General features: G+C 37.2%; 1 protein-coding gene, 1 long non-coding RNA gene, 2 other non-coding genes and 1 pseudogene across 4 annotated transcripts; 4 read left to right on the forward strand and 1 right to left on the reverse strand.

Annotated features, from left to right (window-relative positions):
* Window positions 1-7,821: 7,821 nt before the first annotated feature.
* On the reverse strand, window positions 7,822-26,824 carry LOC109191979. Its single transcript, XR_002056016.1, has 3 exons — window positions 26,736-26,824; window positions 21,632-21,634; window positions 7,822-7,834 (listed from the first exon to the last, which is right to left on the reverse strand). It is a non-coding gene; the product is annotated as an uncharacterized LOC109191979 (long non-coding RNA).
* Window positions 25,363-25,436, forward strand: TRNAN-GUU. The gene has a single exon. It is a non-coding gene; the product is annotated as a tRNA-Asn (tRNA).
* Window positions 26,825-28,059: 1,235 nt separating the features above from the next.
* TRNAQ-CUG lies at window positions 28,060-28,131 on the forward strand. Its single transcript has one exon. It is a non-coding gene; the product is annotated as a tRNA-Gln (tRNA).
* A 14,985-nt stretch (window positions 28,132-43,116) lies between these two features.
* On the forward strand, window positions 43,117-48,023 carry LOC109192025 (mannosyl-oligosaccharide 1,2-alpha-mannosidase MNS3). Its single transcript, XM_019342649.1, has 6 exons — window positions 43,117-43,593; window positions 44,281-45,245; window positions 45,474-45,726; window positions 46,448-46,645; window positions 47,137-47,282; window positions 47,416-48,023. Exons 1-6 carry the CDS (start codon window positions 43,516-43,518, stop codon window positions 47,672-47,674), a joined length of 1,899 nt encoding a protein of 632 aa, XP_019198194.1. The 5' UTR covers window positions 43,117-43,515; the 3' UTR covers window positions 47,675-48,023.
* Window positions 48,024-55,745: 7,722 nt separating this feature from the next.
* On the forward strand, window positions 55,746-59,703 carry LOC109191992 (annotated as a pseudogene).
* Window positions 59,704-70,412: the final 10,709 nt, after the last annotated feature.

A 70,412-nucleotide genomic window follows, 5' to 3' on the forward strand; every position in this document is an offset into this window, starting at 1 on the left:
AAAATTTGCAGGCACGGTCGCCGGCGAAGCTTCCTAGATGGGTGGTGACGGTAGCGGAGCGAAAAAAATCCATTTTTCGTAAAGGCTGAGATACTATGTTAAGAAAGTGAAGAGAGGATTTTCTAATGTGCTGTTGTATATTGTCTCAAACGGTCATATAGAAAAGATAATACAAAGCCCTATAAATAGGTGCTAGCAGACAACGAAAAGGAAACAAGTTTCCATATGTCCTACCTACCTAAATGCCTAAGACTGCCTAATATATAGAGATTCTATATATCAAATATATTTTCCATAACACCTATGAAATTAATTAGCTTTGTCAGCACATGCATGATCCTACTACGTCACATTTGGAGCAGCTCAAATGAGTCGTGAGATATATTAAGGGAACAGTTGTGTAACACCCTACTTTTCTTAATCTAAATCCCGAAATCTTAACTTAACAAGATAAGATAAACAAGATTAAAAGCAAGATTTAATTAACTTAAACCAACCAAAAAAATCCAACGGGTGTTACCGTGACAGTCACCACCCACGGTGACTGCATAGGCTACAAAAGGAATAGACTAACTCAAGTCAAGTTCATTAAAACACCCTTAAAACGTGGGGAACAGACCTCGGTGTCCAGCACCAACAAAAATGATAAGTCTAAGTCACTATTCATCAAACATCAAAAGTCAACAAAAGTATCTAACATCACAAGTTCAACGGTAGAATCTAAACTAGAAACTACTAACTCATAATCTACGCACTAAAACTAAACTCGTGCACTCTCAGTTACGGGACCCACCTGAAAGGGGTTATAAAAACAAGTAGAAAATAAACACGTTAGCAAATTAATGCTAAGTATAAAACCACTCAACCCTGTAAAGTACTATAGATATAGATTTTGAAAATCACTTGGCAAGCACACATAATCTCAAACACTTTCAACACTTAAACAACAATCTCAACATACTCATAAACAACTCTATATGCTTGCAACCAAAACATCATAATATCATGCTTTTTCAAGTACTCAATCTAAACACAAGTATCATGCTTCAACAAATATCTCTAAACATAGCTCAATATACAATCTCATGCTCAACTGATAGATAAAGAGATACTAAATAATTCAACAAACAATCTCATGCTTTCAAGCTAAACAATAAGAAATCTCATGTTATCATGCCAACTCAACAAACAATAACAAAGTTATACATCTCAACATAATCTAAATGCAAAACATGCAAGTCATATGATAAATGCAAAACATGCAAGTCATATGATAAGAAAAGTCATGATTCTATAAGTATATAAATATACTCTCACTCTCATAAAAAGGGATACTTTTTCTTTGGAGGTTTCTGTTGAGTCACAATGACCCGCTTTTCTCTTCATTCTTTTTGAGTCACACAGACTCACTTTCTCTTCTTTACTCGCGGGCGAGGCAGAAACTTCACCATGTGTGAATGGACCTGTCCGGGCTCGGCATCTAGCTGGCATAATACTCATTTTGCCCACGGAACCACTCTCTTGGTTCTCTACTCAATCTCTGTGGAATCAGGTATCATAATTGTCAGTGTGCATGATAAGTGCATATTTGTTCATATTTATACCCCATGTCTACCCCATATTTAGCCTTGTTTTGCTTATGAAGTGTCACAATGTTGTTCAAAATGATCTTTATTTTGCTTATTTGATCCATTATGCACAATTCATGATCTTTGAGTAGAAATGAAGGATTTTAGATCATGTTGGATGCATTTGGAGTCAAGAGGAGCCAAGGTGAAGCAAAGGAGATGGATGTAATACTTCCAAGGGAGTCTAAGAGTGGTGTTTTCAATGGTGTTGGTCATTTGGGCAAACCAAAACAAAAGAGGAGCAAAAGATCAATGCATTGCAATTTTCGCTCATTTCGATCACTGTTCGGTATTTTGACTATATCTCAGCATAGGAGTGTTGAAATGAAGTGATTCTTGTATCATTGGAAAGAATACTTGAAGGGCTACAACTTTCATGAAGACCATAGTTCCAAATTCTGACGTTTTGAAGGACAAAAGACACGGCCAAGTGTACGGCCGTGTCTGTGGCCGTGTATTTTCTGTGCATTCCAGTAGCTACTGTCGTTTTGGACACGGCCAGGGACTGATAAGTGCATATTTGTTCATATTTATACCCCATGTCTATCCCATATTTAGCCCTGTTTTGCTTATGAAGTGTCACAATGTTGTTCAAAATGATCTTTATTTTGCTTATTTGATCCATTATGCACAATTCATGATCTTTGAGTAGAAATGAAGGATTTTAGATCATGTTGGATGCATTTGGAGTCAAGAGGAGCCAAGGTGAAGCAAAGGAGATGGATGCAACACTTCCAAGGGAGTATAAGAGTGGTGTTTTCAATGGTGTTGGTCATTTGGGCAAACCAAAACAAAAGAGGAGCAAAAGATCAATGCATTGCAATTTTCGCCCATTTCGACTACTGTTTGGTATTTTGACTATATCTCAGCATAGGAGTGTTTAAATGAAGTGATTCTTGTATCATTGGAAAGAAGACACAAAGAGCTACAACTCATATTCAGACATTAAAGCCTAAAAAGGAAATCACAGGGTTCAAAAATGTCCTTGAAGTTGAAGTTCCAAACTTACAATCCAAAACTGACCACTGTTTGGTTTTTAGACCATATCTCGGCTTAGAAATGTCCAAATGAAGTGATTCTTGCTCCATTGAAAAAACGACTTGAAGGGCTACAACGCTAATGAAGACCATAGTTCCAAATTTTGACGTTTTGAAGGACAAAAGACACGGACAAGTGCACGGCCTTGTCTGTGGCCGTGTATTTTCTGTGCATTCCAGTAGCTACTGTCGTTTTGGACACGGCCAGGAACATGGCCATGTCCCTGCCCTTGTCACCTCTGCTGCAACTTTTTATAAACTCCATTTTTTGTCATTTTTACTTGGTTTTGACTCTTGTTAGAACCCTAGACACTCTCTTTCATTCTCCTTCATATTTTTAGGTTAGATTAGGCTTAGATTTATGTTTCTTAACACTTTTGAAGCTTGGATTCCAACATTTGAAGATTGTTCTTCCATTATCAATACATAAGTTCTTCTTCCTTTTATCTCTTTATTTTGCAAGATTTATGTTTGTTACTTATGCTTTTGTGTTCTTTATGCTATTTAATCATGAGTAGTTAGTTTATGGACTTGAGTTAGGGTTGTATTATCTATCTTGATGCTTGATTTGTGATTATTGTAAAAAAGGGGAAGAACACTACCTAGGGTTCATGTGTTTGTGAAGGTTTTGTGTTTATATCTTGTTAATGTTTGATGTACACATTCATTAACTTGTTTTTGGAGGATTCATTGCCTCAACGAGAGTTGGGTGATTAATCCAAGCCACCCCTTGCATAGACCCAATTTCTTCCTACGAAAATAGGGGAAATTGGGGGCTTTAGATGTTTTGTGTGCTTGATGGACTTGGAATTGATTCACCACGAAAGTGGGGAGATTCCTTGTTCTAATCCTTGTTTATAAATCACGAGAATGGTTCATAGACTAGGATACCTACGTGCATTCCCGCTTGATTCCTTGGTTACTTGTTTTCCCTAATCCCTTAGGTTGTTAAAGCATCTAGATGATAATGCTCCCTAGCTTGAGTCCTATTTCATTATTTCGTAATTATCTCTTGTTCATATGTGTTTTTGGTATTTTATTTAGTTTCCGTTGTCTCATCCTTGTTATGGTTTGCTTAGCTTCTTGTTGATTGCCTAGTGCTAGTGCCTAGTTTCTTGTGATTGCGTATTGTGTGCCATATCCCCCAATCCCCTGAGGACGACATAACACACCCGAGCTCACATCTTATTTTTGCTACAATCAGTGCACACCCCCTAACCAGGATTCCAAGCCCGGCGGGTAGTATCCAACCTAGTAACTCGGGAATATCGACCTCGTTAGTTCATAAAATCTGTTGGCTCGCAATGTCCGTTACTTTTCTCAATCTTTCTTTCTTTCTCTTTTCTTCTGAAAGGACAAAGTCCTAACGGGCCTCCAAAAAAACTATTTTCCTCACAATAGATATTATATAGATGTATCTCATGCAAAAAACTCTATCTCATGCAAGCTTTGCTATGCACATTATTCTCAATCAACTTCACTTTCTCATAATTTGGAAATCAAATATCATGTGTAACACCCTGTGTTACGCCCTTTAGACTCGGAATAATTGTTTAATTAATTCCGTGAAAAGAATAATTAAAAAGGAATTTAAGTAAGCAGAGGCCCTTAATTAATTAGTGTGGTCCACGGTGGACCGTGGACCCTTGTCCATATTAAAGCCTTAAAACCTGTTAGGATAAAGAAGTTGGGCCTAGTGTTAATCAGATTCTGATTGGGAGTCCTCGATCTATATAAAAGAAATTGGAAAGCTTTAGAAACCCCTTCCCACTCATACACTCGAAAATTCCCTCCCAGAAATCAGACCAGGAGTGCCCCCGTCACCCAGCTTAGGAGAGATTAATAGAGAGAAGGCCTTGAGGAAAGATTCTAGGGATCGTGAGAAGTTTAATTAAAGCTACCAGGTAACCTATGTCCTACAAAACCTATTTTCCTTGCTATTGTTTATTGATTGGCTCCGGTGGATGATTGAATGTGTGATTTTGTATGTTTACCCTGTTAGAGCTGTCTTTAGGATCAATGATGTGGATTCTTGTTATTCTTGATGTTCTTGATGAACTTGTGGGATTGATTGCATGATCTTGTATTCAATTGCGTTTAGAGCTTTTCCTTAGGATTTATGTGGTGAATCTGGTTATTGGTAACGTTCTTGGGTGGGTTTATGCATGCTCGGGTGTTATTCTAGGTTTAGGGCTTGTCGTTAAAGCTTGGTATGATCAAGTTCTTGAGGTTCTTGAACCGTTGTGTGTTAATTCTTGGGTCTTGGCATGATTAGTACTCTTGGTTGGGATTTAATTGTGTTGTTTCTTGGCTTAGTCTTGATGATCAAGTCCCTATTGTTGTTAGTATGTGTTTGGACGTGTTTGGGACTTGATTTTGGGTGAATCGGATGAATTCTTGGGTTGGGAAAATTGGCCAAGAAGCTTGTTCCAACAGGTAGTCCATGGGGGGACGAACCCCCACCTGACCACCCGCCGGGAAGGGAGGAGGTTCCAACGGGTGGACGGTCACCCGCTGGAACATGGACCGCCGCCGGCGGGTGGACGGCCACCCGCTGGAACGGCGAGGTTCCGCCGGCGGGAGGTTGTCATCCCGCCGTACCCCCCGCGGGTACGGGCCAGTGCGGGATCGTTCGGTCTCCGCGGGTCGAACCCCGTGTCCCATTGTGTCTCGTTTAACGTGTGTGATGTTTAGCATGATATTTTAGGTACCGTAACGTGATTTGTGAGTCGCGTATAAGCATGTGGTCTATACTCGTATCGTGTGGTTTATGTTAATTCCCGTAGGTTGCATGTTGTAGTGGATATCCCGTGTTGTTATCGTATGTCGTGTCATTTCCCTAGCAACCCCGTGATGTAATTATTGTTGAGTCTTGATTGTCGTGCTATTGCCCATGGTGTTGAAAACATTTGAAATTGGTGGAAAAAATTTGTTGGTGGTTTGACGCACTGCGAGTGCATTGATCATTGTGCTATAGGCACAGGTCGCCTGATTACTGTGCTATAGGCACAGATCAGGTTATGTTTTGGCATTGCGAATGCTCAGTTATTGTGTTATAGGCACAGACCACTTGATCATTGTGTTATAGGCACAGGTCATGTTATGTAATGCCACTGGGAGTGCTGATTTGTTGGTGGATTGTTGGAGGTCTGGTTGGAGGGGAGCATGCGCTGCTTCGGAGGGATAAGGGAGGTGTTATAATGGTGGCCTGGAGGTACAGGTTGGAACTGTTATAAGGATGGAGAGGCGTAAAGGTTGGAACTTGGTATAAGGTTGGGATATGGGCGAGTCTTGTTGTGTCTTGTTACTCGTTATAGTTGTTATCTTGGCTTATGGTCTTGATTGTATGCGATGTCTTTATGCGTCTTACCGTGTCGAGTCTATTAATATGCCTTGAGTCTGATTCTTGGTTTTAACGCTAGAGTTGTTTAGGACTATATTATGTATTCCCAAGTCTCAAAATGATTTCTTATATCTATATGTATTCTACTCAATGCGTGGGAGTGGGTTGCTTAGCATTATTCGCTAACGGTTGTAATACCGCATGTTTTTCAAGTACAGATTAGTTGGCTCGTGAGCGCGCTAGTCGGAGCTGCGGTTCCTAGTTTAGTTAGTGGCTAGCTTCAGTTGATGGCCTGTGTGCCGCTTTTGTATTCGGATAATGTTCATGGATTGGATTACTTAGTTAGTAGCCTGTGCATCTAGGTTCTCCAGCCTGGATGTGGCATAGCACCCCGACATTTGTGTTTAGTTCTGCTCTGTTTGGATTTTAATGATAGATTCGCCTTTAATTTGTAAGCTTTAATGGTTTTAATTTATGCTGAAAACTAGGGTGTTACATCATGCAACTTCTCAATGCAAATAGATAATGGTTTTCCAAAATAGATATATATTTTTGAAATAGAACTTAGGCTTACTTAGAGCCAATGATGCACTTTACTCACATGAAAAGCTAAGCATGCTCTTTACTGGAAATTACTCAAATTCTCATTCTCTGTAAACTATGAAAATATACACTACTCATACCAATCTCTCAAATGCTTAGCAAAACTTCTCAACAAAATATCAACAAGTATTTAGGCATGCTCCTCAATAAAAAAAAACTATCAAGTATTGATCATGCTTTTCATCTCAAATTAACAAAACGCATGTCTCAATTTTTCTTTCATTGTAAAACATTTACAGAACACAACAAATACTGAGCATTCATTTCTCACAACAAAATCAACTATAAATCATGCTTTAAAACTCCAAATTCAACGAAACTAACTTCATCTAGTGCATCGTAACGAACCCAAGTGTCTGAGCCTCAAGGGCCCACGAGTCCCGGTCCGAACAACGCGTAGCTGAGCCACAAAGGGCCCGGCCAAGAAGTCTTTTGGCCTAGCGGAGCTTGGTGATGGGGCTAGGGAAGCCTCGCCACTTAGCTCCGCCAAGCCGCGGTGCAAGGCAACAGACTGTGCCAAGGTCCATTGCCTGGTTCGCTGCTCAACGGAGCTTGCCAACGGACCAAGCCAGGGTCCGTTGGGTGATCTGGTGCACCTTCTGTGTGCACCAGACACCTCCTTCTTCACCTGCACACCAAAATCGGTGCAAACCAACACTTCTAAACCACAATAAAACAATCATAGACCATCAACCACACACAAATAGCTCAACCACAACATTTATCTAGCATTTTTACACATCTAAACCACAATCTAGCAGATAATAGAGTATAAAAATGTAGTTTGGGAGTCCATGGTTTATACCTCAGCTTCTTCTTCTTCTCTGTGTGGATCTCTTCTTCCTCTCTACTTAGCTAGCACCTCCTTCACCACCTAAACTCCCCAAACAAACCACACAAACAACACACAAAGAAGGAACCTCAGAGATTGAAAGCAAAGAAGATGAAAACCTCAAAGAATAAGATGGAATGAATGGATGAGAAGGAGGCTTAGAAACTTACTGTGAATGTTTCTTCTTCTAACAGAGAACTCAAGGGTGGAGAAGCAAAGAAAGAGATCAGGAAAAACAATGGAATAGCGGAGAATATAAAGGGTGCAAAACCCTAGGTGAGAAGCCAATGATTGGTGGAGGTTAAAATGGTAACTTGGCTTGGCTTCTAACATAGATCAGACAAAGGTTTTGTAGAAAGTTGGTGGTTCACCTTGCATCATGGACCATAGTCTAAAAAGATGATTTTGAATATCTTGGGGTCAAAAAATAGATTTTCTAAAAAAAATAGTTTCTAGTTAAAACACTTAATTCAGGTTTCACAGGTTCCTTTCCGGTTTCACTCAGATTGACTTTTTGGATCAAAACTTGGTACATAAATGTATTCGAAACTTATGATTTTCGAAATAGAATATTCTCGGTGTTGAATTTATTTAAAACTCAATTTAAAATATTTAATTCAAACACCGTTTTCGAAATAAAATTTTTGAAAGAGTGAAAATGGCTATTTTGGAATTTATAAAATATAATTTAGGAAAATTATTTTTTGGGTTGTAACAAGTTGATTTTGGGTTGCGTATACGAAAATCAATGTCAAGAGAAATTCATGCTTTTTCTTATTCTGATTGGGCTGGTTGTCCTGAAGGTCGTAAGTCTACTAGTGGTTTTGTTGTTTTTCTGGGGACTGATCTTAAATCTTGGCCTCTTGGGTCTGTAAGAAGCAAAGAACTGTTGCTAGATCTTCCACTGAGGCGGAGTACAAAGCTCTAGCATATGTTTGTGCTGATGAATTATGGATTATTTCTTTGCTGCACAAAATAAAGATGCCAGGTATTTTTGTTCCAAAGTTATGGTGTGACAATCTAGGTGCTACCTATATGTGTGTCAATCCAATCTTTCATGCACACACCAAGCACGTAAAAATTGATTATCACTTTGTGCGAGATAGAGTGACTTCTGGAGACATTCAAGTCAACTTCATCTCAACCAAGGATCAACTTGCAGACATATTTACAAAAGCTCTACCTGGTCCTAGATTTTCTTTCCTTAGAGACAAGTTACAAGTTACTAGTATACCCTGCCCTTAAGGGGGAGTATTAGGAATCTATGTATTTGAGTCAGTTTATAACTCCTTATACAGTCATCCTGTGATTCCTCTTTGTATATATTCACATTTATCTGTACTCATTGTAATCAACTCATTCAATACAATTGATACATTTCCCATCAGTATATTACTTTGTTCGCTTTGAAGGACTTAGTTAAGGCAATGATACTGATACATCATAATTTAAGAATATATTGGTGAATAATATTGTTTGAGTAGCTAGGTATGTATTTTTAAATTCGTTTTTCGAATGAATAAAAAATGTAACTCTTTAAAAGATTAAGAAAAAAATGTCAAATAAGCATGGTTGCAAAACACGCTAGGCGTCAAGGGGTGCTTAAACGCCGATTTGTTTTTAATTTTTTAATTTTTTTATTTAAAAAAATTAAAAATTAAAAATTATTTAAATTCACTAATAAAACATAAGGTTTCCATAGTTATTTCTTAGAAACTATTTACGAAAGTGGTTGTAAAATTGTTCAAAAGATTATTTAAACCATCTATATATATATATATATATATATATATATATATATATATATATATATATATATATATATATATATATATATAAAACTAAAATTAAGAGCTAAAGAAGCATTTTTTTGAGAAATTAGTGGACCAAATCGCGATTTGCGGTGTATAGATCTTGAAAAAATACGCGATTTGAAAAAATATTTTGTCCAAATCGAACAACCGAGTCAAAAGTTATGCCTTCAGGAACTTTTCCCACATTTTCAACAAAAAAAAAAAAAAAAAAAAAAAAAAAAAAAAACTCCGAACCGGCCGGCCGCGGAAGAGGCCGCCGAGGCCATTCCTCGCCGCGGCCTCCCACCGCATAGCGCCTAGGCGCGATTTTTGCAACACTGCAAATAATTGATTAAACTTTTCAACGTTATCCTATTTGTACAATTAGGTCAATCATCTTGAAACGTGTGCAATTGAATTATCAAACAAGTAAAATATGTGTAATACTTTTAAAAATTTTCAACTCAAATTTGACTTAAAGAAATCATAAAAATGTCCCAATTGTACTTTAGTTCTTTAATGGTTCAATTACACACATTTTAAATTTAGTAATCTAATTGCAAAAAAATAATAAGTTCAATAGAATATTTGACACTTTGGCCCTGTTTGGTAACATAGTTAGCTTATCAGCTAATTTTAACTTATTTGACCATTATTAGTTGTTTGACTTGTTAAATAGCCAATATAAGTATTTGATTAGTTAGCTTTTTGTAACAGTTTGTTGCTCCAAAATGCTAAAATTCAAAAAACTGCTCAAAGTAGCTTTTTTAATAAGCTTTTTGAGAAAATCATTTTACATGTAATTATCAGCTATCAGCTAACAACTAATTTACCAAACACTTTTCTACAATCAACTAATGCTATCAACTAGTCAAACCCACTAACCGAATCAACTAACAACTATTTACCAAACACCCCTAAAATTTATTCTATTACATATCCAATACTTCATGAGTTGTAGTGTGTGTATATGTAGATAATTCTATTCAAACTATAAGAGTAGGACTTGGAACTATAACCTCAATAAGCAATACTACTAAACATCTAAAAAAATTAATTAAATAAAATATTCTAATCTCATTATACATATGTGATCATTACATAATTATATGTATGTAATTTGTAATTCAATGGTAAAAATCTCAGTTAATGTGTTACGTTGTATTTGGTTTGTATGTAAATAATGTAATGTGTAATTCAATGATAAAAATCTTAGTTAATGTGTTACGTTGTTTTTGGTTGACTTTTCAATTAAATTTTTCTATATAATGACAATTAACTAATTATAATGATGGAGAACCTTCCCGTGGAGAGTAACTTGTGATATTCTCCCTACAACTAATAATTTGATTATAAAGAGAGCGGAGGTGGAACCAACATGCCAAATGTGTGGTTTGGCTAATGAAAATGTTATGCATGCTTTATTTACCTGTGAATATTCTAGACTTGGTTGGAATGTTTCAGGGCTACCTATAACAAATATCATTACCGGTTTATTCTCAGCATGGCTAACTAGTGCACTTGCAATGTTAACAGAGGAACAGAGTGCTTTTATGGTGGCAGTCATGTATCAATTATGGCGATGCCGCAATTCCGCAGTGTGGGATAGCGCACTCCCTCCACCCGCCGCCGCATGGAAGAGGGCAGTCATGGCATTAAGTGCATTCAGGAGAGCCAACCAGTGCCCTCCTCATCAGCCCGAGACGGCTCCGGCAGCACCGAATGGTGGTCACGCCAGGCCCAAATGCTTTGTGGATGCAAGGTTCCGACACGCAACCGGGGAGGCTACCTTCGGTATTGTCCTTCTCTCATCGGACGGAGAGTTTACGGCAGTACAAAACGGAAGGTTACCGCCTTGTTATTCGCCGCTTATGGCGGAGGCCCTAGCATGTAAAGAAGCTCTATCTTGGTTGTTGGAGAAAGATGTAACATCGGTGGACCTACTCACGGATTGTATGGAGCTACGGAACGTTCTACGCCAGGAATCAGCGAATATTCTATCCTATGTTGGGGTTGTGGTCGACCAATGTAGGGAGGCCATGGCTTCGTTTAATTATTGCACTTTAAGTTACGTTTCTAGACTTTTAAATTCACATGCTCATACTTTAGCTTCTTTAGCTTTTACTCAGGACCAGTTTATACATTGGGTTTCAATCCCTCCCGACTCTATTGCAGCTTTGATTCATTAATACAATTATTGATTGGTTGGTTTTAAAAAAAGAAAAAAAAAAAAAAACTAACAAAAATTGTTACTATTTATTACAAAGGAAAGGGGTACCCATACAAACTACGCCTACAAGGCTCGAAACCTAAACCTCCCACATAAGGGAGTAATCCAATACCAGTGGACAAAAATTGTTACTATTAAAAATATATTGCTCCATCTCATTTGATGTGTCTCGTCCAATTAACGATTATTTTCTGAAGTTATTTATAATTTAATTTTTCTATTAAGTTTAATATTAATATTTAAAATTTATATATTTAAAAATTACATTAAAAAATACTATTAAACATAAAATAAAATTTAAAATTTACAAGAAAATATTAAAGAAAAAAGAGAGCTGATTTTGTTAATGAATAATGAACAACATAGGCGGTATTTAGCATTGTACGTGTTTATATTTAAATGTTTTTTTTTTGAAAAGTTTATATTTAAATGTAGTTCGTTGTTTTCAAAGAAAAAAAAAAAAAAAAATGTAGTTCGTTGAATATAAAATGCTTTAGAAATAAAAGGAGTACACCTCTCCTTGTACCCAAAACTTGAAGATAAATTTAAAAAATAAAGAACACCCCTTGTTATATTTGGGAGAATGTAAATTATGGTAATCAAAGATAGAGCATTTGGAAGATTCTAAATCACGATAACTCAATGGTTCAGCTGGCAGGGTCAAATATCGATGCTCTGTTCATTTTGGACATAATCTTCACACTGTCGCTGCTAAAGTTCGAACTTTAATTTTTTCTCCCAAATACAACATATTAAAGAAGTTTGAATCTTAATTTTTTCTCCCAAATACAATCTATTAAACTAATGAGATAAGTCTATGCGAATTATTTTCTTGGGAAAATGGCATTTTTTCCCCCTAAGTTATATACTTATAGCACTTTTTCCCCCTCAATTATTTATGTAAGCACATTAGCCCCCTCAATTATTTTAAAAGTGGCAGTTTTTCCCCCTAATATATTAAATTGACATTTCTGCCCTTAAAGTAAACATTTTATTTATTTTACTTCTCTAACAAATTATTGTGTATATGTAGCGATTACCACGGTTCGGTTCGAACTGAACCAGACACTATAGCAATCGAATTAAAAGTTTTCAGTTATGATTTAGATCAAGAACCCAATATTTGAATTTCAATTTATTAAATTTAAGAATAAAAAAAAAAACTGGATCATGAACCGTGAACCGGCGATCCCGGATCCAGTTCGCGATTTTGAACCGTCTTTATTTTAAAATTTTATTTTTTTATTTTAAAATAGTCTAAATTCAACAATAAATGTATTTTATTTTTTCAGTTCGGAACATGAATCGTCCATTCCGGTCTGCGATTTTAATAAACTCTAAATATCGCGTTTTGATTATAAATTGTAATTGAAATATTTTGGTTTGGTTGCTATAGTATCTGTTTTGTTTGAACCAAATGATAGTAATAATTTGTTGGAGAATAAAAATAAATGAAATATTTACTTTAAATATTTATTTTAAGGGTAAATATGTCCATTTAATATTTCAGGGGGGAAAAGAGCCACTTAAATAATTCAGGGGGGAAAAGTGCTATAAGTATATAACTTAGGGGGAAAAAGTGCCATTTTCCCTATTTTCTTTTTAACTAATACCTTATATATCTGAAAAAGGGTTTTTCATTCACTTCACAAAAGTCCCACTGGCCACTATAAATATATTATTACACTTTAGGATCAAATTTGGACAAAATTAATAATTAAACTATCATTTATGATCAAATTAAGAGTCGATAATAAAAATTGATAAAGATCAATAATTCACCATTTATGATCAAATAAAAAATTTGAAAGGAAAATTAATAAATATTAATATTTAAGGCAACATTCTTAGAATTAACTCATTTAAAAATAGAGTTAATTTCATTTTTGGTCCTAGATTTTTAGGTGTCAGTTCACTTTTAATCCTTTTTTATCAACACATTCTCTTTTGGTCCTAGTATTATTGTGACATGACCAGTTTTGGTCCTCTATCAACGAAATCATTGAAATTTCGTTAAATTGATGGGCATTTTGATCTTTTAATACAAAGTGCGTTGACCTTTTATATTTTTTATGTTTTTCTTTTTTTTTGAAAAAATTCATAATTGAATAGCGAAATGTCCTTGTATTTAATGAAATTCAACAATTTTTTTATAATAATAATTCTAAGACAAAAAAGGGATATTTTGATAAAAATGATTAAAAGTGGACAGACACCTATAAATCTAGGACAAAAAATGGAATTAACTCTTTAAAAATAAATAACACTCGGTGGTTATTAATTTAATAATTTATTTATTCTACTATTTTTTATTTTTTATTTTTTGAGAATCTAATATCTTATCTTATTGTAAGATATCTGAAAAAAGGGCTTTTCAGTAACTTGACAAAGCCCCACTAGCCACTATAAATACCAGTAAACTCCCAAATTCATTCCCTATAATCTCTCAGACGAGAATCCCTTTTACGTTTTAACCTTTTTCCTCTCCAGTCCACAATCAAATTGAAGATGTCGTCGCAGCAAACCGCCGTGAACCACCGCGAAAACGCGGAGGTGTTCACCGATCCGGCGGTGTGCAAGCAGAAATCGCTGGAGCTGCTGGAGGAGATCCACATGCCGAGAGGGCTGCTGCCGCTGGACGAGTACGTAGAGGTGGGGCGGAACCGCGAGACCGGGTTCGTGTGGATGAAGCAGAAGAAGGCGAAGGAGCACAAGTTCAAGAAGATCGGAAAGCTTGTGTGGTATGATACCGAGGTCACCGCCTTCGTGGAGGACCGCCGCCTGAAGCACCTCACCGGCGTCAAGAGTAAGGAGCTGTTACTCTGGGTTACGCTTACTCATATTTCGATCCCCGATCCTGACGCAGGGAAAATCAACTTCTCAACTCCGGCTGGCCTCTCCCGCTCCTACCCCGTTTCCGCCTTTGAAGAGGACGCCGCCGCTGCCGACGGCGACCAGAAGAAATGAACGCTTTCGCCGGGATGTTTACAGAAACCAATAAGTTAAAAGAATAATACGTTTTCTTTTTATTGTAATATCGTAATATTTTCTGTATTTTTCGAAGTATTATTAAATTTTATATCAATTTGTCGTGTGGCATCTATATATGCTTTTTTCTTCTTTTTCTTTATATATTTTTTCTCCCCTTTTTTTCTCTGCCTCGTCTACCCCATGTCCCCATCAATACAGAATCCTTGAAGAAAATGCATATATTTACGAGAATATAATTAATGTCTCTCGAAATAAAAAAGTTTATTTTTTTTTATTTATTTTAACTCCACAACTATTAAATTATTTTTATTTTTGTTTTTTATTATTCATTTTTGTTACATTTGGTCCTGCAATTATTAGATTATTTTCATATTTAGTCTTGAATTATTAATTTTTTTCTATTTAATCTCATGACTTTTAAAACTTTGCCACATTTAGTCTTTCGATATAATTTTCAATCACTGGTAACTAAATTTGCTTTTCTATATTATTGAACATGAGTGCATAATAGTCAAGTAAATTATTCTGAATATAAAGTTGTCATTTTGTTTGACAATTATTAACTAATTTGGTCACTCGAAATAGAAAATTAGATAAAATGGTCAAATATAACAAGATTTTAAAACTTCTTAATAAAATCATGTCATATGTATATTTAGGGATGTCAATCGGGCCAGCCCACTTCGTTTTGGGCTAGTCCTGTCGGGTTGTCTGGCTAATCGGTTCGGACTAATCGATTATTTTTTTCATTTTATTTTCGGGTTTGGTTTGGCCCTAATTCTAAACTTCGAATTGTCTGGTTAATCGAGCGGGTTGAACCGTCTGAAATAAAATTAAAAACTAAAAGTAAGTACCCATATTTAGAGTAGAGATGACAACGGGGCGGGACAGGAAGTATACTCCCCGTCCCCATTCCTGGCGGGAAATTGAAAATTAGTGTAGTTTTTAATTTTAAAAAACTAAAAAATTAAGCTAAGATTTAATTTAAATTATATATATATATATATATATATATATATATATATATATATATATATATATATATATTTATTTATTTATTTATTTATTTATTTATTTTAATTATAATAATTATTCGGGGACGGGGCGGGGCAGGGAGTGGTATCATAATATTTACAGTTAGTTTTTAACTTTTCATTATTTATTATTATAAAAATAGTTTATATTGTAATATATTTATTAAAATTTTATTAAAATGTAATAAAAAAAAAATACTAAGCATAAACTCCCATATAAATTCTATGTATGTTAGATTTCACATCACTTCTATAATAAAGAATAGTTTTAATAGTTCGAGTTATCTAGCTAGCCCTATCGGGCTTATCGGTTTCAGGTTCATCGAACTAATGTTTTTTATCGAGTTAGTCCGTTCGGGTTATTGCCCTGTCGGTTTTAGTGTTATCGGGTCGGTCCACCGAGTTCGGGCTAAATTGACATCCCTATGTACACTTAGAATATAGTGTATGCAGCCTACATGAGCTTTGTTCATTGGCTCGATAGGCAATATTTAGGAGAAGAGACTAATGTTCAAACCTCGACAATATTAGTGCAGGATTATGTCTAAAGTGAGTTGACATCGGCAATGTGGACCTTATTTTGTGCTCATTTATATTTGACCCTAACTGCTAAGCTATGGAGCTTATTTTGTGCTCATTTATATTTGATCCTACCTACTGAGCTGTTGAGTTATCGTGATTTACAACCTTTTGGCTGAAGAATATAGCGTATGCATTTAAAGTCATAACATGCATGTGTGCTTTATAGTTATGACAACATAACGTGTAAGAATGATCATTTATGTTGGTACCGGTGCTGGATTTCATTTAATTCGTATAGTCGAATTTATATGTGAAAATCTCACATATTATTAAGAGCAAATTTAAAGTATGATGGATGAATGTTCAATAAAGTGTTTATTTCAATGTATTTTAGAGAGATACCATATGAACGTTCAATAAAGTGTTTATTTCAATGTATTTCAGAGAGTGAGTTTACAGACTTTATATATATATACATAGAGAGGAGCTAAAAGATAGGAAACTAACGCTGAATTATTCTAATGACCCTATCAATGTTAACTGCTCTATATGATGGGTAAGAATCATCATGTACGTTTGTCCCGGTTGGTGCTTTCTTTCATTGAATTTGTATATTCGAATTTAAATTTGAAAATTTTACCTATTAATCTATTATTATTAAAGACAAAGTTTAATTAATATAGACAACACTTTGTTCTTTAATTGGACTGATCCGGTGCAAATGATAATTACTTTAAGTAGTATTGTTCGGGCCCTGACTTCTAAGGATTATTTTATTGAGAATATCTTGACCTAAGGGGGTTTAGAATGGAGGTGTTGATGAGCTGAGGAGACCAATCAGGGTGGCCCAAGTAGAGTGGTGTTGGTTACGCCGGTAGAACAAGCTAGGGGGCACTATACTCGTGAGGCGGGGCCGCCTGACGCTTAGCCCGCCAGTCTCCCTTGGCTGTCGCATGGTCGGCACAAGTGATGCACGTGGCAGCGCAATTTTGCACCCCACTGTTTGTTTGTTTGTTTTTGCTTTGTTTTGTTTTTTATTAAGAAAAAACATCACTTAAGCGAAAACTAAGAAATTAACTTAACAATTTTACTAACTTAGAAATTGATTATACACTACAAGTAAAACTTAAATATTGAAAACATCATTTTTTTTTTCAAATAATAATAAATATTGTCATTTTACGGGGAGTAATAATTTTATTTTTTTTAGTGATGAGGAAACTTACCTTCACTATTGAGGGTGTACACTAAATAAACTCACATTGTGATTTTAATTGGTAAAGGATCACAAGGAGCTAAACCTGTAAATCAGTTTAGGTTACTCATAATTGACCAGCTCAAATAAAAAATAATAATAATTAAACCTCTCTCAATGAGAATTGAACTTATAATATTGTTGTTACCAAGTCAATGTAAGGAGGAAGATTTTTAAATTTTGTAGACAAAGTAAAAACTTGAAACATATAAAGTGGGGTAGAACCATAGAATCAAGGCGACGTGTGAGTAGAGTACAAGCTATGTTTCCAAAGGACACGTGGGGGGTGATTGAAAACTAGAATCTAACAGCTAGCAATTCAAGATATATACAACAAGAGTTTGGTCAGCTATAAATAGAAACAAGTAGTTGCATTGAATGATAGATTGTCGCATTTTTCTACGATCTATACGCCCAAATAAAGTGGCCTCAACGCCTAGCTAAGCTACCGCCCACGCAATAACGCATGCTTGTACTATGCCATGTGGTTCAACCTCTCAAATTTAATGCCTTCCCCAACTCCCCCGCCATTATGTTGCCATTTGCCAACTACTTCCTCACATCTGAATTCAATGAACTACTCCATTCCGAGTTTGATTTTGATGATTCTCAATTTTAAAATGTTTCGATGATTTTATATTGATTGACTAAGGTTTTGAGGTATGAATTTATTGGACCCCATCAATATTGCTTTTGAATTTGATGGCAACGACGGTATTACACTCTATGACTCAATGCTTCCGGGTTAGATCTGGTATATTTATCCAATATAATTATCTCGTCACCAAAAAATTTTATAGTAAAAAATTATATTGGTTCCGATGATGGTGTTGGATTTCTATGGGCTTAGGGCAAGTGCATTATTGGGTTGAAATAACGGATTGATGGGTTGATATAGAGAAATTAGGCCAATAAAACTATGTGGGTTGGCTTAGAATGCACATGAGTAGGTCGAGAACGAGAGGAGCTCGATAAGGCGTAGTAATCTTAGCCTGGATAGTGTTGAGTTCTAAATTGTAGGATCTCATTTGAAGTAAGAGCACAACTATTACATGCATATATTTACAAAGAATGAGCTCCTATATATACAAACTAAAAGGAAAAGAAAAGGAAAAAACAATAAATGAGAATTATACTAATGCCAAAAATACATAGCTAAGATAAATGTAAAATATATGCAAATATATGCGAGAATATATGTTAACACCCCCCCCCCCCCCCCCCCCCCCCCTTCTCAAACTGAAGGTGATGAGAGCGGAAGCGATAATTTAATTCACTAACAGTATTCAGGTACAATAATACAATCAGAAGAGAGCCTAACTAATAGACTTAAGACTAGATCAAACATACTAAGCTACATAAAGTACATATCATAAATCATAATAATAACTATACTAATACTCCCCCTCATGCGCAAGGTTGGTGTGACACGACATTGAGCTTGTCACGAAGATTCCTGAAGCGCACTGCTGGCAGCGGTTTGGTGAAGATATCCGCAAGCTAGTCTTTGGTAGACACAAAGTGGACCTGAAACTCACCGGCTGACACCTTATCCCGGACGAAATGATAATCAACCTCGACGTGTTTGGTGCGTGCATGAAAGGCTGGATTCGCACAAAGCTAAGTGGCGCCCAGATTGTCAGACCACAGCGTGGGCGCAGTAGAAGGACTCAGGTCAAGATCCTGAAACAAAGACACGACCCAGGTGACCTCAGCACACACATCGGCAAGCCCATTATATTCCGCTTTCGTCGAAGATCGAGCCACAGTTCGTTGTTTGCGGGAGACCCAAGAGACTAGATTCGAGCCCAAAAACACAACATATCCGCTGGTGGATTTTTGATCAACGGGACAGCCAGCCCAATCGGAATCTGAATAGGCATGAATGTCAGAGGATGACGAAGAGGAGAAGCGCAGACCATAGTCGAGCGTGCCCTTGATATACTGGAGGACACGCTTAACTAGCCCCCAGTGTTCTTCAGTGGGAGTGTGCATGAACTGACAGAGTCTGTTGACGGCATAAGACAGATCCGGGCGAGTAATAGTGAGGTACTGTAGGGCACCGGCTAGGCGGCGATACTGTGTCAGATTGTCAAAAGGATCAGTGGACTGACTAACAGCTTGCGTGACGGAGGCCGGGGTAGCAAGTGGCTTACAGTCCGTCATACCTGCCCGTTGCAGAATATCACGCATATAGCGCCGTTTTGTGAGAATCATGCTGTCTGGAGTGGACAGAGTCTCAATACCGAGAAAGAATGTGGTTTGCCAAGATCCCAGATTTTGAATGCAGATGCCAGTCATTGAAGAAGAGAGTCGACCAAGGTAGTGTCATTCCCCAACATGATGATGTCATCCACGTAGACTAGTAAAAACACCTGGGAATCACCAGCGGAATAATGAAAGAGGGAGACATCCGTCTTGGAAGCAATAAAACCTGTAAGAAGTAAGAAATCATGCAGGCGCTTGAACCAAGCTCGAGGTGCCTGTTTCAGCCCATATAGGGAACGCTGCAGGTGACAAACGTGATCAGGGTGGTCAGGATACTCATATCCTGGAGGTTGTCGCATGTACACCGTCTCTGCCAAGTGTCCGTTTAGAAAAGCGTTGTGGACATCCAACTGACGAAGTGTCCAGCCACGTGATATGGAAAATGAGAGTAATATCTGGACCGTGGTCGGCTTGACCACCGGGCTAAATGTCTCGAAGAAGTCCTCACCTACTACCTGATTGAACCCCTTTCCTACCAACCGGGCCTTGTAGCACTAAATTGTGCCATCGGCTTGCGCTTGGTGCGAAAGACCCATTTGCACCCCACAACGTTCATGTTGGGAGTAGCGGGAACTAGACACCAGGTGTTGTTATGTAACAACGCATTGAAATACTGGTCCATAGCGTCACGCCACTGTGGGTGCCCGACTGCTTGGGAATAGCAAGTGGGGTCTACGGTAGATGGGGACACAGTCAGTGCATGAAACTGCTCACCAGTGCCCTGTGTCATGTGTCAGAGCCGCATAACATGAGCCCGCTGTTGAGGCTCGGCCCTCGTCTCTTAGGTGGACGAGTTGGGGCACCCGGGTTTGCAGGTGATAGTAGTGCCGGTATGTCACGGCCACCACTTTGAAATATGGGTGCGGAGCCCTAAGGTGAACTAGGGCTGCTTAGCTGGGCCGTTTTCTGCAAAGAAATAGCTGTTGCAAAAGGGAAGTTAGTTTCATCAAAGCGGACATGGCGACAGATATAAGTTTTCCCGGTGTTTAGGTTCATGCAACGATAACCCCGAAAAGATGGTGGGTAACCTAAGAAGACACACGGGGCTGACCGGTACTCTATTTTATGACGGTTATAGGGCCGTAGATAGGGAAAGCAAAGGCAACCGAACACACGTAGGTACGTGTAAGTGGGTGGAGACTGATATAGACGGGAATAGGGTGTATCAAACTGTAATGAGGAAGAAGGTAGGCGATTTATTAGATAAGTTGCGGTTTCAAACGTGTAGTCCCAATATCGTTGCGGGACAGACGCTTGGGCCATTAGAGCTAGGCCGGTCTCGACGATATGCCGCTGCTGGCACTCTACGCGCCCGTTTTGTTCGTGGGTATAGGCACCGGATTGTCTATGAACATCCCTAACGAGGTGAAGAGTTTATGTAAACGAAAGTATTCCCCCCCCCCCCCCCCCCCCCACCTAATCAGACTGGATGGACTTGATAGAACGTGAAAACATACGTTCTACCATAGCCCGGAAATTATCAAACACTTTATAAATGTCGGTTTTGAGTCGTAGAGGATAATACCAACAAAAGCGGGTGTTATCGTCTACGAAGAGTACAAAATAACGGCAACCCTCCGTAGAAAGAACTGGTGCGGGGCCCCAAATATCCGTGTAAACAAGGTCTAATACATTATTGCTCGATTTTGCTACTCTATCTAAAGGAAATCGGGACGATTTCCCAAGTTGACATGAGGAACACAAACTGGAAACTACATTTTTATTGGACTCAACCGGGCATTCCCGTAAGACACGTTGGAGAGCTTGACCATGTGGATGACCCAGACGCTGATGCCAGACCACGGAAGAAGCATGAGCTGTGACAAAGCATAATGAGACCTTGGAACCAACAACGTGTACAAGCCCCCCGAGCTAGGTTCTTTAAGAAGTACCGCCTGAGTTTTGCAGTCCTTCACAACAAGGAACGTAGAGTGAAATTCAAAGAAACAGTTATTATCATTAGTGAAGCGGTTAACAGATAACAACGATACAGATAGTTCGGGGACATGTAAAATATTGGATAACTTTAGTGACTTCGAAACAAACAGAATTAATGCATGACCAACACTTGAGATCGCCAAACCTGCGCCATTACCCACTCGGAGAACATCGCCACCGTGGTAGTCCTCGGAATTCACGATCACGTTGGAATCTGGAGTGGCGTGCGTTGAAGCACCGGTATCCGGTAACCACGCCGTGACCTCCGAAGCTGCACCGCCTTCACCTGCAACGGCGACGTGCGTCTGGGACAGTGGGGGCTCGGAATACCGCTGGTAATAGTAGGCGGCCGTATGCCCTTGCGATCTGCAGATTTGGCATCGTGGTGCACCTCCTCGGCCATGACCACCGCGTCCACCACGCTGATTTCCACAACGTGAGTGCCTGCCACCATCACCTTGTTGTCGTCTGCCTCGTCCGGCATATAAAGCCGAGGGTGAGCCACCCGTCATCGCCGGCGACCCAGCCGGAAAATCATCCGAATTGATGAACTACTGAGCCTGCAAATAGTTCGCCAGCTGTGGAATCGACACCGGCGTGCCGGTGACCGCCAGGGAAGTTGCCATCGCCCGGAACTCCGGCCGCAGCCCCCCGGAAAACAAACAGATTCTGCTCCGTTAGTGTCATGTTACGCCCGGCAAGTGCGAGGTCTTCAACTAATAGCTGCGCTCGGCCCAAGTACTCCGATGGTGTGCTATCTCCCTGCCTTAAGGACTAGAATTGCCCCAGAAGGTTGAGACACCCTACCTGCGTTGATGATCCGAGTGCAGTCTCCGCCGCCTTCCACACGCTGCGAGAGGTGGTCTGACCAACGGCCAAGTACATGACCTCCTCAGATATGGAGGAGATGAGCAGCGAGAGGATGGAGGCGTCTTGTTGCACTCATGCGCCATACGCTGGATTCATCGCGGTGGAGAAGGCGTCGTCGGAGTTTTCGCCGGCGGGGATCTCCAAGACCGGCAACGGGCGAGGGTGTTCGCCATCCACGTACCCGAGAAGGCCCTGGCCGCGAAGGAACGGGATGATCTGTGTTCGCCAAAAAAGGTAGTTTCGGTTGGTAAGCTTGAGTGACAAAAAGTTGTGTGCACTGTTGAGGGATTTTGGGTTGGTGTTTGGAGAAGAGATGGTGGTGGCGGTGAGGGTACGCTCAGAGGAGCTTTGCGACATTGTTGAAAGAGAGGAGAATGTCGGTTGGGGAGGAGAGAGGATTCCTACGGCTAACTGATACCAAATGAGAGTGGAAGCGATAATTCAATTCACTAACAGTATTCAAGTACAATAATACAATCAGAAGAGAGTCCTAATTAATAGGCTTAAGACTAGATCAAACATACTAAACTACATAATGTACATAACATAAATCATAATAATAACTATACTAATAAAGGTGGGATAGTAGAAGCCAACATCCCACCTTGAGTTTGTGAAGTAAAAAACTGAAATCTTCCGGGGAGATGAGCTTTAGTAAAAATATCTGTTGATTGATCTTCAGAAGAAACATGAGTAAGCTGAACAGTGTCATGTTTAATATGTTTGCAAACAAAATGACAATCCGTCTCGATATGTTTGGTTCGTTCATGAAACACATCATTATGAGCAATTTGAATTGCACTCTGATTATCACAATGAAGAATAGTAGGAGAGGATTGTTTAATACCCATATCTTTAAGTAGCCATCTAAGCCAAATTAATTCAGAAGTAGTATTGGCAAGAGCCCGATACTCGGATTCAGTGCTAGACCGAGAAGTGAATGTTTATTTTTTTTTACTTCGCCATGAAATGAGTGAGTCGCCCAATTAAAAAGAAACAATAACCAGTTGTTGAACGACGATCAGTAGGGTCTCCAGCCCAATCAGCATCAGAGTAGGCAGACAAGGTTAATGAGGAGTGCGCAAAGAAATGAAGACCATGCATAAGAGTACCTTTGACATATTGTAAGATGCGGAGCACATCAGTAAAGTGAATCGTACGAGGAGCTTCCATAAATTGACTTACTACGTGAACATCATAAGAAATATCCGGGCGAGTTACTGTAAGATAAACAAGACTACTAATCAGTTGCCTGTATAATGTGGGATCAGCAAGGAGTGTACCATCAAAAGGTGTTAATTTAACATTTGTGTCCAATAGAGTAGATGCAGTACTAGAATCTGTTATACTAGCCCTTGAGAGTAAATCAACATCATATTTAGCTTGAGATAAATAGTAGCCATCAGAAGTGGAAGAAACTTCAAAACCTAGAAAATAGCTAAGAGGTCCCAAATCCTTCATTTCAAAGTGTTGACTAAGATAACTTTCAACATCAAAAATAGCCATGGAATAATCACCTGTAATAATCACATCATCTACATAGAGTAAGAAGAAAACAACACCCTTGTTAGTATGGCGAACAAACAAAGCAGAATCATGAGGACTAGAAGTGAAACCAAATCGTGCAATCGTAGAGCTGAATTTTGCAAACCATGCATGAGGCGCTTGTTTAAGTCCATATAACGCACGTCGAAGTAGACAAACTTGTTGAGAATTATGAGAGTATCCAAGTGGGAATGCATATAAATTTTTTTCATCAAGTTCGCCATTGAGAAAGGCGTTCTTAACATTCATCTGGAGAAGAGGCTAATGTTTAACTGCAGCAACCCCCAAAAGACTCCGAATAGAGGTCAAACGAGCAACCAGAGCAAATGTTTCCTCATAATTAATGCCATACTCTTGAGTATAGCCTTTAGCGACCAACCGAGCTTTATACCACTCAACAGAGCCAATCGAGTTTTGATCTTGTAGATCCATTTACATCTAATAGGAGTTTTACCTGAAGGGAGCTCTACGAGGTCCCAAGTATGAGTTTTCTCCAATGCTTGAAGTTCTTCCAACATTGCTTTCTGCCAAAGAGGGTTAGTACTAGCTTCACGATAAGAACTAGATTCTTGTAAAGAGAGAATAGTAGAAAACAATGATAATCTTTAAGGTGTAAAGGAACTTCTCTTACTCGAGTTGAGTGGCGTAGAGGAGGAACAAGATCATTAGAAGAAGCCAAATCCGTAGATTTTTCCGTTGTGCACTTCTAACCGAAATTTATTTTCAAAAATTCTCAAACAAAGCAACTTAAGAATTCCATTCATCTTATTGTATTATCCTATAAGATTAAATTTTGAACCTAGCTTGTTACTTTATATGAGGGAGATTTAAAGTTTATAGGAAAGTGATTACATGCCTGAAGATATCAAATGATTGATCCAGTTTTTGTTCCCTTATTTTTCTGTATATTTTGTTGTATCTCAAATGTATTACAGAATATACAAGAATTTTGTCCAACAGTATCTAATAGCGCCCTATCCAATTATCATTATTGTTAAATTTTCTAAGAATTTTATCAATATAACTAGATTAGTTTAACATAAGTCAATCCGATCTTCTAATGATTTTAATATATAATCCCAAGGATTAAATCTACCAAACTCATTTCCTTGATGTCAAATTTTGAATTTAACATGATTTTGGTAGATTTGATTATATGATCGTTGTTACTAACGATGGGTATATCATCCACGTATAAACATAGAATGACATAATCATCCACCTTATCCATCATGTAGCCACACTTTTCACTCTCATTTATCTTAAACCAATTAGTTATCATTGCATGGTCAAAATTTTTGTATCATACCATTTCTTAGACGCTTGTTTTAAACCGTACAATGATTTTACCAATTTACAAAATTTCTTCTTTTTTTTTTAATCTAAAATTGTAAAACAATCAAGGTGTTCCATATATATTTCTTCATCTAACTCGTCATTCAAAAAAAGCTATTCTAACAATAAATAATTCTTGCTGGAGTAGCTCAGTTGGTTAGAGCGTGTGGCTGTTAACCACAAGGTCAAAGGTTCAAGCCCTTTCTCTAGCGAATCAAATTTGTTTGAAATAATTTAAATAATGTCAACTTATGAATTTTTTTGTTACTTACTTAAAAAAAAATATTAATATCAAAATATTTTTATTTTACACTAAGGTGCGAATGCTTCGCCCAGGAGCGAAATAGGAATGGATTCTGTCCGTCCACGTGTCCAGATCTAATGGATGAGAAACACTGATTTAAAAAAAAAAAAAAATGCGGTGGCATTTTCGTAAATAATTGAACATCGAAGTGCAAGTAAAATGTTTATTACAAGTGCATGTAAAATGTACTATAGGTGCAAGTAAAATTTTACATCGAGTATCAATACTAAGTGCACCTACAGTTATAAGTAGTTGCATCTATAGTTCTAAGTAGTTGCACACATAGTTATAAGTAGTTGCACCTAGGTGCATGAATGTTTGCGGGTGGTTTTCAGGGGTATTACTACCGCTGAACTCAGAACAATGAATGTTAACAAGGCAAAATTATATGCACTTATAGGTGAAAGTAGGTGCACCTATAGTTATAAATAGTTGCACCTATAGTTATAAGCACACCCAAGTGCATGAATGTTTGCGGGAAGTGAATGCTAACAAGACAAAATTACATGCACTTATAGGTGAAAGTAGGTGCACTTGTAAGTTATTTTAATTCCACTTCGATGTTCAATTATTTACGAAAATGCCACCGCGTTTTTTTTAAGTTATTAGATCTGGACACGTGTCGTGCGCTTATTTATTCGCATATTCCTTCCTGGGCACTTATTCGCACCTGAGTGCATCCCTATATATATATATATATATATATATATATATATATATATATATATATATGTATGTATGTATGTATGTATGTATGTATGTATGTATAGTTAAACCAATTACATGCCAATTAAACCGTTCAAAGTTGATTTGATATGTCGTTTAATCAATTGGCTAAGGATGATTAACTTGAGGCAAATTATTGTTTAGATCGTGGTCCACACAGCCCATAGTCTAAAACGATATTATTTTGATGTTTTAAAAAAAATATTACTTTGTGCGCGCGTTAGAATAATAAACATTTTGGGGTAAGATAATATATTTTATGAGTTAGAATAATGTACTTTATATGTGTTAGAATAATGTAATTTCTGGGGTAAGATCAATTATTTTATGAGTTAGAATAATGTACTTTATGTTATAATAATGTATTTTATGAGTTAGAATAATGTATTTTATAAGTTAGAATAATGTACTTTTTGTGTTTTTGGACTGTGGTCCACATAGTTGTGTGGACCACGGTCCATGCAATAATGGCAATTTTTACTGTAACAGCATGGACCATAAAGCAAAACGATGTCATATCATTTAATTACAATTCAGTTTCATTTGACAATATTGTTATGTGTTTTAGTTTCATTTGACAATATTGCTATGTTTTTTAGTTTCATTTTCAGCCTACACTAGTTTCATTATAGGAACACTAAAGTATCATTTTAATTTTATTATTATAATTTCATTTGACAATATACGTTATTGCATGAGATCTATTTTTGTATGTAGTTTCATTTTTCACGCACACTAGTTTAATTATAGTAACGTTGAAGTATAATTTTAATTATACTTCATGTTCATTTGACAATATATGTTATTCTATGAGTTTTTTTTTTTAGTTTCATTTTTCACACACTAATTTCATTATAACAACACTAAAGTATCATTTTAATTCTACTACAGTTTCATCTGGCATTATACAGTATTGCATGAGCTTTGTTTTTTAGTTTCACTTTCTACGCACAATAATATCATTTTAATAGCACAAAACCCATTTCAATTCTACTACAATTTCATTTGACAATCGTATTTGACCATGGTCCACACTATAACAATTGATTACTCTATTAAAAATGAACTTCCCAACGTATCTTTGACGGCATTATTCAATCCTAAGCAAATAAGCGTGCTTATTGCTTCCTGATTTGAACCAATACCTGGTCTACTTTAATGGATCTAATTGTTTGATGGTGGATTGAGAGTTTGAGACTATTGGGGTAACCTATTATCCAATATCCCATATTCCCATTTATTGGAATCTTATTATACATAACAAAAAGAGTTAATACTCAATTTGGTCTTTCGCCTATTAGGATTTCATTAATTTGGTCCTCGATTATTAAAGTTGTTCAATTTAGTCCCTAACTATGCAACTTTTACCTAATATAGTCTCTCAATTATTAGGATTTCACCACTTTGATATATCTCCGGCTATCAAAGTTTCTCAATTTAGTCCCAAACTATGTAATTTTTACTTAAAATGGTTCATCGACTATTAGAATTTAACCACTTTGGTCTTCAACTACCAAAGTTGTTCAATTTGTAAGTCTTCAACTATGCAAATGTTAACCTAAAATGTAAGTTTAGTGTGGATTTGGGGACCTTTTGGGAGAGTCGAGGAGCAAAGAGGTAAAATTTTAATAGTCGAGGACTAAAGTGGTAAAATTCTAATAGTCGAGGGGCCATTCTAGGTAAAAATTACATAATTAGGAATTAAATTGAGCAACTTTAGTAGTCGATAACCAAAGTGGTGAAATCTTAATAGTCGAGAGACCAAATTTGCTATTAACTCTAACAAGAATAAAACTTACGTAAATGGTTCCATGGTCTAGTGGTCAGGACATTGGACTCTGAATCCAGTAACCCGAGTTCAAATCTCGGTGGAACCTTTAATGTACATATACCATGGATGGACTACGATTCCTATTGCACTGCAAGTGTTGATACAGTTAACCTACAAAATATCAGAGTTTCTTCTTCGTTCGTTTTTATCACATTTAGTCATTTTGATCAATTTTCTTTCTAATCTTATCTGGATTTTTATCAGTTTTAGCCAGAAGACCACTTAGCTTGCATTTGTGGCACTACATGCTTCTCAAATTCCATTAACTCATATGAGTGTCATACGAGAGTTTAGTTAAGGTTACGCTGGTCAAAAAGTTAATTAAAATGATCAAATGTTAAAAGAATTTGATAGTCATACACTAATTAAATATATATATATATATATATATATATTGATAGGTCGTGGTCGAATGTAAGAATTGTACAATACTCAAATGATTTAAAGTGAAAAAAAATCTCTTAAAAAAAAAACAATTGAGACATACATATCTTAAAATAATTCCTAATTAGATAAGCAATAAGAGCTCTGACGACATACACAAATACACACATGTAGGGTTATTCAAAGTAATATACTTTTTGTTTCATTTTATTTGTCATATTTATTATTTATTCGTCAATCTTTTTTTTTTTGAATGTCACTAGCTCTATTACATTGTAATATCTGTTCATATACTTTCTCAACTTACTGAAACACAAAGAGCTAATAACACCTCCACTGAGGCTTGAACTCATAACCTTCCTAATGGAAGTCCAACCCGGATACCATTGGACCACATAGTCCTGGTTATTTATTCGTCAATCTAAATTAACCTTTTTTAATATTTTTTTTATAATTTTTAATTTTAATTTTTTGTATTTAATAATATTTTTATGTAATTTCTAAATATATAAATTTTATATACCAATACTAAATTAAATATTACCAAAATTAAAATTATAAATAATTTTAATCAAATTTTGTTAATCGAATCAGATATATGAAATGGGACGGAAGAAGTATAAAACTCATAAAATGACCCCTAATATTTCCTTAATTACTAAAGAAAGGAAAACAGTATATCAATTCCAAGAATAAAACTCCACGCCACACAAGTCTTAACTATATTAGAAGAGAAGAAACAAAAAATTGATTCAGTTTTTATCATAATCCACCGTAACATATCACATTCGAGAATAAAGAATAAGTAAAAAGTAAAACTACATATAGACAATTTTGACAATTGGCGATTAGCAGATAACGAATATATTACGTTAGCCGCAGGTTTGACTAGCAGATTGTATCAGTGATTTGTAAAAAGACATTTGGTAAAATTAGCCGTTATATATTAGCGATTAACATGCAAAATGATCAATAAAGATATATACATATTTCATAATATAACAACAACAATAATAATATTAATAATTATTATTATAAACAAAATTATAAAAAATAAACAAATAAGGGACGACTCTGTTGGTGATAATGAACCAAAATCGATTTAATATCCGTAAAATAATATTTATATATATACACAAAATATATATAAAATATTATTAGATATATATCCGAAATATATATATACAAACAAATATATATATATATATATATATATATATATATATATATATATATATATATATATATATATATATATATATATATATATATATATATAACGGATCCAAAGGTTATATATACATGTATATCTACGAAAAAGATATACCAATATATATCAACCAAAAAGGAACATATAAACCTTGGATATAATTCCAAGTCAACAAGAAAGAACGGATTTTTGCTTACAGCATAATCCCAAAACAAGAAAGAAGGAGAAGGAAGAAAGATTCGTACGATTTAGGCAAAGTGCCTGTCTTTCCTTAAAACCTTATTTGCCACCTCCCAAAAGTGCTAGGAGCGTTGTGGCCTAGGTTTCCCAGGATAAAACGTACAACGGTTCGACGTTTGAGCACCCAAACGAACGAACCCGGCGAACTAGAGCACGGGCAAAACACAGTAGCAAGAAAGAAGTAGGAGCAGAATTTTTGAGAAGAAAAAAGTGTTTATCTTTGTGTGTTGTGTACTCTCGTGTTCTTCCCTCACTTGTTGTCTCTCACTATGCAGTTAAAAAACCTTTACTCCCACTACACTCTTATATAGGAGGTTGGTACTTTAGCATCATCATGACACATTAACCAACATAAATTCAATTTAAAAATTGAATTATAACGTTTGAAACGGTCGTACATATTATCGAAATAATATCAACGGTCACGAACTTAATATCCGATTAATTCGTACCGACCATAACGACCAGTTTCAAAAATATCTGAGTGACCGAGAAGTCCGTACAAATCCAAAAGTTTAACAAATTGGGACCGGAAACCACACCCGAGTAGTCTGCAAGCACCGAAACGGTGCAGCACGAATCAATGCAAATAGCATTGACTCGTGCTAGAAGCACCAAAGTGGTGCTACACGAAAGGACTCACACGAAAGGAGTCCAAAAACCAAAGCATGAATTTGTGCTCAAAAGCACGAAACTTCACTTTGAATCCAAATTATTATTTTAAGCTATCTCAAAGCTTAATCATGTTTTAAGCTTATGCCTTTGTGATACACATCACAGCTAATTCTTTAATTAGCTATCAAGCTTAAAACCTTGCACATTTCAGGTACAAACGAATCACAACAATTGCTAATTTAATTAGCAACTATCTTAAGATTTTGACTTCTCTCAAATAGGTTCACTTTGAGAATCAATTTCTCATTCACCTATTACCCATTTTGAGCGTACATTATATCAAATTCTTCGTCTCACTACGAAGAACGCGAATCCACCTTGACCCGACCCAAATCAGAAGTGGATCCCACATATATTTGTACCATAGAATAATCACTCAAAATATCATTTTAATGCTATTTTTCTAACAATCCCCCACATGAATGAAAATTGATTTTCAGGGTATTTTGAAATCGGAAACAACTGTGTTCAACGGTCGATCATTGCATAGGATAGGTAGGGATCACTATACCCTTTGAACCTTCCCTTGTGAGGACATGTTTACTCTACTGGCTATACGGTAGAACGCGATGTCTTTGAACTGACTGCCGTTTGTGTAGACGATGACATGTCTCACACAGGAACCTTATAACCATGCTCTGTTCTCATGAGTGTGCCCATTTTGGTTGTGGGTCACCGTTCTGGTTCTGCAAGAGTTTGTGAAGAATTGTGCCCATCAATTCTCCTTTGAAGCGACCCTCACTTCTCTCTCACATAGGTGATTCTTTTCCGAGTATCCCACATACTCACACATGTCAACCGACATTCAAATCATTAAAGCATCAACATGCTAACCTTGCACGAGAGTCACTGTTTCTAACGAGGAGTGGTAGGGAGTCCGAGACCCCCACAGTGACACGCTCCGTTCCATAATTTAGTTGTCCCATTGGACCTAGGTGCCAGCTAGGTTGGGTATCCACTATAGAACTTTTAGTCCAAGGGCTTTAGACCCATTCCTCGTTCCAACTTCTCCACAACCATTTGCTTACCCTCGAGTTAGCGAGTTAGCGGCTGCTACGTTATCTTTTGACATCACGTAGTCAATAGAGATAACCCCCGTTGTGAGAAATTGTTTAATGGTATTATATCTACGACTTATAAGTCTAGACTTACCATTCCACATTTAACTCTGTACTTAACCAATTTTGACTTGACTATCGCAATGCACACAAATTGGAGGTACGAGTTCACCACTAAGAACATTCTCGAAATAATGGCATAGCCATTCGGCCTACTCGCTCGTGACACGAGTCTAAGTCTCTCAGCTTTGATCCCGTCGGATCTTAGCTATCACAAATTCATTTCGAGAATTTCCGTCCAACTGACTGCACTGGCCTACGTAAGGACGTAGCCTTTAATGGACTTAGTATCCTTTGATATCCGTGCTATACTTTCCAAGTACAGCTAGATATCTCACGTAGTGCAGTCCAAAGTCACGAGCATACCTTAAGTATCTCATAACTCTCACTATTGCCTTCTAGTGCGTAACACTAGGGTTACTCGGATGTCTACCAAGTTCGTTAACCGCAAAGGCAATATCCGGCCTAGTACAACCCCTTAGATACAATTAAACTACCAATAATCTGAATGTATTCTCCACGAGAAGTACAATCTCCGTGAATATTGGCTACTTGTACGTTAGTATCTAACGTCTCCAAGCCACTTGATTATCATCCTTTACAAGGATTCAATCAAACTTAGTGAGATTGGCTTAACACGAGACCATACGGTATCTTCACGATTTTAATCTCAAAGATTAAATCTGCCAAACTCACACCTCTCATGTCAAATCTCAAGTTTAACATGTTCCTGGTAGAATTGATCATTCGATCGTTGCTACCCACGTTGAGTTTATCGTGTATAAACAAGTAGTGATATCACTGTCTATCGTACGCAATACATAGACACACTTTCACTTTCGTTTATACCAAACTCGTTGGTCATCACTGCATGATCAAAACCTCACATGCCAAACACTAAGGCAATTGTTTCGAACAATACAATGATCTCACCAATTACACACTTTCTTTCCATAGCGCGGAGCCACAAAACCCTCAGGTTGTTCCATGTCTATTAAGAAAGCGATACATCCATTTCGATGAACTTCCAAGTCTCGCTAAACAGCTCTTTGGCAAGTATCATTCTAATGAATTTCATTCTCATCACAAGAATATATATCGAAGTAACCGTGGCACTCGCATTACATGTAATCTACAATTACAAGTCCAGCCATTTTACTTCAATATAACCAACCGGTTTTATCTTCCGACTAGTGATCCACTTAGGATCCTGAGGTCTTACGACCTGGAGGAAGAACAACCAATTCCAAGTATGATTCTCTAAGATCGAATCTACTTCACTCTCGGTAGCCTCTCTCGGGTTGGTCCATCTGTAGAAGTCAACACTTCTACATACGTTCGAGGCTCGTTTTCTAACAACCATGTCAGAAAATCCAATTTATTTTCTAGTAAACAAGTTAGATTGTGCACATCACACTCTAACATGTACGTCAGAAAATCTGGACCAAAGGATTTTTCAATCCTAGCTCTCTTGCTACGTCCAGCTTTGAGCTCGGGTTCTTTTTCACACCCTTCAACCATAGCTACACCGAAAGTTCCTTTCAACGTGCTAGGTTCTTTATGGATCCTTCACAAAAATACATCTTCCAAGAACGATGAATTTCTTGAATCAATCTTTCGTGTTCTTATGTACATCAAAACTCTTGGACTCGTGTACTAAGAACCAATACACACCTTTGGCAAGACACCCCCACATTTCAGGCATTAGTAGGAGAACTTCCTACGTACCCACAATTCGTAAGAATTCCATGTGGGTAACCTTAATTAAAAGGTACTTACTTGTCCAAAGTATGTCTCACCCCACATACTTTGAGGTAGACCCGAACTTATCAACGTCTTAATATTTATGTTCGGCAACAACGTTTGATCGAGGTGAATACCGTGTCGTACGCTCGAGTACGATACCGATGCTTGCGCCGAAATCACCAATAGGTGTTTCATTTTCACCACATCGATTGTTCGTAACCGCATTAATCCACGATTAATTTGGTTTTTCTCTTTATTCTTATAAAAAATAAACATTTGTTACATGTTAACACATTTCGTAGGTGCTAACAGATTAGCCCTCACGAATCCATTCGGTTTTTGACCGAAAAGCCACAACCCGAATCAGTGCTTCCAAAATTGAAGCACGAATCAGTGCTTAGCACGAAACATGCTACCAAACTAACCCACCGATTCCAAAGCAATCTCTATTGCTTTAAATTATAAACTGACAGCAACATTCGGTTGCTTAATTTATAATTCCAGTGCTACTTAGCACTAGGATTATTGGTTAATTACACAATTAACCAAACTTCCTTTCGTGCTAATCACATAGCACCTTTACAATGCTAAATTTAATTAGCCACACACGAAAGGTTTAAGCTAAGTAGATTAGCATTAGAACCAATCATAACCTAGCACCTTTATTGCTATTACCAAAGCACCAAATGCTTAAGTTTTCAACACCTACAGGTGCAACCACCAAGTGGCCGAAAGTGCCTAATTAAGCACTCTACCTAGTGCTTAATAGCACTGTTACAGTGTTGTAATTTGCACTTCAAAGTGCCAAATTACACTTTCCATTAGTGCTACAAAAGCACTATTCACCAAAATACAATTTGTCTCAAATTAAATATACTAGTATAATTTGGAATTTTTTATCAAGTTAATTATAACACAATTAACGAGAACGAATCAACCAAATCTTCCGACTAGTTGAATCACGCTTATATAATCGTTCTCAGAATATTAATAAAATATTCAACAATTGAGCTGTGACGCTCACGATTATATAGCTATCCCAATTTTTGACAAATTGATCCTTGAAATCCTTATGGTTCTACATGAACTTGAACCGAAGTTCGTTACGGGATTTCAACATGTAACACGCTTGTTACATTTCATTCCGGCCGTTACGCCATTTTATCATTTTCCACATAATGCTCCATGATGCATTACGCACCCATATTGAATCTTTTATATATTAAAAATATCACACAAGAATATTTTAAAATATACAAAGTTCAATACCCACAAATGGAACAATTCATTTTATTCAACAATAAAATGTATCACAAGGATACTACAACATTTATTAAAAATAAATAAATAGGAAAAACTACATTGGAAATAAATTCCTTATTCCTATCTCGTAGTAGTCCTTCAACCCGTGTGCCTTGTTCCATTTTCCAACCGTCCACTCCACGAAGGGTGGTCCATAGCACACATCGGGGTACCTCGGTTGTGACCTCACTCGTCCAACCATCCACAAGTTTTAAGCATAGCGAAGTTGTCCTCAACATTTTCACCAGGATGACGGTTCGCTTCATAGTGGCATTTCTCCTTTTTCTCATAATCTTCTTGAAAGCTAAGCTTTCCCTTAAGTTTCCTTTGATTACGGTTGAAGTCATTAGTCACATTACCATAGTCCTCAGACCATGTAGTGGTCACACCATCATAGGATCCTTCGTGACTTTTAGCCGATCCACTAGGCAACACAATAGGTACCAATTGCAACTCCCATGGAAACAACATTTCCAATGTTGCTGCCATCAACTGGCATCACGGAATGTGCAACATCGTTGCCGTTCCGACCATTTGAATGTGCACCACGAGCAACATTCACGGATCCAACGCTTTTGGAATCCATCGACTTGTTCATTATCGAAAATAATAAGGTTTTAAGATTGTTGGTGATAATGAACCAAAATCGATTTAATATTCGTAAAATAATATTTATACATATACACACGAAATATATATAAAATATTATTGGATATATATCCGAAATATATATATATATATATATATATATATATATATATATATATATATATATATATATATATATATATATATATATATATATATATATATATATATATATATATATATATATATATACACACACAAATATATATATATATATAACGGATCCAAAGGTTATATATACATGTATATCTACGAAAAAGATATACCAATATATATATCAAGCAAAAAGGAACATATAAACCTTGGATATAATTCCAAGTCAACAAGAAAGAATGGATTTTTGCTTAGAGCATAATCCCAAAACAAGAAAGAAGGAGAAGGAAGAAAGATTCGTACGAGTTAGGCAAAGTGCCTGTCTTTCCTTAAAACCTTATTTGCCACCTCCCAAAAGTGCTAGGAGCGTTGTGGCCTAGGTTTCCCAAGATAAAACGTACAACGGTTCGACGTTTGAGCACCCAAACGAACGAACCCGGCGAACTAGAGCACGGTAAAAACACAGTAGCAAGAAAGAAGTAGGAACAGAATTTTTGAGAAGAAAAAAGTGCTTATCTTTGGGTGTTGTGTACTCTCGTGTTCTTCCCTCACTTGTTGTCTCTCACTATGCAGTTAAAAAACCTCTACTCCCACTACACTCTTATATAGGAGGTTGGTACTTAATAGCATCATCATGACACATTAACCAACATAAATTCAATTTAAAAATTGAATTATAACGTTTGAAACGGTCGTATTTATTATCGAAATAATATCAACGGTCACGAACTTAATATCCGATTAATTCGTACCGACCATAACGACCAGTTTCAAAAATATCTGAGTGACGGAGAAGTCCGTACAAACCCGAAAGTTTAACAAATTGGGACCAGAAATCACACCCGAATGGTCCGCAAGCACCGAAACGGTGCAGCACGAATCAATCCAAATAACATTGACTCGTGCTAGAAGCACCAAAGTGGTGCTACACGAAAGGAGTCCAAAAATCAAAGCATGAATTTGTGCTCAAAAGCACGAAACTTCACTTTGAATCCCAAATCATTATTTTAAGCTATCTCAAAGCTTAATCATGTTTTAAGCTTATGCCTTCGTGATACACATCACAACTAATTCTTTAATTAGCTATCAAGCTTAAAACCTTGCACATTTCAGGTACAAACGAATCACAACAATTGCTAATTTAATTAGCAACTATCTTAAGATTTTGACTTCTCTCAAATAGGTTCACTTTGAGAATCAATTTCTCATTCACCTATTACCCATTTTGAGCATACATTATATCAAATTCTTCGTCTCACTACGAAGAACCCGAATCCACCTTGACCCGACCCAAATCAGAAGTGGATTCCACATATATTTGTACCACAAAATAATCACTCAAAATATCATTCTAATGCTATTTTTCCAACAGACTCCCCTTAAATTCTCAAATAAGGTTTTAAGGAAAGAGTGATCTCTTGATTCGCGCTAAAAACCTTATACCTAAACACAAGCCAATCTCCTTCTTCTTTTGGTTTGGATTATGCTTCTAAGCAAAAATCCTCTCTTTATATTTGTTTCTGTCGTTGGATTGAATTTATAATCTGAGGATTATTAGTTCCAATTTTAGTTGATATATATTGATATATCTTTTTCAATATATATATATATATATATATATATATAACCTTTGGGTCCATTTTATATATATTTGTGTGTATATATGTATATATATTTCGGATATATATATCCAATAATATTTTATATATTTTCGTATGTATATATAAATATTATTTTGGGATATTAAATCGACTTTTTGATTCATTATTCTCAGCAGTATGTAGGTGCATCGATCCTATCATTTTATAGACTGAAGACATATTAGAAAAATACTTATAATACATGAAGTTAACTATATGAAGTACAAACGCGCGCTTCGCCAAGTCCAATAACTTATTAATTTTCACCATGTGTGTATTGCATTATTAATTTAAAATTTATGGTGGTTAGTTGAAAAGAATAATAAAGAATAATTTGTAGCTTATGAGTTTGCTTTTTTTTTTTTTTTTTTTTGAAAACAGGTTATGAGTTTAAATGTTTGTTAAATTAAAACACATTTTAAAAAATAAAATTTCCAAGCTAGCCTGGCCTTGCTTGTAATCCTTGTATGTTCATTAGTTATCTGATCTACAAATTAACTAAATTTACTAAAAAAGTATGGAGTAATTGATTAAATAAAAAACATTTGCAAATAAATTTTGCATTATATGAAAGACATGCAATATAAAAATTTAGTGTCATATATAATTGTGAAGTTATAGCATATATGAGGTTTTCTTTTCTTTTCTTTTCTTTTTAAATAGTATAATTCCATCAAATTTGATACACTTATGAATAATGTATAAATGTATAATGTCGTAAAATTATCCTAATAATAAAATAATAAAATTATAGGTTTTTCTTAAGTTCTCAATCAACAACAGTCCATTTTATATGATATATAATCACACATAGTATATCTTGTTATACATCATAATGTGGAATTAGTACTAACATGCAGTATTTCACCATACAATTGAAGGCAAATTTTATTGTGGTGTGGATTACCAATATTAGAGCCGTCAAAACGGGCCGTGCTTAGCCCGCCGGGTAAGCCCGTTTCGTCCCGCGAAAAGGGCGGGGCGGGCTTTGATATTTTGAACCCGTATTTTGACGGACTTTTTAGCCCGCCCCTGCCTAATCCGCAGACTTTGACGAGGTGGGCTTGACGGTCCGGCAGGGGCCCGCCAAATGTATAAAAATTAAATTTTATATTAATAACATTAGTGTGTGTATATATATATATATATATATATATATATATATATATATATAAACTTTGTTTACAGTTCACTGTAAACTGTTACTAATTATATAATTAGTGACAGTTTACAGTGAATTGTAAACAAACTTTATATATATATATATATATATATATATATATATATATATATATATATATATATATATATATATATATAAAATCAAGTACGTTGTATAAATGATTTGTTATTGATTTATAGATTAACACATTATGTATTTAATTATTTATTACACCGTAGTTATTATTGTGTTTAAAAAATTACAAATGTATTAATATATGTTTAAACTATCTAAATTATTTTAGCATACCTTTATTACCTTTTTTATATTATTTTTATTTAAAATTAAATTTTTTAAAATTTGGCGGGCCCCCGCCAAGGCCCGCGGGCTAAAGGCGGGGCGGGGCGGGGCAACCTACCTTAGGGCCGTATTTTGGTGGGCTTTTTAGTCCGCGCTTTGGCGGGCCCCGCCCCGCCGGCCTGTTTCTACAGCTCTAGTTATACCATGGATCAGGATTTATATTGCATTGTAAATCTTCATACAAAAATTATGTACCTTCAAGTTTCAGTTAACACATTGAAAAACAGTCTAAACATCAATCATAAACAAGTGGATGCCATAAAACTACAAACGGAGAATGCTATGCCACACCCATATATCTACAGGTGCACATGCTAAGTCTAACTGAAACATCCATAACAACGTCAAAGTCTTGGCACACAGGCCAACAGTCTAATCAAACGGAAGGCAAGAATTACGCTATCTAGATCCACTAGCGCGCTCTCCAAGCTACTCATAACCTGAAAAACATAGGGATAACACCCGTCAGCGAGAGATGCCCGTCAGCGAGAGATGCTGGTCACCCACCAATGCGCGTTAAGTAGCATAATATATAGATATATTCAAAACCGTTTAAGGGAAGATGAATTAGGCCGATATCTTGGCGAAGCAAGCTTACAAGCAGAATGAAATCAGCAGATGGTTCGAGCACCCCCCTAGAGCAATCCAGCAAGCTTTAAGGGAAGATGAATTAGGCCTTTTGGGCAACATGAGCACTGTGAGGATTAGTTATTAATCCTGGATTTACTCCCCCTCCTTTTGGAAAAAAAACCAAGAGAGGGAAACATTAAAGGACACAACATCACGTTCTCAACAAAAGACCGATCATCAACCACAATACACAAGTCAACAAGGACAACAAGCACATTCTCAACATTAGACACAACCTACCATCTTAATGGTAGAGTTCTCAATAGACATGCTCATAAGCAATTAACACAACACAACACATAATGACAAGTTTCACGTTCCAACCTTATACCTTAGTACCACCCTTATGCCTACCCCCGACCTTATCTCAGTTCCAACCTGTACCTCCGAGTGCCACCCTGTACTTCTGAGTCCAACCTTATCCCTCCTGGGACCGTCGTCCCCCACCAATCTGCCGCCAATCAATACCGCCGATCTCTCAGTACACGAGGGTATCATTAAGTATCATAGTAACATATTGCCGATCTCGTGAGCAAAGCTTAAGTCACAATACCGCCAATCTCAATCATAATCACACATAGTCATCATCAAGAGGATTGAGGCTCATCAATAGCCCAATCAAGCATCAACAACGGGTACACAAATGTACAATATCACATTATAGACAGCAATCAAGAGGTTTCAATGATAGACATGAAACAATACTCAACAACAACAATGGACTTCAATCCAATATCAACATGATTGGCAACACAAGTTGCCAATCCTCAAAGGAATGGACAAACAACACATACTAGCATCAACGACATCATAACAAGCATGCTCATCAAACGGGTAAACCAAAATGGTTCCAGCGAACCTCAAAGACTCACATAAATCCAACGAATCACAAAGTTGGACCATAAGCACGATTCAAGACACCAAATCCTAACATGGAAACTTAGGACATCGTTATAGACATACGAAACATCAAGGAGACACCCAAAAGCTCAACAATCCAACACAAGGAGGTCAAAACATCACATACCAAAGGATGAAAACACAGGAAAATAACACCCGACACTCCACCATTAATGTACCCCGCGTGTGGAACCGCGGGTGGTTACCTGCCCGCAGTACCCCCCGCCGGGTACATACCTGCCACCCGCGGGTGGGGCGGCAGGTGGACATCCGCCCGTCGTTCCGCCCGCGGGGAACACCCGAGCCACAACAATTTTGCCTTCAGGGAAATTCATCTCCAAGGTCAAGTTCAAGTCCAAAACACTCCAAATCTCACATACAACAAGGAAATGACTTGAACCCAAGAATAGATCAAAGAATAGCATTCAAGAAACCTAGATACAAGCTCTAAACATGCATTATCACAAGATCATGCATCAAATCTCACATCAACATCAAGAATCATCAATAGAAGTCAAGAATCATCAATAACAAGTAGAAAATAGGTTTTGTATAGCATGAGTTACCTTTGAAGACCAAAACCTTCTTTCCTCTAACCCTCCTAGGCCCTACTTTGAAGCTCTTCTTCCTCACAGCCTTCTTACACAAGCCAAACCACAAGAAAACACCAAACTTAGATAAAGACACCTTAAAGCTAACTAAAAACACTAAATAACTTTAGATCTTACCCTTTCCTAAGCTTGGAAGATAGAAAAGTGGGATCTTGGGATGAATCTTTGCAAGGTTGGATGAGGTCTTTCTTGGCTTGGGAAAGAAGCCAAGTTTCTTAGAGAGAAGGGAGAGAAAAGTTGTCTTGCTAAAGTGAGGAAATGAACTTTAGGTTTGATAGGGTAAGGCTTCAAGACCAAGTAAGGGGGGAAAAGACCATCATACCCTTACTTTCCCTAGAAAGGCTTAGGAAGACCCCAAAGAATTAGGTGCAACCATCAAAGCTAAAGGTACCCCTTTTGATTTAAATCAATGACCCAAGGAGTTGGTCAATTTAGGTCCTCCGACTATCAATTTAGGAAATTGATTAGAAAGTCAACAAGGATAAATTAGGATTAATTACTCAATTAATCCTATTGAAAGGATATGATTTTCGGGGTGTCACAAACCGGCCTAAACGCGCATTCCCGACATTGACCAATGCGTCACTTGAACTAAACAAGGCTAGTTAGCTTGATATTCTCGAAGAATCATTCCCGACATTGATCGGCTAGTTAGCTTGATATTCTCGACCTAAACGTGTCGCCTGAACTAAACAATAATCGCAGTAGTACTTCGTGTCCTGAGATCAATCCCGGACCGAGGAACTTATGGACTTGGACCTCAATCCCGGACCGAGGAACTTATGCCGGACCGAGGAACTTATGGACTTGGACCTCAATCCCGAACCGAGGAACTTATGGACTTGGACCTAAGTTCCTAATAGTAACCCGACCACATCACTTGTTGGGTAGTAGTCAGGAATATCAATATACGTGGCTAGAAGGGCACTATTCTCGAGCCAATCGGTTGCATTTGCGACACTGGCTCGACATGTGTTCTCTTTTCCTCCACTATAAATACCACATCAAATGCACAGAGGGGAGGGGGGAGGGGGGGGGGGGGAGAGGGGGGGGGGGGAGGAGACTTTTTGGCACTTCTACCTACCACACTACAACTTGGAATCCTCCGACCTCATATCTTTACCCGAGTTCTAGATTAAGATTATAGGCAAACTATTAAGGGTTTATCTACGATTTGACCTCACGAGTTGTATGAATACTGAATACACGAATATAACTGTATTTGTCACATTAACTCCCAGATGTAATATTTTCTCTTTGAGCGTCATAAAGTCATATTTCACAGACATACAACAAAAAATGAGTTCCAATTTTATTGATGCATTAATTATGTTGAACGCCTAAATTTGACTTAGAGGGAAAGACTCCCACATATGCAAGCATATAACCTTAGGTGATGGTAGCATGTGAGACATGTTCTATTGCAGATTTGCAGGCTAGGCAAGATTGCTAGAGCAGACGAACGGTCTGCGATTAGGGATTAGATATTTGGATTTATTTCTTATTATTATTATTATTATTATTATTATTATCATTATCATTATCATTATCATTATCATTATCATTATCATTATCATTATCATTATCATTATCATTATCATTATCATTATCATCCTAATGGTATTCGGTTCGGTTTAATTTTTTACCGTTCTGTTATTCAATATATTACTGAACTGAACTAGTTCAGTTTGAAAACTCGAACCGAATTGTCCTCCTTCTTTTCATATGCGATTTAAATTACCTCTATTATCCTTATCTGAAGAGGCTATGGCCTCTTCATCCACCGACATCACCAAAGAAAAATATATGTGACCATTGAAGTGACAATGGCCTTCACTTGAGATGGAGATGAAAGTAGCAATGGCTTCTTCATCCAAATCTCAAGAGATCATGATCTTTTTATTTACTACTCGAGAGTATAAATGAAATACCATACTTTTGTATAATAAATAACAAATCATACAAAAAAGGTTAAATATATTTTTTTATAAGTACTGATTTTATCGTTTTTTTTAAAAAAAACTTATGTGATTCCAACTTCCGCGAACTAATCCTAAGTCCACATGACCCCGCCTCTAGAAGGTAAATTGGGAGTAACGTAATCAGCCCACCGGTAAGATTTTAATCTTCATGTAAACACAAAAAATCCAATCATAATGTTTAAGTCAACTACGGTGATCAATGAGAACGATGCTCGATTTTATTTATTTTATTTTATTTTTGAAAACCAAAGTAACTTCATTAAAGTAACTTCCGTTTATTTGATTAGAAAAGTAGGTGTAAGAGTTATTAATACTAAGGTCTCCATATATGCTAAAAAATTTGGTAGAATTGACGAGTTGTGATGAAATTAGAAAAAAATATTGGCGTCATAGAAGTCAAGCGATCCTATTGACTCTGGACGACGCGTCGACGCACATGCCGCCCGCCGGCAAAAACTGACCGGCCGCGCCAGCCCGCGGAACCAAGAAAAATCTTCCAATCCGACCGCCCTAATCTCCGAATTCAATCAAAGGAGAAACAGGAAACTGAATTCCCGCGATCCACAAATTCTCTCTCTCTCTCTCTAGATTCTTTCATTTCTGTTCTTCCTTATCCGGAAGAACACCGGCCAGCTACATACTCCGACAACCGCACGTATATACGTGCACACACGCGTGCCGCACTTGGGGAGAGAATCGGGAGCCGCTGGCCGTTGATTCGATCGGGAGATGTCGAAATCGTTGCCGTATTCGATGAAAGATGTGCACTACGACAACGGAAAGTTCCGGCACCGATCGGTGTCTAAGGTCAGCTCATTTCGCAGATCTCGTCCTTCCATTTCCGATTTTTCAACTTAATTTCGTATTGAGTCTGTTGTAATACAATTTTTATGGGTTTGAGTTCAATTCTACGTTGCGACATTCCTTTATCTATTTCTAATGCTTGCTTTGGAGAGAAGGAGGGGGAAAAGTTCGTTCGTAGATTTATATGGTCACCTGAGAGTACAAGTGTAACAGTCTGCAAAAGATATTGATGAATACAATTTACAGAAGCCCGATAGCTGAATTAAAGGGCAAAAAAAGATGGATGCAGTGTTGTTAGTGTGCTGCAAAATACTTGTACCTGGAGCTGTTTCAGCTCAATGGTTTGAAAGGGCATCTCCACTTCTATGTATTCATGTTTTCATACCATGTGGAAAATTTGTTTAGAAAATGGAGTTTTTACCTTTCAAGAACCTTTTTTTTCCCCTTAATTTCTTATCAGAAAATATCAAATTTCATTGTCAACCATGGGTGGTTCTTGCCAGAAAATCTGTAATTCATTTTTCCCTTGTTACCAATGAGGTGATTATAGGGAGAAAATCCATGATTTCATCTATAAAACCAACTGTTTTTGCTGTTTGCAACCCTATGTGCCTGCTAATATTGTGATAATTTGTTATATATACTCTTCACTCTCCACCAAACTTCATTTATTTTGTTCTATTTCTACAGGCAATTTCTCAAGCACTCTTAACCAGTAAGGTTAATCCGGAACATGTAAAATGCAGCACAGGGAAATTTCTTGGATTATTATTGATTGGTGGTTTAGTATGTCTCATGATGACCCACGCCAGTACCCTTCATTCTGTCTCTCATGATATAGCAAAAAATGGTGAGTCTAAGGAAGGAAGAAATTTCATTGCTGATGGAAGAAATCGACTTAATCGTCTTCTGAGAAGACCTCCAAGGCTCCCACCTAGGTTATCTCCAGATGAAATGGTGGTTATCAGCAATAAATCTACACTTGAGCACCCGAACTCAAGCAGTGATTCTAAATGGCAAGCAAAGCAACAAAGAGTGAAGGACGCATTTGTTCATGCATGGACTGGTTATAAAAATTATTCAATGGGTTATGATGAACTTATGCCACTGAGCCATCAGGGAGTTGATGGTTTGGGAGGTTTAGGAGCTACGGTTATAGATGCTTTAGACACAGCTATGATAATGGGACTTGACGAAATTGTAATGGAAGCAGGCTCATGGATTGAAAACCATCTTCCTGAGAGGATAAATGGGAAAGACCAAGTAAATCTATTTGAAACTACAATACGTGTTCTGGGTGGTCTTTTGAGTGCTTATCATTTGAGTGGTGGGGAACAAGGGGGCAATGTGTTACACAAGGGACCTAAACCAAATATCTATCTGGAAAATGCTAGGAACTTGGGGGATCATCTTCTCTCTGCTTTCACTCTAAGTCCCTCTGATATTCCCTTCAGTGATGTAGTTTTGCATGATCGCTCTGCACATCCTCCTCTTGATGGTTTGAGTAGCACAGCTGAAGTTGCAACTCTACAGCTTGAATTTAATTATCTCAGTTCTGTAACTGGTGACCCAAAATACAGTTTAGAAGCCATGAAAGTTCTCCAGCATATTAGAACTCTACCAAAACACGAAGGACTGGTCCCCATATTCATCAAGTATGTATTTACTGTTCCATTCAGATCAAGACATGCACCAACCCTAAACTAAAAAGATCAGGAATTTATTAAACTATCTTTTCTATGATTTTCATAGGTGCAATGTGCAATGCTATGATTTACTTCTGAAGGATCTCAATAGTCTAGTTTTTCAGGATTAATCTTAAACATTATGTGGATCCTAACACCACGTTGTAATTTACTGTGTTGATCTTCTCATGATTGCAGCCCTCAATCTGGAGAATTTAGTGGAGAAAATATAAGACTTGGATCTCGTGGTGACAGCTATTATGAGTATCTTATTAAAGTGTGGCTTCAGCAACGAGGAAGTAACTGTTCGTACTTGTATGATATGTATATTGAAGCAATGAAGGGTGTTAGACATCTTCTTGTTAAGAAATCTGTTCCAAATGGGTTGGTGTTTGTTGGAGAGTTGCCTTTTGGGTACCACGGTGAATTTAGTCCAAAGATGGATCACCTGGTATGTGCTTTTCTATGTTATGTTTATAAATCTAATATTGAAAGATGAGAGAATGGAAAATAGTCAATAGATTAATGGTTGGCTACTGCATTGCTACTTCAATCATCAATAAGAAGTTACCTTATATTTATTCTCTCCCTTAAAATTCTTTCCATTGATTGCTTCAACTATTGACATCATGTCATGTGTATGACTCTTGCAAACATGTTCCTTATTTTTCTTTATTTCAAGTTAATGCTATACAATTTGTATTCAAGAGAAGATCTATATGCCAATTATGTGACTTGCTTGTTCATCTTATTTGTTTATCTAGTTCTTAACAGTAGTATTTTAGGCTTAGCAAATTAAGTGCCCTAAAATAATAGCTGTAACAATAAATACTTTGATCTCTTCAACCCTCCACCACCCCCTCAACCAACCAAGCAACACCCAAAAATGGAAATGGAAAAAGCATTTTTAGATTTTTGAAGTATGCTTTTCAGGTAGTGATGGCCTATACTAGTATTTTCTTCTAGATGTTACCCCCTACCATACCAAACATGCTTTGACTTGTCAACACTGCCATAAGGTTTTTTTTTTTTTTTTTGAAAATTACTGCCATAAGGTATTAGGGTGTGAAATTACTTGATTTGTTTTTGGATATTTATTATTCTAAAAGAGATGAATAAATAAAATCCTTGTTTTCTTAATGAGTTTTTTACTGCATCACCTTCCTTTTTAGGTTTGTTTTCTGCCTGGTACGCTGGCAATTGGTGCCACAAAGGGTCTTACAAAAGAAAAGGCTATGAGGGAGAACTTGCTCAATTTTGAAGATTTAGAAAATCTGAAGCTCGCAGAAGATCTTACCAAGACCTGTGTTGAGATGTATTCTGTGACTTCTACTGGTCTTGCTCCAGAAATAGCTTATTTCAATATGGAGGTTGGTTGGACTAATCATTTCCTTTTAAATTTACGGTTCAAAGACCAAGCAACCAGCCAAGAAATATGTGATTGAAAGTTGCATTTATTCTTAATTCTATAAATTTCTCTTCTCCCTTTTCCTTTCCTTTCCTTTCCTTTCCTTTCTAGGACAGTTTGTTGACTCCCCCTGAGATTTATGTGAATTGGGCATAACTTCTCACATTTCTGAGTTATACCCCATTGCGGTCAGAATATTTCGCCCAGAATGCATGTAAAAAAAGTTTAGACTTGAAGAATACTAGGAAATTAAGCCTAATAACATGAAATGAAACTTCCCTTGCAAATAAAGGTTCTTTCTTCTGACCTCTTTCCTGTCTGCCCCCATAGTGCATTTTATGTTAGCAGTTTTATTTTTTTCCAGTTCCATTCTAATTTTCCAAGTCTCATTACCATAACATAAAACCTATAATTTTTATTTTTCTATCTTAATATCTCTCCCTTTCTAATCAGGGAAATTCTGGAGGCCCTGATGGTGGAAACAAAAGCTCAAAATATGTGAACGACATAATCATAAAACGTGCTGATCGTCACAATCTTCTGCGTCCTGAAACTGTTGAATCATTGATGATATTGTATCGTATCACAGAAGATCCAAAGTATGCTTTGATACCCTTTTCCAAGTTTGTTATGGGATTTCTTTTGTTCTCTCCGAATCTTGGCAAAACATGCGCTATATGGATATACACTTCAATAACTAACAGTTCTGTTGATATGTCATTACTTGTACAGATACCGTGAGTGGGGCTGGGAAATTTTCGAGGCCTTTGAGAAATACACAAAGGTCGAGTCTGGAGGTTACACTTCTCTTGACGACGTTACTGTAATCCCTCCCCGGAGAAGAGACAAGATGGAGACCTTTTTCTTGGGCGAGACGCTAAAATATCTGTACTTGCTATTTGGTAGCAGCGACGTAATCCCCTTGGATCAGTACGTATTCAACACAGAAGCTCATCCCATTCCGATCAAAGGAACTGCCAAACATCAATGACATTCTACTTTTGAAGAAATTTGTGTTTTTGGTGAGAGCGAGCTCGGGTGGAAATGGCGAGCGGTTTTTATGCTGCAGGCACAGAAGAATGTCATTTCTGCCTGTTGTTGAGTGTTTAGTCACACTGAAATCCAAAAGGGGAGGGATGGGGTTTTAGGGCATTCGGATTACAACAGTTTTGTATGATATTTATGCTACACATATATTTTCTTTCACTGAAACAATTAAACAGAATTTTCTTCCCTGTGTAGCCAATATTTACTTTGGCTTATTGGTGAAAAGAATCTGTCTTTTGTAACATTATGGTTGGACCTTTTAATGTTAGTCTTTTAGGCATTATTTTTTGACACACTGTTGTAATTTTAATTATCTTTAATAGGTAATTATACAGAGGGTAAGATAATGTATTTTATAAGTTAGAATAATGTACTTTATGTGTTCGAATAATGAAATTTTTGAGGTAAGATAATGGAGTTAACACCTCCAATAGTCCTCCGAGTATTAGCGATTTACCAGTTGTGGTCATCCGAGTTATAAATGACCTGCAATGGTCCTCTATGTTTTAAAAAATAACCACCCGTGGTCCTCTTAAAAAAACCGGAGTTTAAAATGATCACGAGACATCATAAAAGGATCACGGGTGGTTATTTTTTAAAACATGGAGGACCATTGGAGATCATTTAAAATTCGGATGACTAGAGCTAATAAATCGCTAATACTCGAAGGACCATTGGAGGTATTAACTCTAAGATAATGTATTTTATGAGTTAGAATAATGTACTTTATGTGTTAGAATAATGTATTTTATGAGTTAGAGTAATGTACTTTATGTGTTAGAATAATGTATTTTATGAGTTAGAATAATGTATAATGCACTTTATGTGTTAAAATAATGTACTTTATATGTTTTTGAACCATGATTCACACAGCTGTGTAGATTACAGTTCACGCAATAATGATTAATTGATGATCCTCCCACTTAAGAGGTCGGTGAATCACCTTAATTTATTCCTCAATTATCCTATTAAGGTCGAGGTAAGAGGACTTTTGGGGTGAAAATTTTATTGAAGAGCGAATACCATCTGCCTCTAAAGTGGAAGATTACAGAACCAGGTTTCTACTAAAACCATATTTGAGAATGAAGCGTACCTCATTCAACATTGATATGAAGAAGAGACTCTTGAACTTATATACAATCGTAAGAATAAAAAATTGTTTCGTGTGTATAATCATGAAAATTTGAACAAAGCGCTCCTCACAAAATTGATCATTACTATTCTAACTATTTTAATTTTACTCATATTCCAGATGGAGCACGGAGCACCTCGCAAAAAATATTTTTCGAAAAATAATTTAATTTTCTAATGTTTGTTTGAAGGTCAGCAAACTATCTTTTTCTATTTGACTAAAATTCACGAAATCATATTTTTTCTAGGGAAAATGGTCAAACAAACCCTTTAATGGCAATTTTCTAAAACAACCAGATTCTAGACATTTTCCAAAGATATTTTGATCTGGTCATTCCGCATCCCTAGTATTACGTTTGTTTGGTGCACTTATAAATTTTACTAGGGTTTTTCATCATCTGGGCGAATGTCTGCATGACATAATTATTCAAGCTATTTCAAGAGTGACAATGTTTCTTTACTAGATCTAGTATTATGATTCATATCTTTTTAATCGACAGATCTCCTACACTTCTAGTATCAAGGAGTATCGGTATATTTGGTCCAAGTTTAGGGAATGTATATGGAACATAGTCACTCTTTTTATAATCAGTATGATCAATAGATATATTTGACAGATTATTTGCTAAAAAAGCAAATTGATATCTTTTGAAATTTTGGTTCAATCTAACTAGTACGTGGATTTGAAATACTGAAGATGAAGATATTTTCATTCCATGAAAGGTCTCGGCATTTTATTAAATTTGGGCTCGTATCTTCCCTTATGTCGTGAACCGATCTTCATAAAGTATGCAGTCAGCGTACCAAATTATATGCATTGATCCCCTATCATGGGCTCTTGGTATTCAAACAACATACGGAGATTTATATGATAGCCCTTTAGAGGTACGCTATTGTGATATATGAAAATAGACTACATACTAAAATAGTAACGCAGATAGGAAAATGTTTATGTTGAAACCACGTACTAGGTGAAAAGATGGTATAATTGCGATATGCTGTGAGTTAGACTTTGGTAACAAAAAACTTGACACATAGTAACGTCATAGCACTCCTTCGGGGATTGATGGGATAGGTAGACCATTTTTTGGTCAAGAATTCATTGTCAAGGTTCATCCTAAAGGGTGACTTAGAGAATTAAAGTTTTAAATCTACCTTCTGAGCAAATAAATATACAAAAACAATATGAGAGCTATAAATTTAAATATCATATACTCAAATCTCATGTCAAAGAGTTTCTATAGTAGAAACTAGCACTATAAACATGTCATAGCCTTTAATTGTTATCACATCAAAATCTCAATTGAGTCATGACATTTATTGAATAAAGAGTATCATGTTTGGTAAACATAAGACATGACATGATAAGAGATATTCTATTAATTCATAAATCTTAGAAAATAAAATGAGAGAAGTACCGTTCGCCAAAGGATAACGAGCACATGTTCGCTGCCGGGCCCATTTATTCCTATTTCGGGGAGTCAGAAAAACACTTTTCCAAGCAAGCTCTCATTTTATTTCATAGTTTCGTACAAGCATAAAAAATAACAACATATACTAGCTGAAAACAGCAACAATTTTTAGAATTTTGACCTGAATTGCAGAATTTTCTGGGGAAAAACAGTAACACATTTTGACACAAAATTTTGTAGGTATGTAGTTCAGCAAGTCTAGAACGTACATAAAAATTTTCATGCCAATCCAAGGTCTAGAAGTATTTTCGTGAATTTAATTTTCAAACTGTGCCGGTCAGAATTTTCAAGCAGTGATTACTATGTAAAAAAAAATTATTCACAATTTGTTTGCTTCAAGCAAACCAGCATGATGTGAGTCAATTTTGACTTTTGGAGAGTAGCATAGCATTAGAAATAGAAGTTGCAAACTTCATTCATGATTCGTTAGTCACCTTAAAGATCAATCCCGTTTGAGGTCTTACAGACCTTATTAGGAAGTAGCCCAATAATGGACAAATACATTGTCAAGTATGGGAGATTTAAAATTCAGAGAGTATGCTCTCGCAAAAAGGAAGCTAAGTTTTTGATATCTTTCAAAAAAAATAATGACATTCAAAACACTTAGTATAATTTGTCATGTACTACTACTGGAGTACAATGTGACTATCATAAATGACGCGCAAGATAATGAGTGACAAATAAATTAGTGTTCTTAGTTTTACCTTCTGGGCAAAACTATATTAAAAATTAGGTACTATTCTTTTGTTTAAATACTCAAATTTGATATTTATTTCAATGTCAAAGACTTATGTGAACCAATGCAATAATAAATTAGCACAACCAATAAACTTGAATTTGGACAAATAACAATTGACTTTTAAATCAATACCAAGTCAATTTTACATTTGGGGAATTTGTCCTAGTGCTATTATCATATAATATTAGTGCTATAAATTCGTCTTATAGGAAAAACTATATTCAATATTTATGCTATATATCACAATATTTAAACTCATATCATCTACTCGATATCACGAGATCAAATTAAAATTTAGCAACGACAGGTGCAACCTAACAATGAAAACCATATTGAGAATTCATGCTATTGTCTCACTTATAAGTTGTGTGATAAAATTCAACAACTATAGCTTATAGAAAACAATTGTATCATATTCTAATCAACATGATCGATAGCATGTAATTGTATTTTGAGTCATGCACATACATTATCAATAAATGTGTACGTAGTGGCATGTACGATGTGTACAGAACATGGCATGAAACGGTATTTCTAGGGGTGACCGCGGTTCCGGTTCCGCAAATGGACAAACCGGAACCGGAACCTTATAGTAAGGTTCCGGTTCAGAACCGGATTTATTTAAAAAAAAAAAAAAAAACACTATAATTTTTAATTTTTTCCAGTTTGGAACCAGAACCGCCGGTTCCGGTTCCTTTTCATCTCGAACCTTAACTGGAACCATATTGGTTCCGGTTCGGTTCCGGTTCTAGTTTAATAGTGCACGGTTCGGTTCGAACCGAATCGTGGTCACCCCTAGGTATTTCTCATTAATATATCCATAGATTAAGAAAAGAATATGAGAAAAATACCGTTCACCGAAGATAATGGACAAATGGTTGTTGTGCCTAGCTAAGCGCTCGTTCAGTGTTCTTCGGTCTAAGGGCCAAGATCTACTATTTTATTAATGCTCTCACTGGTAAAAGAACCAGGTTTGATGAAGAAATGCCAGGGAAAGCCGGACGTGAATGAAGACGGATTGGAGCTCGTCTTTATGGAGCTGAGACGGAAAGACGCAAAAAAGGGCAAGATTAGAACCACCGTCACAATAACTAGTGGTCTACGATAGAGTGAAGAACCTTCCATCACCACTAAGGCTCCAAACACACTACACGTATACATACACAAAATACATTGCACAAATTGCTCAACAAAACAATTGTAGGTTCAAAACACTTTGGATATTTGTTTGAGGATGGTCTATCTCTTGATAAAAGTCGTACTTGTATTCTAAGGATCCAAACATATATATAATGCAGAATCATGAAGGGTATTTAAAATAATGAATGCTCCAAAAGACTTTAGCTACAAGTACACTAGACCAACCACCGCTAACTCATAACCCCTATTATCGATGCTTTGAACTACCAAAATTTGCAATAATAGATATATATGTATGCAGATATACTTATATGTGGCAAGCTAATTTTACTTTGATAATGGATTTATAATATGCATACGCTATACTCCCAGGGTTTGTACCAAAGTCAAACCATGCGAATATCATGCAAGATTGCATGAATTAAACAAAAGGTACTTAGCTTTTAGAGAATTAAAACACTGCCTAGGGAAAAATTGCCAAACCAAGAATTGCAGTCATCGACGGAAGAAGCTGCGACAAATTAAAGATTGCCCAACGGAAATGATGTGCGGCTTGTGGCCTGGAATTAATCAACTGCCATGCGCCCAGAAGAAATTCCACCGAAGTCGCGGTGTCACCGATTCACCAAAGGGAACCGAGTTGTCGTTGCCATCGTCCATCGACTGGTTTTGGACGGAAGAAGCTCGTTTGCTGCAGCGATTGACACAACCAGTCGCAACCAGCGATGGACTGCGATCTTCTGAAAAAACCAGTCGCAACCACACCGAGGACATCGTCGCTGTCTCATTCTTTGTCAGCCTCTCTCTGTTCGCCGGAAAGTTGCCGGCTGAGCAACGAATTCTAAAAAATCCAGAGAACTCCGATTAACAATCTGATCGGGCTGGGGACATCCAACACCCCCCAAATCCCATCTAAGCCCTCTGATTGGCCATCCAAAGACCGGACTAGGGCTAAGTCGATGATGGTTGTGGCGGCGATCTGGACGTCTGACCATGGAACTGATGAAATGCTTGGGGTCTCCTCTCCCTTACGATCACTTATCAATAGCCTGAGTTTTTCCGACGCATTGGATCTCGAACAGAACCTTGGCGCGATTTTGGGTCTACAGGATTTCAACCATTCTTCCGACATTAAGATCCAAATCATAGGGAATCCAAATTGTAAAAAATCTATCCCGAACAACTTTTAGTTCACCGATCACCGTGGTTGAGCTGCTGATAACGTGTTGTAACCTATTAGCTCAAGCATAATTCTACCAAAAGGTTGAACCCCAACCCTAAGGGCCCCCCACACCCAGCTCGATTAGCTCAAGCATAATTGATCAAAGGAATTGGGGAGAGAGAGAGAGAGAGAAGAAAATAAGAGACAAAGCAAGAATATAATTCTTTATTCAACTTCTTCATCCAATACAAGGGGTACATCTCTATATATATAATGAAAGGTTACAAATCTACATAATGAGCTATAAATGCGTCTGTTACAGACGTTACAAATATTGTCCATTAAATGCATTTTATAACATCTTTTACTTTTTTTTTTAGGAAGTTTAATTATTTAGAAGTAAATTGAAAGATTTCAGCAGAGTTCTTAATTTCAATTTAGGAAGTTTAATTTCTTTTATAAATTTTAATGTTGAAAGCTTATCTTTTGGTAGGGAAGGCATCCCAATATTTTTGAATTAATTTAGGAAGTTTAATTATTTACAAGTAAATTGAAAGATTTCAGCAGATTTTTAATTTCAATTTAGGAAGTTTAATTTTTTATAAATTTCAATTTAGAACGAGTATACAAATTATATATTTATTTCAAAACATGGATGAACCTAAAATATTACAAAGTGTCAATTAGTAAGGCACAAATGGTGTGAATGATGTGAATGGTGTCATGTCGACGTTTCTGAAATGTTGAATGCAGCGCTCCAGATTCACATATTTTGTTAGGGTGATTTTCTTGCCTTCCATATCAACATAAGTGAACTATAAGTTCATCTTTTTCGAGTGAGATCTACTGCTCACCACATCGGCTTTCAAGTCTTTTAATACTGCTCGTTCCAAAACTAATTCTAATATCTCATCATTGAGTAGTACTTTAACAACAATTGCAGGGGAGGGGCAGTAGGGGAACACTCACAATCACAGCTGTGGAGATCGTAGGGGTAGCAGGGGAACACTCACATTCACAGCGGTGGGGAACATTCGTAGTTGCAGTGGCGGGGATCGTAGGGGCTGTGCTACCAACCATCCCAGTCGTCTCAGTCGTAGGCATTGGCATTTCAATCGTCTCTGTCGCAGGCATTAGGCTGAGGTAGAGGTAGCTGTCCTGATCAACGACGACGTGATCGCCTTGGAGTAAGACCGACGGTTAGTTCGCTAAGGGAAGCAGTAGCCAAATGGATTTTCATCGATTGGAGTAAGATCGCAGGTCAGTCCGTTGAGGGAGACTCGCTGAATGAGTTTTCATCAGTCGAAGTAAGACATGTTAAAAATTAATTGTACTATTCCTTTTACGTTAGCTGTGTCATTTAGTTTTCTAGTTGTTGCAGTAACTCTCCTTTAGAATAGTTCCTTTTAGTTTGGTTTCGACCTTTTCCTCTTCTGTTATAACTTCATCACTTGACTATAAATAGCTAGTACTTGCTATAATTAATATATATGATTTTCTCACCTTTACATGGTATCAGAGCTATCATTTAGATTTTAGGACAAACAATAAATATGATTTTCCCACCTTTACATGATATCAGAGCTATCATGGTATTACCAGATTTCTTAATTTTAAGAGCAAATTACACTTTTGGTCCTGTGACTATATAGGGTGTGTTAATTTGGGTACGTGACTTTTAAAACTAACAATTTAGTCCTTTAATTATCACTTTTTTAGCAGATTTGGTCCTCCCGGCCAAATTGCCGGTTGAATTTGGCCGGAAAGACGTTCGACTTTTTAAATAAAATATTGGTGGGGGTAATTCGGTCTTTTTAATTGTTGAACCGAATTACCCCCACCAATATTTGATTTAAAAAGTCGAACGTCTTTCCGGCCAAATTCCACCGACAATTTGGCCGGGAGGACCAAATCTGCTAAAAAAATGATAGTTAAAGGACTAAATTGTTAATTTTAAAAGTCATGTACTCAAATTAACACACTCCCTATAGTCACAGGACCAAAAGTGTAATTTGCTCTAATTTTAATTTAGGAAGTTTAATTTTTTATAAATTTCAATTTAGAACAAGTATACAAAATATATATTTCAAAACATTTAGATTTTAGAACAAGAATACAAGATATGTATTTCAAAACATGGATAAACCTAAATGGTGTGAGTGATATAAATAGTGTCATGCTAAGGTTTCTGAAATTTTGAATGCAACATTCCAAGTTAAAAAAAAAAAAAAAAAAAAAAAAAAAAAAAAAAAAAAAAAAAAAAAAAAACTATACATTTATTTCATAAACAAAGCTGAGTCTCAACAAAGTAGCCCAAAAGTGACTACTTAACCAAATAAAGCCCTAAGCTACCTTATTTCAAATGGCATAAATGCCTTATGTCAAGAGGATGCACATCAGCCGTGCATATAAACCAAACCAAGTGCCCACTAAGGTATCACCATTCGGCCAAGGAGCCTTAAGTCAAATGACCACTCTAACATTCACAAACCAAGTAGTCAAGCAAACAAGCCAAAAGAGGTAAACACAAAACACCCTTGTATCATCCAAAGGGTGAGACCAATGTCCAAGACCAACCCCTTCTACACTCCACCCTCAGCCTACAAGTCAACCCCTCCGGTATAGAGCTCTGTATTTTAATTCGGGGGGTCTTTGCGACCGGTAAACTGAGCAATGGCCTCCCTCATCCACCCTCCCACCACACACCACCTACCCTTGCACAGATCTCTATGTTTTTCCCAAAGGCAGGCTTGGGAAGCATGTGGTGAGAGCGATGGTTTTCCTTACTCGACCCCACCCTTGGGGTATAGGAAAGTTCACTTGCATAGCGTACTATGTTTTACCAAGAGAACCCTTTTGTTCCTAGCCCCAAGCAATGGTACTCAAACACCCTCCTTCCTTTTTTCACAACTTACCCCTAACACACCAACATCTTTTCATTTGTTTGTTGTTTCTTCAATCTATGCCTTTTCCTTTCCAAAGCCATAGACCCTCTTTTTTTTTTTTTTTTTTTTTTTTTTTTTTCAGACCACCCAAGTGGTTGCAGCCAGGGACACTCCCTCCTCAAAGAATATATACATTAGGCTAAAGCAAACAAGCACACAAGCATGCTCCCAAAGACCCCCCCCCCCTACCTCTACACCAATCCAAGGTTTAAATAGTTCTGCCCAGGTGTGCACGAGTTGTCTACTGCCCAGCTGAAGCATATCATGATCACATAAGGTACCTGCAAGCCAAATGAACAAAGCAAGCTACAGCATATGCACAGGCTTGATCTCTACAATACACAGATTGCAGATCTGCCAAAGTAAACGAGTGTGGAGCTTCATTTCCAGTGTAGATCAGCTTCCAACTCATTCTAAAACCAAAACTCCAGCTTTCCATAAGATTAGGCACCATCTCAGTAGCATTCCTCCAGCCTCTGTCTTTAATCAAGGTCCGACTCTAGCCCAGATGCTTCATAGTGTAGTCTCAAGTCAGCTTCAGCTCCATCAACTAATCACCTGCAAAAGAGATAGATTCCTTTGTTCCAAGTTCACATCCTTTGTTAGGGTGATTCCTTGGTCTTCCATGTTAACATAAGTGAAATTTAGGTTCCTCTTTTTCAAGTGAGTTTTGTTGCTCGCCACAAAGACTTTCAAGTCTTTTAATACTGCTCGTTCTAAAACTAATTCTATTATCTCATCATTGGACTATAAATAGCCAGTACTTGTTGTGATTAATATATATGATTTTCTCACATTTACATGGTATCAGAGCTATCATATAGATTGTAGAACAATTTAGGAAGAACAATATATATGATTGTCTCACCTTTACAAGGTATCAGAGCTATTATGGTATCAACAGATTTCTTAATTTGAATTTAGGAAGTTTAATTTTTTATTTTTTTTATAAATTTCAATTTAGAACAAGTATACCAAATATGTATTTCAAAGCATTTAGATTTTAGAATAAAAATACAAGATATGTATTACAAAACATGAATGAACTTAAAATATTATGGAGTACCAGTTAGTAAAGCACAAATGGTATATTACGGAGATCAGTTACTTATAAATACTTTTTTTACTGTACCCATGTTGTCCTATCGTGCAAAGCATCGATACACAGAATATCCCGTAGAATGAAGTGTGTTTGTGATGTATATTTTCTGCTTTCGTGCCTATACTGAAATGTTTGAAGAAACTAGTTTAAGCTTTCTCTGTCGTTGTCAAATTGAAAAAATTGATCTCTTAACTTGACTATCTTTATGCAGATTGGCCAAGGGAAATATATTACTGTCTTCAAGGCGAGAGACATTACGAACAATGAAATTGTTGCCTTGAAGAAAGTAAAATTCGTGAATATGAACCCAGAGAGTGTTCGCTTCATTGCAAGGGAAATATGCATTCTGCGTAGACTAGATCATTTGAACGTTCTAAAACTGGGCCATATCAAGGATATCTGGCCACTTATCACAAGTTTTCGATTACATGGAGCACGACCTTAGTGGACTTGCAACAGCACATGGATCCAAGTTCACCGAGCCACAGGTATGCTCTTGGCGCTTTTTATGCTATAGAAACTATTATCACTAGTATTTAATCTTATCTCGAATATAGTTCTAGCGACACCTTTCCAAGGTTTTAACATGATGCATTAATAGATCAAATGTGACGGGACATTACTTTAGATTTTGACTTGCACGTGTTGTTTATACTTATGTGATACATCTTACACTCGTGGCATATCAAATGTTATATGCAACAATTTCTTTCAGGACTAGAACATTGCCAAGGTCGTGGTGTACTTCACCGGGACGATAAGGGTGCAAACCTTATAGTTGACAATAACGATATTCTAAAGATTGGAAACTTTGGTCTGGCCAATTATTTTCAGCCCGACCAAAAGCAGCAGCCATTAACTAGCCTAGTAGTAACTCTGTGGTATAGGGTTCCAGAGCTTTTGCTTAGGGTGACAACATGTGTAGTGGCAATTGATATGTGGAGTGTTGGTTGCATCATTGCAGAATTGTTTGCGGGAAAGCCTATCATGCCCGGAACAACCCAAGGTAGGTTCTTTCGAGAGCTCGAATCTGTATAGTAAAACGAATCGGTAACCACATTAACCATTACTCTATACGCAGGTAGAGCAAATGCATAAAATTTTCAAGCTTTGCGATTCACCCTCGGAGGAATACTGGCAAAGTCGAGATTGCCTCATGCCACTACTTTTAGACCGCAAAAACGATACAGGTGACGTGTCACTGAAACTTTCAAGGACTTTCCTCATTCTACTTTGGTGCTCGTTGACATTCTACTTTCAGTAGAACCAGATAAGCGTGGTACATCTGCTTCTACACTCAATAGTAAAGTAATTTTTCTGGCTTGGATCATTTCTTTCATTTTTCAAATTTCTGTGATTCCTCTTCCTAAAAAACAACTGCATCTCTCGGTAGCTAAATCACATCAGATTAACCAATCTGAGTTGGGAAAACTTATTTGTCTTAAAACATGTTTTTTACACGCCCTCTTACACTTTATGGCTTGATTGTTGTTGAGGAACCGGACCCCAAAACCTTATTAATAACTACGATGTTTTTTTTTTCAGTTCTTCACCACGAAACCCTTGTCTAGTGATCCATCAACTTTACCCAAATATCCTCCGAGCAAGGAATTCGACGCAAGGATCAAAGAAGAAGCACGGAGGTATTCCTTACGTGGCTCTTATCTTATTTCGATGGATATAATTTTGGGAACTGTACTATTAGATGCTCTTCTTTGCACTCGAGACTATGATTCCTTATAGAATTTATATCGTGATGCATGCATATATGAGCCGCAACTTTAAATAGTACGATATACATGATACATTCCAAAACATTATTACATGATAGTCCAAACTCCAAAGAATCCATTTTTCTCGATGATCCCTGTGCCTCTCTAACTTTTGCTGCTTCACGTATCCGGATTTTTTTTTTTTTTTTTTTTTTTGTTAATATCAGTAAAAAATGTGTGAGCGTGAAAGGGAGTGAATTTTTAAGGAAGACTTCACGATGATCAAAGATAACACCTATGAAATTAGCTACTCAAGAACGACATGTCTATGTTCTCGCATTTCACGTGCAATTTCTGTTGCTTCATTGTTTCATTTAAATACCATAACACTATAACAACTACTATGGCTGACATGTTTGGACATTGTAGAGGCAGTCAAATAAAAGCATCAGTATCAGATACGGGGAAGACGTTGGAGAAGGTTTCCCTATCGAGCCACCACCGGGGAAATATAGGAACGGGTTCTCTCATTCTATTTTGGTCATCCATCCCAATGTGGCCTCTAATTACACATGGGGGGCGCAGGCCAGACCTCTCAAATGGCTCCACACGTAACATTATTGTCACGAGATGGAAGGAGATAACCCAGGATTCTAAAGTAAATCTTAAACACTCTTCTGCTATACTAGCTTCGCGTCTTTCTCTTCACATTCTGCACTTTGGTTCATTTGTACCTATAAAAATTCACCTTCCTAAAACTACCTGCACTGTCTTTTAACAATTACGACATGTGATCTATATCTAAACTGTAAACGAGAACGAACACTAGCACACACAAGTCCTTTTTTCAATCTTTCTTGAATTAGACTTCATCTCATGTGTATCAGGCAACGAGAAACAGAATTCTTTACTCGGGGTCGTTGGTGCCTGGAGCAGGAAACCTGGAAGAAATGCCCAAGGTACACGAGAGACATATTCAAAAGGCAGTCCGGAAACTCGCATAGACAAGGTCCAAAGGAAATAGAACCAATACATGGTAGTACATAAAATATTATGCAGTACTAGTTAGTAAACTACAAATGGTGTGAGTGTTATGAATGATGTCATGTCGAGGTTTCTAAAATGTTGAATGCAGCGCTCCAGGTTCACATCCTTTGTTAGGGGATTTCCTCACCATTAATATCAACATAAGTGAACTTTAGGTTCATCTTTTTCAAGTGAGGTTTGCTGCTCGTCACAAAGGCTATCAAGTTTTTTAATACTGCTCGATCCAAAAACTAATTCAAATATCTTATCACTGGACTATAAATATCCAGTACATGTTGTAATTAATATATGTGATTTTATAACATTTACATTGTATCAGAGCTATCATTTTGATTTTATAACAATTTTTTTATTTTTTTTAAATGTCAAGAAACGTCATATTCATACTATAAAATGTCAAGAAACGTGTACAAAAGTCCATACTCTATAGTCTATATAGCCTATACTCTATGTAATCATACAACTCAGAAAGAAATGAAAATTAAATCCCAAAAATTTCAATCTTTAGCGGCCTTCCAGCTAAATATGTATCATTATATTTCCAGTAGGCCCTCATGGCATCTATGTCGTAATTGCTTCTGTCATTCCCGTTGTTTTGTTGAATCTATTATATTTCAATGAGCATGAAACTAAAGGACCAACTTGGGAAAAGAATCGGAAGATTTCTGAGTTGGTTATAAAATCACTCAAGTTGTATATATGCACAATCGTCCGTTGTTGTGGGGCATTTTCGACCCTGTGTTGAAATGCCGAATGACATGTTAAAGGCGACTGGGCCCAGGCCAGGGCTTTATGGCGGCGCGGGGTGACCAGGACCGGGACCGGGACCAAGACCAGGACCGAGACCGAGACCGGTACTCCGCTCTCCAGTGGTGATGGGACCGAGATCTCCGGTGGTGATGGGACCGGGATCTCCGGTGGCGAGGGTCGCGTCTTCGTGAACGCACCATTGTTTGCCTCTTGAAGTAAGCGGAGAACCCCTTAAACCTTGAGCCCCTTAGATTATATATACTCAATTGTTAGTTGATTTTATAACAATTTAGAAAGAACAATTTATATGATTTTCTCACCACATTTACATGGTATAGAGCTATCATGGAATCAGAAGATTTCTTAATTTTAATATAGGAAACTTAACAAAATATGTATTTTAAAACATTTCGATTTTAGATCAATAATACAAAATATGTATTTCAAAACATGAATAAACATGAAATATTACGGAGTACCCGTTATTAAAGAACAAATTGTGTGAGTAATATGAACGGTGTCATGTCGAGGTTTCTGAAATGTTAAATGCAGCGCTCCAGGTTTACATCCTTTGTTAAGGGATTTCCTCGCCTTCAATATCAACATAAGTGAACTTTAGGTTCATCTTTTTCAAATGAGGTTTGGTGCTTATAACAAAGACTTTCGAATCTTTTAATATTCTCATTCCAAAACTAATTCTAAATTCTCATCATTGGACTATAAATAGCTTGTGCTTGTTGTGATTAATATATATGATTTTCTCACCTTTACATGGTATTAGAAAATTTATTAATTTCAATTTCGGAAGTTTAATTGTTTATAAATTTTAATTTAAGACAAGTATACAAAATATGTATTTCAAAACATTTATATTTTAGAACAAGAATACAAAATATGTATTTCAAAACATGGATGAACCTAAAATAATACGGAGTACCATTTAGTAAAGCACAAATGGTGTGATTGATATGAATGGTGTCATGTCGAGGCTTCTGAAATTTTGAATGCAGCGCTCTAGGTTTACATCCTTTGTTAGGGTGATTTCCTGGCTTTCCATATCAACATATGTGAACTTTTGTTTCTATCTTTTTCAAGTGAGGTTTGTTGCTCGCCACAGAGGCTTTCAAGTCTTTGAATACTGCTCATTTCAAAACTAATTCTAATATCTTATCATTAGAATATCAATAACCAGTACATGTTATCATTAATATATATGATTTTCTCACCTTTACATGTGATAGCGTAAATGGAACCGGGGGTTATGATTACACTACGAAGACGTATGTTTGTGAACGAGTAGAATGAAGTGCCCGTAAGTCAGTTGGTCTACCGAGCGACGACTGAGTGATCTGAGGCTGAGTAGTATTGCAAGTGATTAAGTGGTTACAAGTAGATGGTTGCAATGTAGTAAGTAGTAGTTGTAATGAGATGAAGATATGAGAAGTGAGGAGGAGGCCCTCCTAATTATACTGTCTAAGTTAGACTACGCATTTAATGCACCTGCTACAAGTGGCTTGACGTGGCGTCTTCGTGTTGGCTTGGTCAGGCGGTCACTCTGCAGCTACTCGTAGGTTGACTGACCGAGGTGACAGAGCCGCCCTACCTGCAAGCTGTCCATTGCCGCTCTGCAAGTGCAAGTTGGACCCTATAACTTGTCGTGTAAGTTAAGTTTTCAACTCTGCAGGCTACATCATATTGTAGGCCTACCGGTCAACCTACGGTGGACCAGTCGGGTGGCTTTCCGTCGGGGCAATTCAAAGGGTGATCCGAGGGCATCTTCTTTTTTCACGATGCTTATCAGTGCGAGTGATACGTTTGATCACAAGTGATTTAGTCCCGTCGGGTTAATGACCGTAACGGACCGGTTGGGTGACTTCTTGACGAACCGACTATACAGATCAGTCTTCTATGCGTGTTTACCCATCACGAGTCCCCCACTTCTTGAATCCGCGGGAATCGTCGGGTTCGAGAAGTGAAAATTATTTTCTTTGTAATTTTTCTAATCGGCTTGTCACGAACAAGGTGTCATCTGGTCGGCCTACCGTAGACTTACTAGTCGACCGAGCATTTTTTGATAATTTCCAACTCCAGTGGTATGTTGAAGATTCTTGGTCGGACGGTCTACATGCAACTATGCAAGAGGAGATCATGTGTCATCATCTAGGCTTTCCGCACAATCGGGTCGACCCTTCCCTCCTAGTGCATTCTCATTTTTGTACGTCGCCTTTCCTTAGTCAATTGGAATTCTCTTAGATTTTCTCTGATTTGCAAGGTAAAAAAAATCTTCTTTTTGCTCTTCTTTCCTTTTACTTTTCTTGCATTGTTTTATTTTTTCTTTCGTTCGAACCCTAACTTCCAAGAGGGAAAAAGAAATATATTTTTTTCCTTAATGCTCCGTTATGCCGGTCGACCACACAATTCGATCAAGCCTCCGTGATTGACCGCCGACCGTTCACAACTCCCACCCGGTCGACCGCTGCATTTGTCAAGTACGTTTTTCTTCTTCTTTTATTACTTTGTCATAGTGCCTCTTCCTTCTTTCCCTATCACTAAATATATGTACTAATGTACATGTGTCTTGTTTTGCTTGTTGCTACCATGCATGTTCCTTTTTCCTTTCTTTTGCTAGAATATATACATATTATATACTTTGCTAGAATACATAAGTGCATGTGTTTGTATGCTGCTATGTTTGTTGTTGTTTTTGCCATTTGCAAATTTTGGCCGGCTGGCTGACCACATAATCCACCTTTTTTTTTGCTAATTGTGTTGCTTGCTGTTTGTTGTTGTTATTGTATCCTGGTCGACTGGCCAGAGCACCAGGTCCAAGGGTCGGCCGACCAACCGTTTCGATGCTCAACTTCTCTCCTTTATTTATTTTTTATTTTTTTTATTGCTGCTACGCCGTTGATGTTGCTGCCCAGCCTTTTGTTACTTCGTGTATTCCTTTTTCGCTGTCCCCTCCTCTTTTTTTTCATAACATATGTACATGTGTCTTACTAACACTCATGCCACCATGCATGTATTAACCCATCAACTTCTTCTTCTTCTTCCCCTCCTTTGTGCTGACTTTTATGCTTGTGATTGTTTGTGTCACTTTCCTTCTGACCAAATGGCCACCTTGACCGACACCATCTCTTGCTCCTTTCGCTACTTTCCCTTTTTTTTCTGTCCCGATCGATAGGTAATGGGGACCGATCGGCTACCCGCTCTGTATCGTGACCCGCCAACTTTGTTATGTCTGAGATATTTATTTTTCTTGTTGTAGCATACCGGGTGACGTAGCTTTGTAATGATAATTTTGACCATCCTTTGATTTCCACTTATCGATTTCTTGCATATTTTTGGTTTGTGCAGCATATCTTCAAACGATAGTCAAAACCTCTCCGCACGCGGCTATGATGACCAAGATGTTGAAGGGATTACTGAATCGGGGGGGTCGTCACTGAGCCACCATGATGACGCGTTTGCTGTCTCTGCTCGACCGGTCGGAGGGAGACCAGCTTGTCTTCATGCTTTGATCCGACCGACCGGGTACCCTTTACTCTGGTCAAAGTGAAACCTGTCCTACAAATACACACCAACTGGATTGCAAAGAAATAACTTCAGTGGTTAAGTATGATAGTTGATCTTATGTCAGGTAGAGTACCCAATGAGGTTTATGAAGTTACTTGTACACTAAACATGAGTGACAAGTATATATAACCGACTGACCAGTCGAGTAGAGCCGTACCGGTCGGCCCAAAAAAAGTCTAATCGGAAGAGATATCACCTGATAGTTCCGGGGGACGCCATGTGAACTTAATCAACCAGACAAAATCGTGTAGGTAAGGCGGGATAACTCAACCAAGCCAAACCTCAAACGAAGGTGTCGGTAAAATACAAGTGAAATTAATCACAAACTCAACCGCACAAAATCATGCAGATAGGGTCGGGATGACCTGTATAATCCCATTGTGTCATTATATTTTTCAATGGTGGCATTGTACGCGTCTTTCTCTCATTTTGTCAACTCGTTAGTAATTTTCTTAGGCCAACGCAACCTTCTCTCCAGCATCCTCCGTCTCGCTGTTCGCCTGTCGGCAAACATTATCCTTATCTTGTGAAAAGTGAGCCTCGCAAGTGCAGTCATTGGCAGCATACAACAACCCTTCAACGAATTGTTAAACGATTCTGATCGATTGGTTGTGATTACGCCATACTAATGACCACCATCATGCGACAATCCCCACTTCTCGACGTCGATTGCTTTAAGGTAATTGTATGCTTCAGGCTAGTCCGCTCTGATTCTATCCATTTTGCTCCGAAACTCCCGGTGTGTGACTGCAGTACCGACTTCCAAAATCAAGGCTCTCAATTTCTTATTCCTGAACCTGGTCATCACATTACTCTGAATGTGTCTAAGACAATATCAGTGTTTGACACGTGGAGCTTGTAATATAGGCAAATCTCTAAACGCCGCGTCGATCCCAACATGCCTATTCGAAACGATGCACATCGATTCGTGGTCGGGAAAAGCACGCTAACGCTGTATTCCCTGCACAATTCAGACTGTCGCAGTGAATCCGTACCAGCTCCCCCTATACTCAAGTGGAGTTTACGCAAGAAATGCATCTACATCAAATATAAATATAAATCATATTATAAACCACAAAAACGGTAATCACCAAAAAATTTAACAAATATAATCAAATTAATTAACAAACTAACCACGTCATTTAATGAGGCACCACATTGGACATAACCCTCATCTTGCTGGTGGTCAAGGTTACGAATGAGGCGACGACCATAAGTGTGGAACCATACCCGATATTCGCGAGTTACAATTGGGTTATCCATCACCAGCATTGGAATAACATATTCATCGCGATGGTTCCACATATCTATATGCTCGTTACGTTGGTCATAATTACCTGTCCGTCCATTGATCACGTGTAATTGTTCGTTGTACAACACGACGGCCGAGACATCTTGCTGACTACTGATTGCCTGCAAAAAGCGGGACAGATAATAATACTCAACTACATAAAAGAAATCAAAGGGACTTCTGCAGTCCAAATAAGTTGCCATTCTTTGCAGTAATTAGGCAATTCGTGCCAAAATGGACGATATGGCTAGAACACAAACTGCACAACACATTAAAAAATAAAAATATCATATTCATGTCATATGATTTTATAATTTAGTACATTGAATTAAATAAATCTCAAATATGAAAGAAACTTACCATTTCTAAGTTAACGCGATTCAATTGGTCGCGATATGCCCGAACCACTTGGTTGGCCACAGTACCACAACTGTGTCCACCAACCCACCTACATTTGCAACGAAACTTCATAAGTAAAAGAACCCTCTACTATGTCAAAACAAACTTGCTTCAAATAAATTACTATTACAATTAATATTGCTGCAAGTGGCAGATCTCCTAGATTTTGGGCCGGTAAAACGCCCTGTGGCCTAACCATTGGAAGCTTCTCCCATGCCCAAATTGGCAGAAGGAGCATACCCGCCAACATTAGATTTCTTGTACTCAGCTCCACTGCACAAAACTCTATATAGATAGGCCAAAAAAGCTGATCCCCATCTGTACTGACTACAATCATCAAAATCTTCCAGAAATGATAACACATATAACTTTGCCAAACAATTGGACGTGTCTGGAAAAAGAAATCCTCTTAACAAATACATCAAATATGTTCGCGTAGCAACTGCGATATCTTCATCTGTGCTCGTCGCGGTTAATTGAGGAACTTCCGGGAGAACCGACAAATTTATTTTGCTTTGGCTTTTAAACGATGAATCGTTGGGAGTAAATCACAATAAATGAGCGCACAATGCCTTCCATTCTTCTTTACTACGTTGAACACCTCTCGTAACAGCAATGTCGTCAACCTTTAGGCCAAATAACACTTCAACATCTTGAAGTGTTATACCTACCTCACCGAAGGGTAGGTGAAACGCGTGGACCTTCGGACGCCAACGCTCAATCAGCGCACAAATCAATGAATGATCCAGCCTAATGTTGCGCACGTGCGTAACACCGTAAAAGTTGGAAATGAGCAAATTGTGGATCATTCTAGGCTCGCGCTGCTGTCGCTCATCTAATTAGCCGGCATACCGATAAACCTTTAAATGAGCATTGTTAGCAAAATTTTGATCAGTCCATACTGCTCTACAATGGGTCCTCTTCGTCTCCGACAAGGCTTCTTTTTAAAAAAAAAATAAAAAATAAATTTCAAAATAATTATTTTATTTATTTTATTTTATTGAAAATAATTATTTTATTTCAAATTACTAAAATTATTTTTAAATACAGTACCCGACACGTTAGGAAATAAAAGCAGGGAAACATAGCATCTAGAAAAAAGGGTCAAATGTTTAGTAGGATAATAAAAATAATAAAATATAAAATAAAATATACACGTGGCAACCCAATCGGCGCAAACCTGTTGTTAACCTGCTAATAATGCTAATTACTCTTTTTTTTTCCAGGTTCATGAATGAATTTGAAGCTTATTCGAGTTCGATGGCTTAATTGTTATCCCCCAAATAGTTCAATGACTTATTTGTACATTTTTCCTTTTTTTCTATTTAGTTCATTTTCTTGAAAATGAACATATTGTTTATTATTATTATTATTATTATTATTATTATTATTATTATTATTATTATTATTAGGAATATAGCGGAATAATGCAGAAGCAAAGAATCAAAAAGTGAGAATTATAGAAGTTAAATAATAGGGAAAATATATAAATGACAGAAAGAATTTAATAAAGTGGGAAAATATAATATATATATATATATATATATATATATATATATATATATATATATATATATATATATTAATGCATACGTGAGAAAGGAAGAAAGAATTCAATATTGATGATACCTTAATTACAAAGCTATGACACTATTTATACAACAAAAATGAGAGCTATGCGGCAATAGTAAGGAGGAGATTAGAAGGCGGATAACGTGCAAGAGAGGTGGACAGCATGTGATGCGGTGCGATGCGGAAGGTTGAGGAAAAAGTCTTCATGCATTAATTAGAGCCACATAATTTGAACCATATTCTAACAATCTCCACCTTGGATCAAATTCACGGTGATTAACAACTGAAACATCCGACTAAACTCAAACACTGTTTGAACTTAGTAATAGGTAGAGGCTTGGTGAGCATATCTGCTGGATTCTCTAATGTGTGAATCTTCTGAATGATTATATCTCACGTAGCTGCAACATCTCGAATAAAATGGTATCTGACATCAATGTGTTTGGTTTTGGCATGATATGTATCATTCTTGGTGAGATGGATAGCACTTTGACTATCTGAGAACACAACGGTCTGACCTTGTGAAACACCAAGTTCCATAACCAAACCTCGTAGCCAAGTAGCTTCTTTGACACCCTCTGTGGCTGCAATATATTCCGTCGCAGTCGTAGATAATGCAGCAATAGACTGAAGCGTAGCTTTCCAACTGATAGCATTACAAAGAGTGAAAATATAACTGGAAAGCGATCGACGTCTGTCAAGATCACCACCATAATCAGAATCTACAAAGCCCACAATGTTAGTAGATGCAGAAGAATTTCGATCAAAAACCAAGCCCAAAGATGAGGTACCCTTTAGGTACCGTAGAATCCATTTAACGGCGTTCCAATGTTCCTTACCAGGGTTATGCATGTAACGACTCACAACACTTACAGCATGAGCCAAATCAGGTCTAATGCATACCATAGCATACATAAGACTTCCAACAGCACTGGAGTAAGGAACTTTTGACATATAAGCCACATCAACATCAGACTTAGGGCATGAACCAGAGGATACCTTAAAATGTGCACCAAGTGGAGTAGACACAGGTTTACAATTAGACATATTGAATCGATCAAGCACCTTCTCAACATACTTTTTCTGGGATAGATAAAGTTTACCCGCTTGACGATCCCTGTGTATCTCCATGCCAAGAATCTTCTTTGCTGCACCAAGGTCTTTCATCTCAAACTCATTGCTTAGTTGAGACTTCAAGTCATCAACCAGAGACATATCAGGGGAAGCAATGAGCATATCATCAACATAAACAAGCAAATAGACAAAAGACCCATTAGAAAATTCTTTAAAATAGACACAGCTATCATACTGGCTTCTTGAGAATCCTTGCCCCAACATACACGCATTAAACCGCTTATACCATTGCCTTGGAGCTTGCTTTAGCCCATAAGAGACTTTTGTAGACGACAGACACAATGTTCCTTCCTAGGAACTTCAAATCCCTCAGGTTGGTACATGTAAAGTTCTTCATCAAGCTCTCCATGTAGGAAAGCAGTCTTTACATCAAGTTGCTCTAACTCCAAATCAAAAAGAGCAACAAAAGCAAGTAGAACACGTATAGAAGTATGACGAACAACTAGAGAAAAGATCTCGTTAAAGTCAATACCTTCACGTTGATCAAAACCTCGAACAACTAACCGTGCCATCCACCGTGCTTTCTCAACCCCAGGAATGCCTTCTTTCTTTTTGTAAATCCATTTACAGCTCAATGGGCGTTTACCTTTCGGCAATTCTACCAGCTCCCAAGTCTCATTCTTATGGAAACTTTCCATCTCTTATTGCATAGCAACCAACCACTTGGACGAGTTGGCACAGGAAATAGCTTTAGAATAGCAGGATGGATCACCATCAACCTCCTGTGCAACTGAAAGAGCATACGCAACCAAGTGGGTTTCATCGTCACTAGCGTACCTAGCAGGTTTTTTAATTGTCCTCCTAGGCCGATCTTGGGCAATAGAGTACTCTCGATGTGGCTCGACGAGAGGTGCGGTACTTGTAGATGCATCATCTTTAGTATTACCATTAGTGGTAGTAATACTATCATTAGGTCTGAACTCAAACTCCACCTTATCACCAGTACTCTGCGTCTCACTTGTACTGGAATCTTTTCTAGAAGAAAGTAGTGCATTTTCGTCAAAAGTGATATCTCGACTCAGAATGATTTTCTGAGAATCAGGAGACCATAGACGATACCCTTTTGACTCAGAGGCATAACCAAGGAAAATGCATTTGACAGCTCTCGGGTTTAATTTACCCATACTGGAATGAGCATAAGCAGGACATCCAAAAACTCTTAAGATAAAGTAGTCAACAGGATTACCTGACAAAACTTCCTCTGGAATTTTGAAGTCAAGGGATGAATGTGGAGATCTATTCACCAAATAGCAAGCAGTAGAAACGGCCTCGGCCCAAAAATCACGTCGTTTCCATAACCCAGCATTAGAGAGCATACAACGAGCTCTTTCCAATAATGTCCTGTTTAGACGTTCGGCAACACCATTTTGCTAGGGTTTACCAGGCAAGGTCTTGTGCCTGGCGATTCCATTTGCCGCACAGAAGTCATTGAAATCTGACTCACAGAATTCCAAGCCATTGTATATCTTGAGCTTCTTGACCTTTTTCCCTATCTGAGTCTCAACAAGTA

Source organism: Ipomoea nil, unplaced genomic scaffold (assembly GCF_001879475.1).
Source record: "Ipomoea nil cultivar Tokyo-kokei standard unplaced genomic scaffold, Asagao_1.1 scaffold1735, whole genome shotgun sequence".
Lineage (NCBI taxonomy): Eukaryota > Viridiplantae > Streptophyta > Magnoliopsida > Solanales > Convolvulaceae > Ipomoea > Ipomoea nil.

Coding starts and splice junctions, on each gene's coding strand:
- LOC109192025 (XM_019342649.1), top strand. CDS start 43,516: ATGTCGAAATCGTTGCCGTATTCGATGAAAGATGTGCACTACGACAAC. Junction 43,594..44,280: donor GGCACCGATCGGTGTCTAAG/GTCAGCTCATTT, acceptor CTATTTCTACAG/GCAATTTCTCAAGCACTCTT. Junction 46,646..47,136: donor TAGCTTATTTCAATATGGAG/GTTGGTTGGACT, acceptor CTTTCTAATCAG/GGAAATTCTGGAGGCCCTGA.